We start from the raw sequence: 65005 nt of genomic DNA on the forward strand, positions 1-65005 counted from the left end.
AGCTGCAGTCCCGCACTCGCCTAAGTTTGAAAAAATCCTACCGAGTGGAGAGCAATCCTCCCACTTGGGGGGCTTAGCTGCAGTCCAGTACTCGCCTAAGTTCTCTCACTTAGAGACTTAGCTGCAGTCCGGCACTCGCCTAAGTTTGAAAAAATCCTACCGAGTGGAGAGCAATCCTCCCGCTCGGGGGCTTAGCTGCAGTCCAGAACTCGCCTAAGTACGAAACACATCTCAATCCTCAAGGACAACGAGGGGCAGGTCGACTGCCACCTTCTCCTGGGGAGCTTCGCCACAAATACAATGCGTGATTCATCCCGCTCTACAGTAACGAAGTGCAGGTCGACTGCCACCTTCTCCTGGAGAGCTTCGCCACAAATACAATGTGCGCTCCGTCCCGCTCTGCAGTAACAAGGTGTGGGTCGACCGCCGCCTTCCCCTAGAGAGCTTCGCCACAAATACGATGCGCACTCCGTCGCCGACCCGCAAGGGCGACAAGACATGGGTCGACTGCTTCCCTCTCCTTAGGAGCTGCGCTGCGAATACAAAAGTTGTCTCGAATGAAGAATGGGTTCACTCAGCAGGAGATTCATAAAGATATTCAACGGTAAACCAAGTTCAGGTAAATTCTAAAGGTTCCGGATCACAGATCGAAGTACTTGGGCATGCAGCCTGAAAAAGTTTAACGGATACAAAAACCACTCGGCATTCCGAGGCAAATTTAAGGTGGGACATAAGAGTTTGTTCACTCCACCGGAGGAGGGCTGGCAGGCTCGACGAAATCATCCAGGTCGACACCGTCGGCTATCCGAGTGGCTGCAGCGATGAAAGTCTCCATAAAGTTTCGGAAGTCATGTTTCTGGGTGTTGGCGACCTTGATTGCTGCCATTTTGTCTTGTCGCACCTCCTTGAAGTGGACACGAACCAAAGACAGAGCCACGTCAGCGCCACACCGAGTAGCAGACTTCTTCCACTCCTGCACTCGGTCTGGGATTTCATTTAGTCGAGTCATCAGGGACTCAAGATCATTTTGGGGCACAGCCTCTGGCCAAAGTGCCGGGTCAATCCACGACATTGCGACCTTCAGTCGAGCCAAGTAGTCCATGGCACTGTCGATGCGAGATTCCAGACGGAGCAGATTCATGGCAGTTTCATCTTTCATGGGAGAGTTGGTTGGATCCAAACCTGGTTCGATCCGCCCAGTCTCCTCTTCAAAATTCTGGCAAAACTCTGCATTCACGATCCAAGGATAAGTCAATTTTCGTACACTGAGTCGACACAAAAAAAATCAGTCGGAACAGAATGTGCACCTTCAAGCTTGATGAACAACTTCTTGGCAAGACTTCTCAGATAGCTCTCCAGATCATCCCTCCTGCGAGCAATGCCTTCCATTTTCTCGCCCTAGACGAGATTCGCCTTCTTCCAGCGCGAGCACTCCTTGTTGGAGTCATTCAGAGCAGTCTTCAGCCTGGTATTCTCTTCTTCCAACTGGTCGACCGAAGCCAGCTTCTGTTCGGCCAGAGCGGTCCTGTCATCAGCCTCCTTACGAGCAGCAGCCAAATCCTGATCCTTCTTCGCCAGAGCTTCCCTCAGTTTTTTTGCAAAGAAATGACGATTGATTCAGAAATAGCAGAAGGGTACTCAAGCCTAAAACTGACCAGTCGACAAACTCGTCTTACCAGCGGCGCCGTCTCTGACCTTTTCCAGCTCTGTCCTGGCCAGCTCCAAGTCAAGGTTCAGTTGAATCTGCTGCTTCTCCAAGTCAGCAAAGCAAGCTCCAAGATCACAAGATTTCTGAAATCAAAGGGGAGAAGTTATTTTTACAGCAAAAAACAACAAAGGCAATAAATACTAAGACTACGGTCAACTGCCCGCAGTCCACCATAGTCTCGGGGACTACACCAAGTGGGTGCACTTTGCGTGCCCCCACCGGTTCTGATCCCACTCGACCGGCCCGCCGAAGTCGAGTCCAAAAAAAAGGGCAGAAAGAGAGAAAGTAGAACTCAGACTACAGTCGACTGCCAACGGTCCACCGTAATCTCGGAGACTACACCCAGTGGGTGCACTTTGCGTGCCCCCACCGGTTTTGATCCCACTCGACCGGCCCGCCGAAGTCGAGTCCAAAAATACCAGACCGAGTGGAAGAGACAAACTACCAGTTTGGTTTATACATTCGGCAAAATACAAAGACTACAGTCGACTGCCAGCAGTTCACCGTAGTCTCGGGGACTACACCCAGTGGGTGCACTCAGCGTGCCCCCACTAGTCCAAAAATTCAATAGAGGCACCCAGTAGGTGTACAGATGCAAAGATTTTCAGAAAGAATCTTCAGGTAGCATATCCTAACAGAACAAGCGGCGACCAACTAACCTGAATGTTGCTCTGGAGAGCCGAGCTGGCATCATAGACGGCTTGGCTGGCGTCCCGCACCGTCTTCATCTTCTCCATCATAATGCCCGCCTGGCGTATGGCTTCCCTAGCAGCATTCACCTCGTCCTCTGGGACATGATGGGTCGCAAAAACTGAAGGCGGATCGACAGGGGCCTGAGCAGTCGACGAAGAAGGCAAGGCACTCGACAGTGGCACGGCGAAGGTAACAGAACCCTGATTGACGTTGCCAGTGTCCTGAACGACTGGTTCCGCCCTCGGCGTCGACTGTAGCGCCTCACTTACAAGAGCTCGCCTACTCTTCCTCGTCAAAGACCTCTCGGGCTCTTCATCATCATCAGGGAGGTCAATAATGTTGGGAGCTGTGCAAAGTTCAATTGCCAAAATCACGTCACTCAATGATGCACATTGCAGTTGAATCGACCGAATAAAGATAGTATGGCAGAAATCATACCCGGATTAGAAGTGACCGCATCCTCCATCACCTCATCATCATCCCTGTAAGCTGAGGTCCCAGAAGTGGTAGCACTGATAATTCCAAAGTTCGTCCAGTTAAAACAAGAAAAACAAACAGCGCGGAGCGTCGAGTGAATACAAAGAGAGACACTCACGCGGAGGCGACGGGGATATCAATCTTGATCTTCGGCAACGCCTTCCGAGTCCTCGGCTCTGCAACTTTGGGGTGCTTGGGCGCCTTCTCAGTCGGGGTTGGTGAAGAGATCCGAGGACGCTTCGAAGACTGACCAGCCTAAGCAGTTGCCTTGTCGCGGGCACTCGGCCGTTCTTGGTCAAGCTTGGATCGCCTCTCCTTGCGAGGGGGCGACTCGACTTCTTCTCCATCACTTGAGTCGTCGCTTCCTCCATCCCCTTCACCATCGGAAGTCCACTCGCCACTGTCGCCGCCACTCGCCTCGCCTTCCAGAGCTTGCTCTTGCTCCCCGTTGGGCATTGAATACATTTCAACAATGGCCTGAAAGAAAGCAGGGAGAACAAAGTCAGTCGACGCAATATAGGCAGCTGCGCGAGTGAATTCAGATTACAAGCAAAAACTCAGAATCAGACCTGCTCTGGTGCACGGGACTGGTCGAATGGGGGAACTCTCCTGGCTCCCCTGGGATTGTACTTGTTCCCGGTAATGTCCGACAACCACTTCTCCAGTGTGTCGTCGTCGACCTCCTCCGGGTGGATCCGAGTGGAGTCTTCAAGACCCGAATACATCCACATCGGATGGTCTCGAGCTTGAAGAGGCTGGATGCGCCGCTGAAGGAAGACCTCCAAGAGATCCATACCAGTGACCCCATCACGAATAAGCTGGACCACTCGATTGACCAACACCTTCACGTGCGCCTTCTCCTCCGGGAGCACCTTCAAAGGGGAGGGTTTCTTCACTCGGTCCATGGTAAAGGGAGGGAGGCCAGTCGATTGCCCTGGCGTCGACTGGTCTTTATAGTAAAACCAGGTCGACTGCCATCCGCGAACTGAGTCGGGAAGAATCATGGCCGGAAAGGAGCTTTTCCCTCTCGTCTGAATGCCAAGACCCCCACACATCTGGATCACTTGGGTCCTCTCGTCACTCGGATTAGCCTTTTTCACTGTCTGGGAGCGACAAGTGAAAATATGCTTGAAAAGACCCCAGTGAGGCCGGCAACCCAGAAAATTCTCACACAAAGAAATGAAAGCGGCGAGATAAATGATTGAGTTGGGGGTAAAATGGTGGAGTTGTGCCCCAAAGAAGTTCAGAAACCCTCGAAATAAAGGGTGAGGAGGCAAGGAAAATCCACGGTCGACGTGGGTGGCAAGAAGAACACGCTCACCCTCCCAAGGTTGCGGCTCAGATTCCTTCCCCGGAAGCCGCGCCGAGTCATAGGGGATCAGCCCCCCTTCGGCCAGATCGTCGAGGTCTTCTTGGGCGATCCTCGAGTGGATCCAGTCGCCCTAGATCCAGCCCTTCGGGAGGCCGGTCCGCGAGGAAGATCCGCCCCGGCTGGTCGCCTTCCCCTTCGACCTCGCCGTCGCCTTCTTTGCCCGCTCCAGAGCCGCCGTCTTCTCCTTCCCCATTGTCGCCGGCAAGACGCGTACGGAGCGGTGACGCTGGGGCGAGAGCGAGCGCAGCGGAGGGGCGTAAAGAGGAGAAGAGGTAATGGGAACGCGCTGTTCGGGAGACTCCGGTCCAACGCCTTATATGAGGCCGCTTCCGAGTGGCTGACGGGTAGGCCCAGGTGGCTCTGTCAAATCCCGTAACGATCGCGCGCACGATACGTGGCGAAAAAGGTGGCGCGGGGATCGAGGCGGCTCTGCTCTATCCCATCCGATTACTGCGGCCTCCCCCGTCCCGCGTGCTTCCCAAAATTCGGATCCCACAAAATCTACGGGCAGCAAACAACTTGTCAGACCAAAGATCTCCTCCGCACCGTCACTCGGAGCCTTACAAGTAAAGAAACTCACTCGACGAAGAATTAAGAATGGATCAAGGCGACTGAAAAGGAAGTTGATGTCGTCACTCGGGTCCGTTGATCCGAAACAAGATACGCTCACGGCATGAAAAACGAGTCGGAGAAGTTCTCAACTCCTTCCCCACTCAAACCTCGACCCATTCGGGGGCTAATGATGAAGCTATGTACCTAGGATAGGGTCATGGGCCTGTCCTAACTGCCCTACCCAAGGACATCTCTAGAAGAAATCGCCTTTCAATCGACTTGGAGGTGTTCCACTCGACAGACTCGAAGACATTCGACCGAGAAGCAATCACTCGACCAATATCCAACCACTCGACGGCCAGGAGACCTAAAGTCACTCCGCACGCTAACGGACGGTCATTAAGTAGTTTTTATGGTCATCATAGCATTTTATTACTAGCGTTACCAGTAACGCCCTGCCTTAATATACATTGAACCCTTTGTAACGTGGGCTGGTCGGGGTCCTGGCGCACTCTATATAAACCACCCCCCTCCTCCGAGACAAGGGTTCGCACCCCTGTAATTCATACTCTCATAATCCAGTCGACCGCCTCCGAGCTCCGAGACGTAGGGCTATTACTTCCTCCGAGAAGGGCCTGAACTCGTAAACCTTGCGTTCTTACAACTTCTCCACAGTTAAGATCTTGCCTCTCCATACTTACCCCCCTACACTACTGTCAGACTTGGAACCACGACACTATGATATTCTAGTAATTTTTTGGCGGTGGTTGTTTCTTCCTTCACCACTTCTTAAGAGATCTTGCAAGATATCTCATATTAGAGTTGAATCGAGAGCTGTTAGTACCTTCACATGTCCTTTTGGCGAAAGGATGGAAATCCACTTACCCATTTTCGAATTTAAAACAGAGCTAGGGAGTCGTAGCTTCCCAGGTCCATCAATTTTCGAGTTCTAAACTGAGACTAGAAGCGTTTAGCGCGCTTTGCTGCGCCGAAGAATGCCGCATGTATTTTTCATTAATAAATCTAATTCATAAGCTCAAATATGAGCATTCTAGAGGTGATTTGTTTTCCTCTAGAAATAAGGATAAAAAATCAAAGGCAACGTCAGCTTGCAAGTATGACAACAACAACTCTACGAAATATCACTACCACTGTATGAATTCCCATTAAACACCCAAGCAACATAGGGCAAAAGAACCTCACAAGTCACAAGCACCAAAGAACACAGTCAAAATGGAATGAATCTATGAGAGTAACAACTCAAACAATCTCAACAGCTTGTTCCTGTTGGGTTTCACGCACTTTATGCAAGAATTATAAACAAAGTAACAATACATGGAGCTTGATTCCCTGAAACCATTATAACATCAACTTCTCGTTTCAGAGTTGTATAGGCGTACAACAAGGAGTAATATCTTGAGATAAATGGCTTTGTGCCCTTCCTTCTCCCCTTTATGTAAGTGGTTTAAGTTGAAGCTCAAGAAAAGCTTTGAGACTGTTACATCACACAGTAACTCAACATCAAATAAATTAAGAAAACAATCACATTTGACCTATACTCGCGTACCTTGTTCTTTGTTGCTTTAAAATCCCACCTTGTGTTCTAACTTTGAGACTGTTACATCACACAGTAGCTGGCATGAGAGTTACCCACATACAAAGAAAAGATCAAGTAGAAATGGGAACTGCAACATGGCCAGTAAGCACTAACTAACAATTAAAATCATGAATGTATGTTCTACTCCCTCCATTCCACTGACTAAAGTGTGCACACATTTTAAAATTGAACTTTGACCAACCAAATGTGGGTTATATGTAACAAAAAAATATATCGTTGAATTCATATTCAAAAGAAGTTTTGAATGGTATGATTTTTAAGTCATATATATGGAGTAGCTACCATGGAATTTTCTAAGAAATTTAAGTCAACTATCAGTTCTGCTAATTTAACACAAAACATAACAGTTTTCTGAAGTATTATTTACATGACACCTAATTATTGCAAATTAAGGTTTCATTAAAAAGATGGCCAACTCTGTGACTTAGACTGGTGCTTCAATTATACTCTCTAGCTAGCTAGACCTGGAATTGAGAAGGCTTGCATGTATAATATGGCTGGTCATACACTCATACTACACTATCCATTGCACATGTATAATATTCACACCACGCGCGACCACGACCAAGCTGAAGACCATCCATAAAAAACACACTGGTAAAACACATGACCACATCACCACTCAAGAACGGGCCAATTTCTCCAACAACACAACATGAATGGGCACAGAGAGACAACCCAGCACCACGCAACATCTTGCTCAAAATAAATACAGTTTTTTTCTAAATTATCCGTTCCACATTGAAAACTGAAGATATTTGTTTTTAACTCCTACAAATTTCAGTAGCAATCATTGAAAGTTTGAACTGTTCACACATACAGTTACCGTTATTTCTGTATATATATGTATAACCGTTGGAAGTTTGAACTGATACACTAAGACTTGGTAGTTACAGGTGTGTTCTAGAGTGCACTGTAAATACAGCTGAATTACAACACAATGTATCCAACGTTTGGGAGAATAAAATTATCATGAATCATGTGTGAGATGAACAACCGGATTCCTTCTTGATTTATCAAACTTCACAAGAGAAAACGATCTGTAACTACAAAAAACTGATAACAGATCAACAAACTGGCATACATCAACAAGATTTATAGTGAAAATCCAAAATAATGTGTGCTAAATAGCAGCAAACTGTTACCTTTGGCATGTATACTATCCTTGAATTCTGATGGCATGGCCTTGAGCACGTCTATCACCAGCTCACAACCCGAGGAGCGAGTCTAACTTCACAAGCCCAAGCACCACACCCGAGCACGTGACTCACATCTAGATCTTGGGCTCTTGGCACAGTGATGTAGGAGCACGTAGCCTGGTTGGCAGAGGCACAGGATACCGAAAGTGGGGAAGCAGGATATCCATGGAGCTGACACGGAGACAACAGCATAACCTGCCTAAAGAATAAGAAAGCACATAAAGTGGGCAGAGGAAGTGAAACAACGTTTTGCTGAACAATGATAGTCCCACTGAATAACAAAATACATCATGTTTTAGTTGTTTGGATAATTTACATAATACATTTAAATCCAAGGTAATCTTCTTATGCATGATAACAATGAATGTGATCGGTATTAAGAAACTTTTCCTTGCCAACAATATACAGTGCAAGACTAACTATGCTCCTAGGCTCTCGATGACCAGACAGGGGAGCTTATGTAGAAAATTGATAAACCTACATAGAAGAAGGATGAGCAGGATCATACATCCTGAGGAAATATTAAGATTGCCAAAGAACTGAAGTGGTGAGAACTATATAAGGATAAAGTAAATGCTCAGACAACTCAGCTAAATATCTATTTCTGCATCACCTTTGGTCGTGCCGCTCGCTATCATCGAGTTCATACAAAGTTCAGATAACAATGCACTAAGATTAATCAGTGCAACTGAAGCCAATGCAAGTAGCCAAACTACTCAACACTCGGTCCAATCACTAACCCATGGACGGCTTCAGATCATCGAGAAGAAAGCCTATGCACAAGCACCATACAGTAATATGGGGGCAGAAATGCAGATTAAGAAGTAGCCCCCATGCCTTGTCTTGATATTATTGTCAACTACAGACTTCACACAAGTCAAACGAACCCCCGACTACACACAGGACACAAATATAGGAGGCAAAAGCGTTAGACAACGATGTGCTTCTCCCTTCACATCTCTGCTCCCGCATTCGATCTCACTGGTACAAAAAAAATCTATCCATTCGCACAATTTTTTTCCAATGATGAAGCGAGAACATGCCAAACGCCCAGCGAGCAAACCAAAACCTGCTAGGACTAAATCGCGGACCACACCACAAAGCCTGACACGAGAGAGACCAAAATCCCAACGCCATTGCTGCAGCACTGAGATTAGAGCTCATCAGGCGAAACATACCTAGGAGTGAGGGCAGTGGACTCACAGCGCGTCCTTCTCGGAGTCGGGGACGGGGTAAGTAGAATCAATGCAGGTAAAAGTAGGAGCATGATCACTTGTGATAATGGCATGTCTAAAACATTAATTCAACTTTGTTTTGATTAGATTGTTGCTTAATCCATTACTGTCTCGGGGATTATCCAGTTTTGAGATTCCCCTGAATTATGAAAATGTGGCAAGACTAAGCGGTACTGATAAAAAGCATGTTGTGATCAATATGTGGTTACTTCAGCTGTTCTATGGAATCAGTGGAAAATATTGTCTAGAGATGTGGACGTGCGCATTGGCTGGACATGGATCAAGCCCCTCATAAACAGGACTAGGGCAAATCTTGTTAAACCAGTAAGTGGAAGGCAGACCAGAAAATCCCACATTAAACAGATCACGGAACTTAACATATGAGCAATGAAGAAACATATGCCAATTATAATGTACATTAGCATTTAGCAATACCTTTATCACAAGCAGGGTACATGATATTGCTTAAGATTCCCCATACAGAAGACTGATTTCCTAGCTTATCATACAGAAAAGTGGTAAATCCGAAGCTAGCTACGATAATTAGGTAACATAAGAACTAGCAAAGTAGATAGAGACTTGCACATCATCTCAACTCCACGACTTGGGACTTCCTTCTCACATTTCAAAGAGGTCTTGCCCTGGATCACTACCACCAGTCATCAGCTCCATTCCCAGCATCACCGTCGTAGTAGCCATTGTCAAAGCCCCCCGCAGCATTGTCGTAGTAGTCATCACAAACCCCGGTATCATCATTATTGCCAGCCCCGCCATGGTCGCCATAGTTGTGATCACCACCCCCGCAATCATCGTATTTTGCATACGGCATGCCCCCTTCCACGTCATCACCGTTGATGAGGTCATCACAAACCCTGGTATCATCATTGCCAACCCCGGCATGGTTGCCATAGTCATCCTGCACGCCTTCTTCCTCGTACACGCACAACCCAAGGTTCTCATCCTCATCGTAGTACTCATTCATGGTCTTCACGGCCTACACGAATGCATATCAGTGTTAATCCGTGAGTAACTGTGGCATTACCAAAAGAATGCACACAATGGTAATGTGGTCAGGAAGTTGGCCGGCTTTACCGCCTTGAAGGTGCTATGGTCGGTGGGGCAGAATGGCTCGCCGTCGAAGGATGAACAATTCTCCTCATTGTAGTACTCATTCGTGTACTTCACAGACTAGACGAATGCATAGAGGACGGTGTTAAGCTGTGACAACCTAGAGGCAATGCACAATGGTGATAGGTAAGTTTGCCGGCTTACCATCTCAAAGGTGCTACGGCCGGTGGAAAAGGACGTAGTCGACGCGTGTGCTCCCGTCGCATCTGTCGCGCCGTCCGTTAGGCATCGCGAGCGCTTGCCGTTCCCGCTGGCCTTCCCCGTTGAGCTTCGAAGGCCACGCTTGGCGCCTCCGCCCGTCCGGTCTGCATTTTGCCTGCCGCCGGTGCCCGCAACCGCAACCTCCCTGCCCAAAGCTGCGCCCTTCCGGCCTGTACGTACCACCCTTTCCAGTGCCACACCCGTGGATGCGGCCGGCGGCGGCGCCTTCCCCATGAGCTTCTCCTCGGCGCGCAGGTGCTTGTCGTAGAGCGGGCGCCTCAGCGGGTCACTGAGAACCTACGCACGCAACGCAACAAATTAACACGCGCGCCGATCCGGCATTCCGGCCGAGAACGACCGACCGCCCGCTCGCCACTTTGGCTGCTGGATCGAGATTACCTTGTGGGCTGTGGTGAGGCGCTGGAACCCCCGCTCCGCCTCCTTCCACTTGAGCGCGCTCCGCTTGTGGTACGCCTCGTTGATGTCGCCGGCGGTGGCCGCCTTGGGCACGCCCAGGATCTCGTAGTGGTCCTTCCTCTTCCCCATGGCTTGAGGCGAGGCGAGACCCGCGGTGGTGTGGGGTGCGGTCGATCGGCTGGGGTAGGGCGGGGCGAGCGAGCGCGGCGAGTGGGGTGAGAGCGCCGGCGGCGGCGGCGAGTGAGGAGACGAGAGAGAGGAGTGGCTGGGGGCGGTTCGTTCGGGGTGAGGGCTGCGGCGCTGACGTTCAAGCCCATTTGTAGAACAGATGGCCTAGTGGCAGCCCAAAAAGGTGTTTGGCCCAGGTAGGGGGAGCTTTTCCTATTTGACGCACTCGCTTTCCTCAAAAAAAAATGACGCACTTGTCTCTGCGTCAAGTTTTTTTTTTTTTTTTGAGAAACTGAACCCTTTATTTAAAGTTCAGAAATGTTCATTGGGATACAGATAATGTCGGGCAACACAGAAAGCCACACATGACGTCCAAAAGCAAGGGCAGACGCTGCCTTAGCTAGGTCATGCGCTTCCCCATTAACCTCATGTTTTTATGAATTTACCTTATAAAGGATAAAGGGGTAGCTAGGCACAACCACAGCGTCCACGTCATGTTATGAATAGTGCATAGTTAGCGATCGCACCGCGCGAGCGATTGCCCTCTCTCCAGTAAAAATATCTCCTCTCTCTCCCTCATCCCACCTCCCTTTCGGCCGCCTCGTCTTCTCCACCTCCGCCTCCAGCCCTCCACCACCTCCTCCTCCCCTGCCTCCACACAGCTAGCCTCTTCCTCTCCTCTTCCTTGGTCGCCTCTTCCTCTCCACTTCCTTGTTCTTAGATCGGGCGCAGGTCATCGCCATGGAAGAGCAGGGCGGCGGGGTGGGTCGACGACAGCTACCACGCGCTCGAGTGGGCCCGGGCGGTGGAGCTCGTCATCTTCCACGCCAAGCCATCCCCTTCCCCCGTGGTCACCATGGGCGGCTCCGGTACGTTAGCCTCCTCATCATTTCATCCTCCGGTCTGGGCTCTGGCTGAATTCTGGGGATTTGTTCCAGGCGTGTCTGGTGACGTGGTGAGGTTGGTGGAGGCGGACCTGCGCAAGAAGGCCGAGGGCGCCGTCGACAAGGCACGCCGCCTCTGCGTCGCCAACTCGGTAACATCCTCTACCAACTCCGCTCGTCGCCCGTTGTGATATCTTCTCTATCTGTCCATGGAGACGATCACATATTGCATATTTGTAACCTGTTGCTCCTTATACGAAACCGCAGGTGCAGGGCATGGTGGAGGTGCTCGACGGGGCGTTGGGCCAGAGATGGCTCTGTACAGCCCACACGTCTGCAGGTTCCTTCTTCCTTCCTGCTGCTCTCCTCTTTTCATTAGTTGCAACTGCATGTTTGGGTCAGTGCTATGCCTGCTGTTGCTGGGCAGTACTTTAGGCAAGTCAACCTTCCAATTCAATATGTATTAGCACAAGGAGAAACACGTCTGCACAAGGAGAAGAGCCCCTATTAGCTTTTCTTTTTGCAGAGTAGACCAATAATCTACATCAGTCGATTTGAGGGTACGCTGAATGTGATATTTAATGAATATGGTCATTCGGTTGTTCAGAGTACACAAGTGGTTGCCCCTGAAGTCTACTCCTTGCCTGGCTTATTCATTAAGGTAAGATTTTGATTGTCTCAATTTGTCGCTTCAGTTCCACATTAACCATGAATTGTTGTGTGTAAATGCTCATATCCCGTTAAGTTCATGTGTATAAATCAAGTGGGTTGAAGTGTGCTGTGAATTTCCTGAAGAAGTTTACTTGAGATATTATATGCATGGTGTGGATTGTTGAGTTTGCTTGGTTAATGGAATGCCATTCCTGTGCAGATCAACAGGGGGGAGGTCCAGGGTGAGACCTTCAAGAGGGATTTGATGTTGCTATTATTTCAGTTTGCAGATAGAGGATGCGATTCCAGCAAGACAGTGACGATGGCGATGATAAGTGACATTTATGTTAAGGAGTATTAGCATATGCTCACAGGATCACCGGAAGCATATAAAGGTATCCACAATGATGGTTGCTTTCTTATCGACAAAGAATTGAATTATAATTATAGACCGTAAGAGTAATTGTCTTTTCATTTGTTAGAAAACATAGTGTACCTTTATAATCGTATATGTATGCAATGATCCATCATGTATTTTTGTTTAAAACCACAACCCGTAATTGTTTGATGTCGTGAAATGTCTATATTTTTTTGTTTACATTCTTAAGTTAGCCTTGGTAGGTAACCTTGGTAGGTTATAATACGCAGATCGATAATCCGAGTTCAGTTTGAGCTTTCCATGTGATTTTTTTCCCGAATATTAGAATAACAACTTAACTTAAATTAGAAGTATAGTGTCAATGGGCGTCATCTAAAGCTAATAAGATGTTGTTACTGAAGAACAGCCCCTTGCTACTTGCACAGTACGTGAAAAACACCCTAAATAGATTAAAGAAATCATACTTGACTGTGATTGCATTTGGTTGACGCTTACGTGTATTTCCCATCGGTAGATCAAGGGGGTAATCTTCTACATTTCACGTCCAAGCTTTCAATGCATTTTTCCATCTTTTTTTCATATCCCAGTCATCATCTACAAGGCCGAATTATGCCATTGTTGATGGTGCACAGGTCTGTTGCATGGTAAACCCAATATTGGCCCTCCTTTCAAGCTCCTGTGTTCATCCTAGAGAAAATTCTCAAAATTACATCTGAACTATCTTTTAATCTCCCAACAGTGTACTGCTACGATTATATAGATGGATACATCAAATCGGTGTGTCTAGGGACCTAAAGCCTTAAGAGTTAAGTGCCAACCTGGGGACCGATGTCATAACTGCAGATGGGCTTTATTCAGTTATTTTCTTGCCTAGAATGATGATGTTTGCAGATGGGCGTTGTTCAGTCATAAGAGCTCATCGGTTCAGCCTGCATAGTTTTGTTTCTTCAGTGTACTGTGTCTGAGGAAAACATTTATTTTGTTTCCTATTTAAGTGAATTCATGGCTGAGATGGACGAATTTCTATTGTGTGGGCTGGAGGTTCTTGAGGTAGGGCACCAGCACTAGCTAAGAGTAAAATGTTTGACATGCTTGATGAGCATGCATGTCTATATGGTTTTGTGGCACTGATTTCGTTCCATGCCAGTTTATTTCCAGCAGTTGGTCTGCTTCTTCATAGAGATTTTATCAGTATACTAAATTAAATAAGAAACTGAATGTGTACTACTTTCACCTTCAGTTTGAACATGATTGTCTTATTTGTGACACAGGTGAAAATTAGCAAGCAAGCTACAGTCGGTGCATGGATGACCAGGTTTACTTGTTACTTTATGAAGATGGTGATTCCTAAATAGAATTACGAGCTAGGTCCTGCATGTTGATCGTGCTTCAAGGTACAGTTGTTCATGCCTTATAAAATTGTAATGCTTTTTATTGGTTGTGCATCCTAGGACCAAAAGCTTGATTCATAGATAGCCGAACAACTGAGGAATTTTACTCTCTGTCGTTGCAGGCTAGAAGAGGATGGGAGGAGGGGACGCGCGCTCCATATTTTGTTATGCACACTTTTCTAAACTATACTTTTCTTCTTAACATATGCTCATTGTCCAGCAGAAGCTGTAGATTTCAGCGTACAATAATTTCCAAAATGGTAGAAGGTAAGAACCATGTTACATGATCCTTTTGTGTTCTCTTGATTTAAAGTAACACGTACCTGTTAAACTTGGTGATGATTTTCGAGGTGTATTAATAAATTATCTGCCAAGGTTATTCCGTCAGGCAATTTTTCTCTCCGAAGCCTAGGCATATTGGTTGTTTGGTTGGCTCTCTTTACTAGCAGGAAGATAACTACTATGTGTTGCTTAGTTATTAGCGGATTGAGTGTATGAATGATCTTATGTTCACCCGGAGTTATAGGTTTCTGAATACTAGGCTCCTGGGACTTAATTCTAATGGTTAGTTTTTTTGGAATCATGTACTCTGGTGCTACAGCCTAGGTAAAGCTCCTTCACAATAGTGTTTAAGGCTTATATTGATAACTCCATCAGAGTTCAAGCACTAGGCTCTCTGCTCCGTGTATTGCCAAGTGTTCTATATAATGCTTTGATGTTCCTTTGTCACTGTTTGATGTTCTGCCTTGGGTGGCCTCTGTCTTGGTTTACACCTCCATATGGCTACCTATGTATACCTATATAGGTTTTGTTTGAACTGTACTCAAATCGCGCAGATGTTTCCATATTCTTGCCTTCCTCTTTTTAACTCATGAGATTGTTAGATAGTTGAATATCATTGGTCTCTGTCATCATTCTGTTTTCACGGTTTGGAATGAGTATTGGTCCATTGATATCAAACTTCACAATAGGTAGTGGCACCTTCAGGAAAAAGTAGTGGCAGATATGCTGGAGATTTCTTTTCTGCTGCAGGAATTACACTATTGCCCAAATCCTCAACACATATTTTTTTAGTAACTGAGAGGATTATTCAACTTTGCTGTTGTAGGCGTTCAAGACCTGGCAGGGCTGGGTCAATCTCCCCTTCGTGTTCAAGACCCGACTCTGATGAGCCTTTACAGCCGTGCTACCGGCTGGGCATCTTCATCCTGAGCCGTGTCCGGAACCAGACCAGTAGGGGCACCCTGAGCAAGCACTCGAGGCATGCTGTCAAGTTGGACGAATGCAACCAGGCCAACTGCTGTGTGTGTCCACGGTTCATACAAGTCAAGGTGTTCGCTCATCTTGGGCCAGAACGAGCAGTACAAGATGAACCCCCCATATTTTTCATTCCTTGATAGATGGTTACATTGTTGTATGTTGGTTAAAGACAATGTTTTTCTTCTCGAATTATGTAACCTCAAACAATAGTAAGATATAAATGTTTTGTTAGTTTTGCAACCAAAGCTTCCATCGAATAATATTTAGAATTGTGCTCCGTCTTATTCATAAACTGCGGCTATTTTGTAGATTCATACAAGATACGGCTTTGTGTGCATTGGAATAGCAACAAGTTGGCCTCTTGGTCGCATTTCTATATAAATTTGACTCATATACACGCAACAAGCATGTCCATGTGATCTGGATGAATTTCTCTATCTTGTTTTATGTTGTGATGTCTTTCGTTTTTGTCTCTTCCAGATTTACATATAGATGCCTCAGTGAATACTCAAGAATTTTGTGTTCTTTTCTATTGATGGCCTTTAGGTAATTTTTTTATTTTTATAATGATTCTGAAACAAGGTCACTCCTACTAATCTTGCTCTCCAGGCCTGGTGGCAGGATGCTTGGTCAAGAATGCAGGGTGAGCAAAAAAAAACTATGAACGCTTTTATCTCTGGTCATCTAGAGCATATGGAGGGAGCAAGATAGCAGGCTTTGACAATGTGTTCACACGGCCCCAGAGGGCGTGCCACTGAGGGCTTTCTCATGGAACGCGGTGCAATGTGGTTTTATGCACGCCTATGAGAAGGCTACCCCGCATGCTGGTCTTCTACTGCTTTCCCAGGCCTATTACTTCCCCTGAGATGCTTCCAAGGATTCTATTCGGCTCCATTTTTTTTCTTTTTTGATTGCTTTTCCTTCTCTGTTTCTGTTTTTATATGCAAGGCCATAAATTTTTACCATGCATCCTTGCTCACACAGAAAATTACTTAAAAATACACATGCTTCTAAATGCACATCTTTTTCAAAACTACGTATATCTTATTATCAAAGGTTATAAGGCAGAATGTGTTTGTCCACGACTAAAACAAGTAATACATTTTACTTTTTTCAAAGCACACATGGAATTAGCAGGCTCCTTCAGGTGTTTCAAGGGGAAAACAGAATCTGTTTAAATAATTTTCTATATTGCTTATTTATGCATTCGTGACCATAGCTTTCCAGTTTAGCTCATAAACTGGATGGCAAAATAGAGTTTGCCCATTCATATCTATGTTGTCTTATTAGGAAAATAGAGTTTGTTTTATAGTTGATGCTTAATATGTTTTATCAAGTGGTGAATGCTCAACTTTAGCTCATAAACTGGATTGCAAATGCTAATTCTGATGGGGCTTTTGCCACTTATTGTTTTATGGTTGTCTAGACAGCTGATGGCATGCTTCTTTCTTGCTAATTGTCAATTCTCTTGTACAGGGTCCCTCAGCTACTTATGCTTTGCTAGACAATGAGAGTATGTAGATAGCATGTATGGTTTTTTACATTGTTTTGCGCAGGTTGAGATGCATCACATGATGTTTTCCTTTTACATTTATGAGTACTACAGAGTCCTTTCTTTTTCCACAAGGGGGCAGTAGCTGTGCCATTTGATTCGAAGGACAAAGAGTTGATCACAAAGGGGTAGCATTCAGGATATATACACAAAAGAGTATATAACCAAATTATATGATGTAATTGACCACTATTTCTATTAACTTCTCCTGTACACAATGTTCACGAGTTCATGTATTAAGTAAATTTTATTGTGTCACTTGTGTTTACTCTTTTTTTAATGCAAGTTTACAACTACTCGGAGTTCCTAATTGTAGGCTCAACTATGTTGACCTCCCGATGATCTAATTTGTGGCATTATTATCTTAAGAAAATATTTGCATTTAACTTCCTTTATATATAGGGGTATAAGTTCTTATCAAATGTACTCAGATATGCGGTTATTGAAAAAATGCAAATGTTTTCAACACGAACATGGTTTTAAATGGGTCTTTGCGCCATTTGGTACAACTGGTCATCTAGTAATCTTAAAACCTTGAAATGAAGCACGACTTTGGTTGATCTTCTGAAGAAGTGTGGCGTACCGCGCTGGAGCTTCAGAGTTGATGTGTGCCACCCCTTCGGCGCAGTCAGAGGTGATGCAAATGGAGTGTAGGTGGAGATCCACCATAGGAAGGGCCATCGCTTCGCTACACGCCTACGCCTCCAACACAACAGGATCAACGAGGCCATCAACCACCATTGCTGACGCGCAAGAAAGGTGTCGTGAATACCACAGCCGCCGGGGATAGCCATGCATCTTTTCGATGTGAAGTTGTTGCATGTGTGTCCAAACTAGCATGCATACCCCTTTTGCCTTTACGTGCCTCTCCCTGGGATTGCGGCCTGTACTAGTAGGGATGGATTCCAGCCGGGGAAAGTATCTAGTGCATCGGAGCTTGTGGTGCTATCGATGCGCCAAACTCACATTGTGGTTTCAAAATGTTCAACAAAAAATTGAAAAGCATTTAACACACTCACACAACATCAATGTAGGTTGTCAAAAAATTTCAAGTCAAAATTCAAAACATAACTCGGAAAACAAAAATGACAAATTCAACACTGAATAGTACATAACATAACTTGGGCTTTAGATTTCACCCATTATCACATTGATGTCAAATTTGTCATTTTTTATATATTAAAAATATTTCAAATTTATATACGAATTTTTTTGACATCATACATTGATCTTGCGTTAATGTGCTAGAATTCTTTTTTAAGATTTAAAAAAAATTCGATGGCATTCGGTGCACTGGTAGCACCGCAAGTGTGGGTGCACTGGATACATTATCATTTCAGCTCCTACAGATAATTGTTAATGAAATAGAAGATGCTCAAAGGGCTCTTTTTTTGCGGGGGAAATTAGGAGCTCTTTATTCAACATTAACAGCACCAGCAAAGTCGGTTGCGAGGCTAGTTACAAGAAGACTTGGCGAAGACTCAAGCCAACAATCTGTGACATCTAGAGTGCTAGCTTGCTTCGCACAAAGATGGGCAGAGACATTGGCCGATCTACCAACATGCTGAATTACAAAAGACTTAAAAGAAGGAACATGCTCCCGAATTTCGGACAAGATAGGCGCCACCACTGCACGGTCGCTGTGACACGAGTTCCAGAGATTCACAATCTCCAAATTATCGGTCTCGAAAACCACTTTTTCATAGCCTCTGAGATGAGCAAAGACAACGCCATCACGGAGGGCAAGAGCTTCGGCTATAAGAGGATCAGTGATTCCCGGGTAAGGTTTGCACTAGGCTGCTAGGAAAGATGAGTGGGTTCTCGCGATCCCTCCTGCTCCACCCCTTCTAGCCTCCATAGCAATACTGCCATCTGTGTTGATCTTGATCCAGCCCAAGTCCGGGGGTCGCTAGCCATGACCCGGAAGGATCCGAGCATGCTCACGAGGTAGCTCGAGCACCGCTAGAGCCTCTTGCATCTTCTTCATGGACTGGATAGGATCAAGGTCTCGCTTATCATGTGTAACATTGTTCCTCGAAGTCCATATCGCCCACATGACAGTTACCAGTTTTGCTCTCTCGGAGTCGGAGAACATGGGATCACATATGATATCCCTCGACCAGGTGAGCGGGTGCAGCTCCGGTCGCTTGGTCTCGAGCCACTCCGGTGCAACATGCCAGAAACGCCGGGCATGTGTGCAATCCAGTAGTGCATGCTTCATATCTTCCTCTGCGTGATGACAGAGTTTGCACATGCCAGCGGTAGCAATATGACGGTGCTGAAGGGTTGCTTCGACCGGAAGAATCCCATGCAGAACCCGCCACCAAAACACTCTAACCCTTCGCAAAACCTTGAGCTTCCATAATCGGGACCATAGCTGTTTGTCTGTCGATGAGGTTTCGGTAATCATCCCTTCCTCTAGAGCATGTTGCTCGTTATGAGTCATTAGAGCGTGATACGCTGTTTTTACAGAATAGCAGCCCGATCGTTCGAGAGCCCATGCAATCTCATCCTCCCCCCTCCTCTCCTCAAAGGAATGTTCAGAATGGCATCCGCGTCGGGGGTGATGAAGTTTTGACGAATCACATCTGATTTCCATGTCCAATTTGCATCGTCAATTAAATCTGAAACAAGGTTCAGCTGAGTATTTCCACTTCTTACTGTCGGAGCCATAGAAATGGTGCCCGGGATCCACTTATCATCCCAAATTGAGATTGTTGTACCATCTCCAACACGCTTGATGAGTCCGACTTGCAAAGCATCCCTCCCAGCGATGATAGCTCGCCACATTGCAGATGAGAAACGTGGAACCGTAGCTTGCATGAAATCACATGAGGGGAAATATCTACCTTTGAGTACTCGGGCACATAGGGATTGAGGGTTTGTCAGCAGCCTCCATCCATGTTTGCCAAGAAGAGCTACGTTAAACAGCTCAAGATCCCGGAAGCCCATGCCGCCCTTCTCCTTCGGTGTTGCCAACGTATCCCAGGCCTTCCAATGCATGGAGTTACGATCCAAGGAGCTGCTCCACCAATACTTAGCCATGCAAGAAACTAGTCCCTTGCATACTTTCTTCGTTAACTTGAAATAACTCATGCTGAAAGTGGGAATAGCTTGGGCCACACATTTTATACGGACTTCCCTTCCGGCACAAGAGATCATTCTTTCCGACCCTCCTTGGAGCTTGCTACGAATTCTCTCCCCAATGTGGTCGAAAGTACCGCTTTTGATCCTACCCACAGCTGTAGGTAGACCAAGATAACGCTCACTGAACGCTTCAACGGAGATGTTCAAAGCATGTTTCAGTAGCAGCCTGTCTGGAGCCGAGGTGTTTGGGCTGAAGTAAATTGAGCTCTTATCTTTATTCACTGCCTGCCCGGAACCCCTCTCATAGATTCCCAATATTTCATTGAGCCGTTGAGCACTCGCCACCTTTGCTTGCATAAAAATAAGGCTGTCATCCGCAAAGAGGAGATGATTTATCCAGGTAGATCTATAGCTCACTCAGATTCCTTTGTCTACTCTCACACCACCGAAATAATTCAAGAGCGATGTCAATCCTTCTGCACAGAGCAGAAAGAGGTACGGTGATGCTGGGCAGCCTTGTCGAAGACCCCTTGAGGGGGTAAAAAAAGGAAGAAGTTCACCATTCACACGGATTGCGAATCTGACCGAAGTGACGCACTTCATGACGAGGGGAACAAACTCCACACAGAACCCAAGCTTCATCATGATCGCTTGCAAATAGTACCATTCGACACGATCGTATGCTTTCATCATGTCCAGCTTGATGGCACACGTTGCATTCCCCCCCTTCTTCCTCCTTCTCATGGCATGCACACTCTCATGTGCAATAAGTACATTGTCCGTGATAAGACGACCAGGGAAGAACGTGCTCTGTTCAACACCGACGATATCATCCATGCACTCCCGCATACGGTTAGCAATGGCCTTGGCAGCAATTTTGTACAGAACCGGACACAGAGAGATGGGTCGATATTGAGAAATACGCTGGGGGAAATGTACCTTAGGAATCAATGTAATAGAGGTGTCGTTCATACCAGTAGGTAATTCTCCCCCATTGAGAAAATCAAGCACCGCTGGAACAATGTCATCTTTGAGCAAACTCCAGTGGCGCTGAAATAAGCCCGCCGTGAAGCCATCAACCCCCGGGGCTTTGGACGGAGCCATCTGGAAGAGGGCTCGGCGCACCTCCTCTTCTGTAAATGGCCTGCCTAGTTCGTCATTCATAGGAGGGGTCACCCGGGAAGGAACCACGCCCAGCAACTCCTCTATGGAATGAAAGCCTTGTGATGTATACAACTGTTCATAAAACTGCTGCACTTCCGCTTGATCTTCATCCAAATCACTACAGACCGTACCGTCCGCACGGACCAGATTTTCAATTTTGTTCGTACGCTGGCGTTGGGCAGCCTGAGCGTGGAAATAGCCAGTGTTCCGGTCACCCTCCCGCAACCATGGAACACGAGATCGTTGACGGAGCCAAATTTATTCTTGGTGCAGGGCTAGCTTCAATTTTTTTGCCACTGCTTTCTCTTCATTTGATGGCCCCCTTCGTAAAGATTGGGCATGCAGCCTGGACAACTGTTCCCGCAACTTCCGAATCTTGCGAGTTAAGCTACCAAATTCCTTCGCGCCCCACGCTGCTAGGTTGCCTTGCAGCGCCGTGAGGGCTTGAACCACACCCTGTAAACCCTCTCGGCCCGCACCCCTTTCTCAAGAGTCTAGAACCAGCTTGTCATAATCCACATGCGATGCTTATGTCAAGAAACTTCAACCTGAAAAGCTCGAACCCAAATCGGAAAAATGCGTCTTCATAGGATACCCTAAAGAAACTATTGGGTATACCTTCTACCTCAGATCCGAAGGCAAGATCTTTGTTGCCAAGAATGGGTCCTTTCTAGAGAAAGAGTTTCTCTCGAAAGAAGTAAGTGGGAGGAAAGTAGAACTTGATGAAGTATTACCTCTTGAACCGGAAAATGGCGCAGCTCAAGAAAATGTTCCTGAGGTGCCTGCACCAACTAGAGAGGAAGTTAATGATTATGATCAAGATACTTCTGATCAAGCTCCTACTGAAATTCGAAGGTCCACAAGGACACGTTCCGCACCAGAGTGGTACGGCAACCCTGTCTTGGAAATCATGTTGTTAGACAACGGTGAACCTTCGAACTATGAAGAAGCGATGGCGGGCCTGGATTCCGACAAATGGCTGGAAGCCATGAAATCCGAGATAGGATCCATGTATGAAAACGAAGTATGGACTTTGACTGACTTGCCCGTAGAGCGGCGAGCCATAGAAAATAAATGGATCTTTAAGAAGAAGACAGACGCGGATGGTAATGTGACCATCTATAAAGCTCGGCTTGTCGCTAAGGGTTATCGACAAGTTCAAGGGGTTGACTACAATGAGACTTTCTCACCGGTAGCGAAGCTAAAGTCCGTCCGAATCATGTTAGCAATTGCCGCATTCTATGATTATGAGATATGGCAAATGGACGTCAAAACGGCATTCCTTAATGGTTTCCTTAAGGAAGAATTGTATATGATGCAGCCGGAAAGTTTTGTCGATCCTAAGAATGCTAACAAGGTGTGCAAGCTCCAACGCTCGATTTATGGGCTGGTGCAAGCATCTCGGAGTTGGAACATTCGCTTTGATGAGATGATCAAAGCGTTTGGGTTTACGCAGACTTATGGAGAAGCCTGCATTTACAAGAAAGTGAGTGGGAGCTCTGTAGCATTTCTCATATTATATGTAGATGACATACTTTTGATGGGAAATGATATAGAACTCTTGGACAGCATTAAGGCCTACTTGAATAAGAGTTTTTCAATGAAGGACCTTGGAGAAGCTGCTTATATATTAGGCATCAAGATCTATAGAGACAGATCAAGACGCCTCATAGGTCTTTCACAAAGCACATACCTTGATAAGATATTGAAGAAGTTCAATATGGATCAGTCTAAGAAGGGGTTCTTGCCTGTGTTGCAAGGTGTGAAATTGAGCTCAGCTCAATGTCCAACCACGGCAGAAGATATAGAAGAGATGAGTGTCATCCCCTATGCCTCAGCCATAGGTTCTATTATGTATGCCATGCTGTGTACCAGACCTGATGTAAACCTTGCCGTAAGTTTGGTAGGTAGGTACCAAAGTAATCCCGGCAAGGAACACTGGACAGCGGTCAAGAATATCCTGAAGTACCTGAAAAGGACTAAGGAAATGTTTCTCGTTTATGGAGGTGACGAAGAGCTCGTCGTAAAAGGTTACGTCGACGCTAGCTTCGACACAGATCTGGATGACTCTAAGTCATAAACCGGATACGTGTATATTTTGAATGGTGGGGCAGTAAGCTGGTGCAGTTGCAAGCAGAGCGTCGTGGCAGGATCTACATGTGAAGCGAAGTACATGGCAGCCTCGGAGGCAGCGCATGAAGCAATTTGGGTGAAGGAGTTCATCACCGACCTAGGAGTCATACCCAATGCGTCGGGGCCGATCAAGCTCTTCTGTGACAACACTGGAGCTATTGCTCTTGCCAAGGAGCCCAGGTTTCACAAGAAGACAAGGCACATCAAGCATCGCTTCAACTCCATTCGTGAAAATGTTCAAGATGGAGACATAGATATTTGTAAAGTACATACGGACCTGAATGTAGCAGATCCGTTGACTAAACCTCTCCCTAGAGCAAAACATGATCAACACCAGAATTCTATGGGTGTTCGATTCATCACAACGTAACTAGATTATTGACTCTAGTGCAAGTGGGAGACTGTTGGAAATATGCCCTAGAGGCAATAATAAAAGCATTATTATTATATTTCCTTGTTCATGATAATTGTCTTTATTCATGCTATAATTGTGTTATCCGGAAATCGTAATACATGTGTGAATAAAAGACACCAACATGTCCCTAGTAAGCCTCTAGTTGACTAGCTCGTTGATCAACAGATAGTCATGGTTTCCTGATTATGGACATTGGATGTCATTGATAACGAGATTACATCATTAGGAGAATGATGTGATGGACAAGACCCAACCCTAAACATAGCATAAGATCGTATAGTTCGTTTGCTAGAGTTTTCCAATGTCAAGTATCTTTTCCTTAGACCATGAGATCGTGTAACTCCCGGATACCATAGGAGTGCTTTGGGTTTGCCAAACGTCACAACGTAACTGGGTGACTATAAAGGTATACTACGGGTATCTCCGAAAGTGTCTGTTGGGTTGACATGGATCAAGACTGGGATTTGTCACTCCGTATGACGGAGAGGTATCACTGGGCCCACTCGGTAATGCATCATCATAATGAGCTCAAAGTGACCAAGTGTCTGGTCACGGGATCATGCATTACGGTATGAGTAAAGTGACTTGCCGGTAACGAGATTGAATGAGGTATTGGGATACCGACGATCGGATCTCGGGCAAGTAACATACCGATTGATGAAGGGAATTGTATGCGGGGTTGCTTGAATCCTCGACATCGTGGTTCATCTGATAAGATCATCGAGGAGCATGTGGGAGCCAACATGGGTATCCAGATCCCGCTGTTGGTTATTGGCCGGAGAGTCGTCTCGGTCATGTCTACATGTCTCCCGAACCCGTAGGGTCTACACACTTAAGGTTCGGTGACGCTAGGGTTGTAGGGATATGAATATGCAGTAACCCGAATGTTGTTCGGAGTCCCGGATGAGATCCTGGACGTCATGAGGAGTTCCGGAATGGTCCGGAGGTAAAGAATTATATATAGGAAGTGCTATTTCGGGCATCGGGACAAGTTTCGGGGTCACCGGTATTGTACCGGGACCACCGAAAGGGTCCCGGGGGTCCACCGGGTGGGGCCACCTGCCCCGGGGGGCCACATGGGCTGTAGGGGGTGCGCCTTGGCCTATATGGGCCAAGGGCACCAGCCCCAAGGGGCCCATGCGCCAAGAGATAAAAAAGGGGAAGAGTCCCAAAGGGGGAAGGCACCCCCTAGGTGCCTTGGGGAGGAGGGATTCCTCCCTTGGCCGCCGCCCCCCTAGGAGATTGGATCTCCTAGGGCCGGCGCCCCCTCCCCCCCCCTAGGATCCCTATATATAGTGGGGGAAGGAGGGCCTCTCAATCCACGCCTTTGGTGCCTCCCTCTCCCTCTCCAACACATCCTCCTCCTCCATAGTGCTTAGCGAAGCCCTGCCGGAGTACTGCAGCTCCATCACTACCACGCCGTCGTGCTGTTGCTGGAGCCATCTTCCTCAACCTCTCCTTCCCCCTTGCTGGATCAAGAAGAAGGAGACGTTACGCTGACCGTACGTGTGTTGAACGCGGAGGTGCCGTCCGTTCGGCGCTAGGATCTCCGGTGATTTGGATCATGTCGAGTACGCCTTCCTCATCCCCGTTCTTTGAACGCTTCCGCGCGTAATCTACAAAGGTATGTAGATGCAATCCGATCACTCGTTGCTAGATGAACTCCTAGATGGATCTTGGTGAAACCGTAGGAAAATTTTTGTTTTCTGCAACGTTCCCCGACAGGGAGTTCCATAGAAACCTGTCACTCGCCATTGTTTCGTGACATCACTTTTCTTCCGCACCACTAGATCAATATGGCCGGCACTATAACTCTTGAGATCAGCATCCAAGTTCGCAGACCAAAACATACCAATCCCCCCACTCAAGCCCGCGCTGCTAACTGCAAAACAGCTCGCAAACCCTAGCAAGGTTTTCAAGCTCTCAACACGTTGAGCTGAAATTTTCGTCTCCATAACAAATAGGAGACCGGGCCCTTCCTACTTCACTATGTTGCGAAGCTCGCGAACTGCCGCTGGGTTCCCAAGCCCCCGGCAGTTCCAGCTGAGACAACTCATTGGTCCCGGCGGGGCTACTCCGCAGCTGCCGCCGAACAATCCGAGTTCTGAGAATTTGTGGGCGTAGGTTTCTTCTTCTTAGGCTCCGGCTCTATCCCATTATCTCCTACCTCGCCCACCCTCTTGTCCACTCCAGCTCTAAAAACCACCATGGCATTGGTGGCCTCATTGTTCTGTACCTGCTCTGGGGTGGACACCTCTGTCATTGTGATCTGTCGATACACCTGCTTCTGTCCCTGAGGCCCCTCCTTCCTCTTGTACCTCTGCTTGTTCTTCTTAGGAGGGGAGACCACCTCAGGGTTATCATCCCTTTTTGCAGTCGCCATGCGAGCTTCCTTATTACCGTTTTGACTAGATTGCTGTTCCTTGGACGAGCCCTCGCTGGACACTGCTTTCTTCTTCTCTTCCGGCGCCCTCAGACAAGTCTTGAATGGTAGATCACCGTTTTCATCTCTCGAGCCCGACGTCGGACAGTGAAGATCCGAATGGCCCAAACGCCCGCATGAAAAGCAGAAGTTGGGCACCTGTTCATACTGAATATCATACCAGTCCCTGCTACCTCTAGCCGCGGAATCAATCAAGATCCATCGCCGCAATGGCTTCCGGACATCAATGGTTACCCTGGCTCTCAGGAAACCACCAAAGGGGTCGAATTGAACAGTAGATGCGTTCTCATCAATTTGCCTTGCCACTGCTTTGCCCCTTACATCACTTCTCAGATTAAACGGGAGGTTTAGAACCCTAGCCCAAATCTGAAGTTTATCGAACCGTAACTCTGACGGCTGCATACTCTCCTTAAACTCCGTGAGAATCACAACATGTTTGCTCACATGCCATGGTGATCCGTCCCACACGCGATCGCGATCACGTTGGGTCTCAAATTCAGCCACGAAGATGTTCTCACCAGCCGAGTGGAATACCAGGCCTCTAGGGTTTCCCCAAGCCGGGCGCAAAGCGTTGGCGATCGTCTGGATATGCAATGAATTCCGGTGCAGGACCTTCCCCGCGATCGCCCATACCTGCCTAGCGCCGTCGTCCACATCGTCCAAGACCAGCGGTGTTGCCTCCTCTTCCGTGAGATCAAGCTTCCCCATGGCTTCCTCCATGCGCGCCCTCGCCGTCCTAGGCGAGAGAGCCCCCTTGCCACTCGATGATCTCGGTGCCGCGGCCATCCGGGTTCCTCTGCGCAGCCCGCCGGTGAAATCGGTCGGCGGCCGCCGTTTTATCCACTCGAAACCCTAATCGCCTCCTGAGGGCTCCTAGTTTTCCGGGGAAAAAGGGGCTTCTAATTTTCCTTTGAGTACTGTGTGTGGACTATCATCAGATGCTCAAAGGGCTCTGAAAATGGTCATCATGAATGGCTCGCCTTCGGGCCCACCAAATCGCCCATATAATAACGAGTACGCGCGTAGTATCCGTCGGTGGGAGGGTGTCCAGTAACCAGAGCATCCACAACTTGGGATCTGCGTCAAGTAGTGGATCTTCGCACAGACCCAATCAAGCTAGCGATCGAACTGGGCTGGCCCATCTTAGAAGTTAATGAGTACACACATCCAGTTTTAGGAACATTCTGGAAAGTTTCATCCTAGTTTCTCCGGTTTTGGGAACATTCTAGAAGGTTTGTAAACCATTTTTATTGGTTTTTCGCCTTCTCATGGTTTTTTTACTAATTGTTTTTTTTCTTTCTTTCTGTTTCTTCTTCTTTTCTTTTTTCTTTTTCTTTTTGTTTCAGTTTCTTTTCTTTATGTTTTTGTCCAAAAATTTCATGATGTCTTCAGAAAAAATGGGGATTTCAATAAATAATTCCGTTTAGAAACTTGTTGGCTAATTTCAAAGAATATTCATATTTCCAAATTTTGTTTCGAAGGTTGAAAACATCTTCTTGTTTTAAAAATTGTTCACAAATTTCAATAATTGTTCATGTTTTAAAATTTTGTTTGGGAGTTTAAAGATAAATTCCGTTTCAATAATTGTGCGCAGTTTACAAAAAATGTTCATGTTTTCAAAAAAATTGTCCGATGTTTTTAAAAAACATCTAGTTTTCATAAAATGTCTGCGTTCTGAATTTTGCTTTGGAATTTCAAAAAATGTTCCCATTTTAAAATGTTGTGTTTTCAAATTTTGTTCCAGAGTTTCATAAAATGCTCGTGTTTTCCAAAAAAATAGAAATTTCAAAAAGTTCCCGTTTTGAAAAAATGTTCACGTGTTCATTTTTTCCCCGAGTTTGAAAAAATTGTTCATTATTTTCAAAAATAAAATCCCGTTTTTGGATTTTTTTTAAATCACAAATTAAAAAAGTGTTCACGTTTCATAAAACATTCTTCTTTTTTGGAAACAATTTTTTTGCGTTCGAAATTTAGAAAATACTCGGATCTGCGATGGTTTTGGTTCTTAATTGATTCGCGCAGCAAAATATTCAGATACGGTCGTTAATTCAACTGGCAGCTTGGTCGCCTCCTCCCAGCTCCATTCGCCCACCATTAAAAAAAAAAAGCTCCACTCGCCTGCGCCGGCATCGCAGCCCCCTCTCCGCCGGCGACTTCGCCCAGCGATTGCGCCGGCTACCCTTGACTCCCGTGAAACCCAGATCCGCTCAAAGGCACTTACTTTCCTCCACCGCATCGACCCGCCGGAAGAAAGGAGTGCGGCCGGCGACCTGAGCCTCCTCGCCCCGGCAGCGGCGAGCCTTCTTCCCCCCTCCCCCGATTCGAATGAGGTGAGCCTTTATCCTTCCTCTTCTCTCCTAATTTCTTCTTCACCTCTTTTCATCTCGCGGGAATAGACCCTAGGCAGCTAGGATTTCCCCCCTAATTCAACTCTACCTACATGTACTTACCCAGCTGAGGGGACTCCAATAGTCCGATAGATGATGGATGCTTCCGAGGAGATTTCCCCACTGTAAGAGCATCCAGTCTCCCCATCCCTTCAGATTGCTCCCCAATTTGTTTCATTTCCAGCAGTACTGTATTTCTTCAGTGTCCTGCAGTTTGTTTGATGCTGATGTTTTTATGCCATATTGGTGGAAGCAATCGGCCCATTGCATTGATGCTTTTGCTTTGTTCGCCGCTCCGATTTTCCAGGCTCCGTCCAGAGAAGAAACCGTGTGCCGATGGCGAATCGCAGCAGCATTCACCGGCATCCATGGTGCCGGTATCCAAGGTGCTCGACGACGACAACCTCCTCATTGAGATCCTCCTGCGCGTCAGCTTCCCCACCACACTTGTATGCGCCGCCCTCGTCTGCAAGCGCTGGCTCTGCCATGCCTCTGACCCCAAGTTCCTCAGCCTTTTCCGCAAGCGCCACCCGCCTCGCCTCCTTGGCTTCTACATATATATAGGGTCGTCCTGGTTATGGTTGGGCGCCCCCCTGCTCTTCGTCCCGATGCAGCCCCAGCCCCCAGAGCTCGCCCCCTTCATCTGCCGGGTCGCGAGCCATAGCTTCGGCGCCGACAATGACAGATTATGCATCATGGATTGCCGGAATGGCAGCGTCTTAATCAGATGCCGCAGAGGAACTATATTGACACATGGAGTGCACCGCCCACTATGCCCCCAGAGAGACATTGATGTCATCCCACCACTCCCAAGAGCCCAGTACCACGGTCAAAAATTTTTCAATACAATCCTCTCCAAAGAAGAAGGCGGTGTCTTGTCCTACCTGTATATGTTGGCCGAATTTTTCAGCAAGCCAAAAATTTTCAGGGTGCACGTGTATATGTTGCAAGGGGGCATCTGGTGCATGCATGCCTCGGCCACGACACAGCTCCCTCGTCTGCTGACGTCACTGGAAGTCGTGCTCGTTGACGAGAAAATCTATATGGCTGACACCTTCAGTGATGAAATTATTGTCTTGGATATGACAACCTCGGGTTTCTACACAATTCCGCTCCCACAAGGAGTGAATTTTCACTGTGTTCGCACCATCATGTCACGCGCCGGTGATGCTTCTGGTGTATATCTCACCCATATCCATGTCAAGGAGCTACAACTTTGCATCTGGCTCCACAAAGGGGACAACTGGTTGTTGGTTCATACAATTTGTTTGCATCAGATGTGGGATAATTTGAGGATGCTAGATCAGACCCTTGAGGATGAGCATATTAGTTTTACTTGTATAAGCAATGTGGGGGATAATGCTGAATTTGTGTTCTTGGAAATGTGTGGCTGCATTTTCTATCTGGATGTCACAAGCAAGACACTGCGTAAAGTGCATGGGGTGACAGTAAAGGATCGACCGTTCAATGATGTCTATCCTTTTATGATGATTTGGCCGCCCAAATTCCCCGCGCCCAAGGATGATCCTGCAAGGTTTGCTATTTTGGCCTTTAGATGGTCTGTATATTCCTTTTGTTGAGGTTACATAGTTTTGCAATATGCACTAGTTTGGTATAGCTGTGGTATGGTATTAGTATATGCTTGATTCTTTGGGCCATTTTAACAATACTAACTACGCGATATTAGATAATGCTTCCCTTAAGATGTCTTAAAATCACTTGTGCAATGGGCTAATATTACGTGGTGTTTACGACCATACAAGGTATAGAACATGTATAGGAGCTTGACCTCTGTACTTCATTATCGTGAAATATTATCACAAACCAATCAAGCCTGGAATTTTAACTTCTCATTTCTTAAGTCATTATTTTTGCTGAACCTATGTATGTGATTGTCTTCACTGAAACTTATGCATGAGATTGTAATACTTGTTTTTTTTCGCTGAATGTTGCTTAGTATTTTTTTGCCTTGGACACAAATGGATGTACATTTTACACAACCAGGTATTGTTGAGGTTATACTACAAATGGCTAGTCCAAGCTAACGCTTGATAATTTGGGCTTGTGTGTCAGGCATTTTTCCTTGTATGATTAGATTTTTTGTTTTACTGAAATACAAACTATGAAATGGAAACATGTTGCTCTGCAAATATATATACCATTTAAGCTCTATTGGCTGTAGCTTTTGATAAACTAAAAAAAAACCCTATGTTGCTGGACAAAGTTAATTTTTTGATTTCTGAGTGTACATAACATTTGACTAACAAATGGTAATAAAATGTTCTGATGCTGAATTACCTCTACTACATCCTGATCCTTCCTCTGTTTCCTTGAACCAGAAATGCCATGTGAAGGAGGATGATATCAGGAAGTTTTTGGATGGTGAGCGACAAGGGTGAGCAGAGAACTGCATTTCCTTGGCTGCAGTTTCACTGTAACTCATAGTGTATTAGTTGAGATGATGTATAACTGGAGCAGGTAGTCCTATCCCTATGGTACCATGCCTACTTGTGACCAACATATTTGGTTTTGTGACGAAAACTCCCTGTATGCATGTTAATTAATAGTTATGTTTTCTGATCCACTTGGGTCATTCAGTCCGATCCACTTGGGTCATTCAGTCCGCTGCTTGCTCTTTTAGTTAGTTGTGGTGTTTGTAACTCTAATTTACCAGGCAAAATAAAACAAAAAACATCTCTTTGAGGTCAGTCTGTCTACTTTACATGGATGGCCATGGCGCTGGCTTCATCATTTTCACTGCAATATCAGTGGCTAGATGGATCATAGGTGTCCTGCTGAAGCTGAAACAAATGTACAGATCTAGTGCACATCATGTTCCAGTAATCCGTTGTGTGTCATTTTAGTGAGTGTTTTGCTATGTCAATTATTTTGTCTAGCATCAAGATCATTGATGCTGATACTGCTGCAGTAGAAAATTTGTCATGATTCCATATTATTTTATCATTCCATGCGGATACAGTGGTAACATAACTGGGGTCACTAACAGTTCTACATTGGCGCCGGCAATTGGCTGATATTATTAATTGAGCAAATTTGAGTGGGACTACACTCTGGATAAGGTCAATTAAGGATGATCTACTCTTTGTAAATGACTGAGCTTGCCTCTGGCTCTGCCTCTCCGATTAAGCAGGTGAGAGTTCTCTGTTCTTCTTCCTTGTACGCCATGAATCATTGAACTATGATACCTTCAGTAGTTCTGTATGAGAGTGGTGCTAAGGCAATATTTTTGCAATGTTGCTGATGTTGCTCAGTAACCCCCATCCTGAATCCTTTTGTTTCAGCTTGGAACAGAAATGCCATGTAAAGAACAAGGACGTGAGGAAGTTCATGGTGAGCACATATTTCCTCTGTAGCTCGTAGCAGAAACTGTATTGTATTAGAGTTGAGAACCAACATTATCTGCGGATAATGTGCTTCCTAGGATTGTATCCTACCAGCTTTTGTATATCATTTCATCCGTCTAATTGTTCAAAGAAAATAGTCTTTAGATCCAACTAGTTAATGTAAATGATAATTGGTGATTTGGTCAACTTCATCTAGTGCGGCATTTTGACTGCCGGTACTTACTTTTGGATTTTCATTGTATTTTCTGAACATAATGTAATATATATCTAGTATTCAAGTGAGCTCATGCGTAATTGTATTAAAACATGGTGGTCTCCTTCATAAACTCCGCCACACCTGAAAATCATTTCTGCCTCCGTGGTTGCTCTACAGAGATGGCAATTAATTAATGCTAAGTCCATCCCAACTATTTGATTAATTAATTAATTAATTGCAATGAATATGCTTAATCTACTCACGCATATATGTTATTTTATGGTTTTCACAATCAAATATACTCCTCCTTTTGGTAGTAGTAGCTTTGGCCTGTTGGTGAAAGATGGAAATCCTCTTCTCTGAGCCACCAACTATCAAATTTCAAACTGAGATTGGTAGTAGTAGCTTCCCATGTCCATCAATTTTTGAACTTAAAACTGAGATTGGGATCGCAGTAAGTTGAAGCAACTAATGGAAGCTAAAATATGATCATGATCATTAGTAATTAGGCAAGTGATTGCACAATTGCGCATGGGCTAGACACAGATCAAGGACTCGAGGTGATCCTGGATGGACGCGGCTTGTCTGCCGTGAAGAAGGCACGGCAGAACTGCCGTGGAGCATAATCTCAGCCGTTCTTATCTCGTCAAGCTGATCCAACGAACAGCAAACAACCCGTCTCTCTTCCCTTCTACTCTGTGAGTATTTCCATTTCCGAGCAACAGAGCTAACGCAGAAAGGAAAAACAGAGCATAGTCGAACGTCCAGCAACGCCGTGGCTGTCCGATGTTGCCGTGGCTGTCCGATGACGCACTGCCGCCGCCGTCGGACTTGTCACCGTCTCGTCGCTCTCGACGGCAAGGGAGCAAAACTGACGACCTCAAGCAGAACGCCGGCCTAAAGTTCAGACTATGAGCAAGCCTGAAACACACACAAAGAGAACCAGGAAGTACAAAACAAAGCCACCTTGGCTGCTACTAAACGCTTATCTCATTCCTTAATCAACACATAGTCAGAGATACAATTTTCAATCAACAAACGTCAAAGTGTTGATGCACATTTTGCACTGGAGCATCACAGAGTCACAGACGGATTACTACGCCATGTCCCAAAAGGCCAAATTGCAAATGCTTGTTTTAGAGGATTTCTAAATTTCTAAACACACAAATCCTGGAGCCACACCAAACACTTCTTAAAACTTCGTCTTAAAATCTTTGCATGATCAAAAGATATATTCGGCATCAATGTCTTCAATACTAGAAGCCTGCATTTTAAAGAACATTTGATATCTTAACACCAATGCATTATTGACTTTAGCAAAACCTGATATCTCAACACACTTGCACATGGAACATGCCGTCAATAGATCGGTGAAGCTTCGGAACCCAGAACCTCGGGAATTATTATTCTGATTTTGTGTATTTGTGCTCCCACTTTCTTGTTGCTGGGAACCCAACATTTAAGTAAGTCTCTTGTTTCAGAAAACTTCAACATTCAAGTAAGTCTCTTGTTGCATATAATAAAGAACATACCTTAGGTAACTCTTGTGCTTTCACAACTTCAGCTTGTTCTTTCTTCTTCTTCCCCTTGTGGAATTTGTCAAGCCACCTTAGTTTCTCCTTTTTGTTTTCTTCCGAGGATATTTTTTCTTCAGGCGCGCAGAAGCTAAATGATCATTAGATTTTTCTGCTATTACTTGTGTATCACATCCCTTATCAGGGTTACTTTCATTTCCATGTTGCAGCTTGGCAGCAATAACCTTACGAACACTATCGAGCGCATCATCTAGTAAAACACAACATTCTTCAGATCTAGACGCTGGAGTGGCCAAATTTACGAACTTGTGCGAGAGATATTTGTAGCGAAGAACAGCAGCCAACATTGGATTCTCAACAACATTTCGTCCACTTCTATCTTGAACAGTTCCAGACCGTGCTTCTCAAGTCCATCGCTTCAAAATATAATGCGCTGGTAGTAACTTAATGTTCATCAAATCAAGAATTCGAAGAGCATGCACACATAATATCCCTATTCTCTCAAATTGTCCACAACTACAAAAAGCTGTTTGCTCCAATGGATTAGCAATGACTTTGCATTCCTCTTCAAAGGTTGGCGCTTCAAAAGGAGTACTAATAGTTACTGCAAATTCATACTCCACATTCAATTGTTTAGTGCAAGCTGCAATGGATCTCTCATATTCTTTTTGGAAACATTCAAATATGACCGGAGTGTAAACTTGGCTTGCTTGGACCAGCATGGGTGTTCTCATTTTGACCCTAGGTACTAGCTCCCTTGACTCATACTCCGAACTCAACTCAATGTCTCGTTTCCCTTGCACAACCCTTTCAAAATGCTTGAAAAAACGGATCACGTCAAGATCTGATTTCAAATGGTGCTTGAGGTCATTGTTCAAACTTTCACTTAGTTGTGTACTTCGCATCCCCAAGGTGAATGCATCCTTCATATAACATGCAGCCCACTTCTCTTTTACCTTATAAATGCTATTTGACCAAGTTTGTTTCTCTACTTTAGTTCTCATGGTGTGAAAAGCTTCCTCAAAATTTTCCAGCTCTTCGTACTCGAACACACAAGCACTAAAGTCTGCAAGAATATTTGATCCTTCCTTTTCCTTGTCCTCTTCATTTTCTTTGTCCTTATCCTTGTCCTTGTCCTTGCGACAAGATAAATGTTTAACGGCATTTTGCATTATGTGAAAAGTGCATAGCCCATGTCGTGCTGCTGAAAACACACTCTCCACTGCATTTCCCATTGCAGTGTCTTGATCGGTATATATGGTCTTGGGCTGCTTCTGATTGTGTATTGACAGAAAAGTTTCAAAAAGCCATCTAAAAGATTCAAATGTTTCATCATACAGAAGACAAGCACCAAAAATAACAGTTTCTCTGAAATGATTGAACCCAACAAATACGCCAAACGGCTGATGCTCCTTGTTTGTTCCAAATGTGGTGTCAAAAGTTACAACGTCACCGAAATGAGCATAGTCAATTATCATTCTTGCATCAGCCCAGAATATATTTGTGATCTGTTCTTCACAATCATGTTGTATGTCATATTGAAATGATGGATTTTCTCGGATTTTATCCTGGAAATATTTCAAGATACTTCCTGCTTCACCATATTTTAGTTCCCTTTGGCGCTTAGTACGCAAGTATTTTTTGTGATCCCGTTGAATGTAGCCAAGGATGGATGATCCGCCAACTCGCCGGCAAGCTGATTCATGTGCAGCTTTTGGTCCAATACCTGAATCATCGGCAATTTCAATCTCAAACGCTTGAATTTCAGTTATCTTTCACTGTGAGGGCATGAGGCGGCATGTTTCTTGCAACTGCAACATGTGATTGTGTTCAAGAACAAGATCAAAAACTTTGTAATTACCATTTTCCCGATCTATTGTGAGACCCATACGAGCTTGGCAACCAGTCCTAATTTCTGCTCGAGGTTGCTTAATATGCTTATCTCTTTTGTCTTTTCCTCGACGACCCTCTTTACGACACACAAATCTGCATGAAGTGATTGTTCCATCAAATTTGCTCGGATTTGAGCACCTTTTCCTAACACCAAACCCAACTCTGCCACCATAATGCCCCCAAAAAATCCAAGCCTCATCCAAACTGCTAAACTTCATGCCAATGTGTGGTATCCAGCTTGGTACATCATTTCTGTAAAATAGCCAACACCAGACAATGGTTAGGAGATTGGACACAATTGTTTCGTCTAAAACATAAAGAGGATTATGTTGCTGTTGTTGTAATGCTTCTCACTTACCCAATTGAAGCAGAGGTCTGGTTTTCCTCGTCGATTTGTTGGTTCTCCATGCTACAGAAGCTCACTTGGGTGGATTGCACAAAATCAGCAGTGATTAAACAGAATTCAGAGTGATGTAGAAAAGATAAGAAGATGAGGGTGAAGGTGGACTGTGGCCGACGGCAAACAAGATCGTGGATTGTGTTTTACCTTCAAGAATATGGAGAGCGTGAGGGTTAATGGAGGGAGGCAGCGGCGTTCGGATGCTGTCGGCCACGGCAGCCCGCCGTCTTCCGAGTTGATCGCTGTTTGTAGCGACGACCCGCCGTCTTCAGCGATGATCGCCGGCGGCCACGGCGGCGCGCCAGTGGATGATCGTCTTCGTCTCTCCGCGCCCAGCCGAGAACCTGACTTTTGGCGCCAGAATACGAGCTGGCGGCTGCTTTTTGGCGCCAGCGAAAGAAAGAAAGGAGAGATTTGGCGTGCGCCCTGCGTGCGTACGTGGACGGGGCTGTTTTGCTGTTCGTTGGATCAGCTTGATGAGACAAGAACAGCTGAGATTATGCTCCACGGCAGTTCTGCCGTGCCTTCTTCACGGCAGACGAGACTAGAGCAGAAAACTTATTATTATTATTTTTTGCGGGGAGCAGAAAACTTATTATTATTATTATTTGCGGGGAGCAGAAAACTTATTTAGACCAAGTGTAGTTCTCTGGACCAGAAAATCCCATATCAAACAGAGCACAAAGCTGAACTTAAGCGGCATGTACGAATATAATTCACGTTAAGGCCTCCTTTGGTTTGTAGGAATTTCATAGAAATGCTATAGGATAGGATTTGCAAAAGAAAATTTTCTTTGAAGCCCTTTGGTTTGTAGGAATGGATTCCTATTCCTGTGTAGGATAGGTGTAGGATAGGAATCAATTCTTCACATTTTGGAGGAAAAAGACATTAGCTGGGACTCAATGAAAAAATTCCTATCCTATGCATCAAATAACATCTCTTTATTGATAGGAATTGAGATGCATGTCATCTCACTTTCTATGGTTTTTCTATTCCTATAACATTTATATCCTATGAACGAACCAAAGGAGGCCTAACATAATTCCCCACACAGAAGACTGATTTACCTAGATTATCGTACATAAAACTAGTATAATATGGCTCCGAATCTCCTGCTGGCAATCACACCCGCACACACTAGGCGAAAACTAACCCTTGGCGCTACTTGAACACCCCCGAAGCTAGCTAGGATAACATAAGAACTACTGTAGCAAACTAGGTAGAGACCTGCACTTCCTTCGACGTTGTTTTCTCACATCTCAAACAGGTCTTGTCCTTAAACACTACCACCATAGCACTTTCATAATGGTGGTCGATGAAGTTCGCCGGCTTACCGTCCGGAAGGTGCTGTTGCCGGCGGCAGCAGAGAACGCACGGACGCGCCATCACATCCCCCACCGCGCGCGCCCTTCGTTCCTCCTCTCGAGCCGGTACGGCCCCCGCCTGTTGCGCCTCCCAAGAGCTTGCCATTACCGCCAACGCCCTTGCCCTTGCCCCTTGCCGCCACCGGCGGTGGCCGCCATGTTCACGCTCAGCTTCTTGTTGTAGTCCTTCCCCATGAGCGGAGTACCACGCCACGCGCTCGATCTCGATCCGTGACTCTGCGTCCTTGTTGTTTCGATCGCTTGGTTTGGGGTGCGACATCCGCGGAGGCATGGATGCGGTTACCTATTAGGCCCCGCTTGGAATAGGGGTAAATCTATACACCCGTATTACTTTTACAAGTTTATATCACTAGGCATGTGTGATTTCCATCCGGAAATGAAAACGACACGTACATGGATCTAAGAAGACACGCACAGCCCCTCCGTTTTTGGTCTATATATAGTCAAGGTTTTGGTTACCGCATATTTCCGTACCCCTCAGTAAATCGTTATACCGAGTAAAAAATACCAGTTTTTTGAAATTTTTGAATTTAAACACTCGATTTACAGTAAAGTACGTAGGATCTAATTAATGCCATGAGAGTTGGTTCTCGCATGTTGGTAGCAACCTAGTTCCTGTTTTGAGAGGTCTCTGGTTCGAATATTCGTTCATTCACTTATTTGAATTCAAAATTCAACTATAAAATTCGTTCGAAATATTCTCGATATTTCTCGGTAACCGTGGTAACCACATTTACCCGGCCCCCTCGGTAAAATTGCCTCATTCGGTAATCAAAACCTTGTATATAGTACAGTTTTTTGTTTTGCGAGAAAAACTTCTGATCTATTCATTAACTGGCAAGGTAGAAGAAAGAACACCAAAAGTAAAAGTTACATTCAGATCCATAGACCATCTAGCGACGACTATAAGCACTGGAGCGAGTCGAAGGTGTGACATTCATCGTCCCTCCATCACCAGAGTCAGTCAAACCTTATTATAGTAGACAGTCGGAAAATCGTCGTGCTAAGGCCCTAGGGGACCATCGCACCAGAACAACAACAACAGCCGATAATGTGAAGCATGGATTGGAAGGATCCAACCTGTATAGTCACGAACATAGAGGAACGAAGAGTCAATTCAAGCAGATCCACCAAAGACAAACGCCGATTGAATCCCACGAGATCCGTCGAGAGAAACCTCCACACACCCTCCGATGACCCTAGGAGCACCAAAGGGAGAGGGCGCTAGAAAGAACCTCATTCCATCTTCAGTAAACCGCTGCCGCGTCGCCTTTCTAAGCATGATACAAACTCGAGCAGAACAATACAAAAATAAAAAGGAAGCCCTCCCGCCGGCAAAGACCAGGATTCACGGCGCCTCCATGGCCCTAAGGCCACACGAGATGAGGTAGGCCAGTGGCAGTGCTGCGGGAGGCAGTGGAAACCCTAGCGTGGGCGCCCTTGTGTGGGTAGGAGCGAAGCGGATCCACTAAAATTAATTGTAAAACTGAGATTAAACTTATTATTTTTGCACTCCCTATGTTACAGAAAGGAGAATCAAGATCTTTTGTCTATATGATACAAGTGTTAGTACCAAATTCACTCCTTAGGATTCACCATGTTTGTCGTGAATAGGTGGACAACTTGCCCCCCATTGACGATGGTGATGACGAAGAAAAGTGGCAACGCGGATGGAGTGCAAAGGCCATGTGAGGATTTGTTTGTCTCATTGTGACGCACAGGCTCTTCTGCTTATATCAAACAAGGGAATATTTCGTCCCATGAATAATCCCAAGACAGACTCCCTCATGCAAACTAAGCTATTTCTCCTCCCAATTCCTATTTTCTATCCTCCTCCTAGTTACAGTTGAATAGACCAAGTTTGATCATTTGGCAAGCAATCAAGCTATGAGTACCAAAATTTAAAAAACCCGGCAGCTAGGCGCTGGTCGGCCAACAAAAATTTCGGTCGATCGGGCACCAGGCGTACAATCAAAGCCATTAGGTCCGCGCGATCCCCCTCTTCCACCCCCGCGCCTTCTTCTCTAAAGAAACAAACCCCCATCGCGTCGTCATGGACGAGTGACACACCCGCCCTCAAAGCAACGCTAGGCGCGTCTCGCCAGTCACTACTATCGCTGTCGATTGCCGCCCCTCACCCCGTCGTCTCTTGTGTTTCTTGTCGGCTCCGCACATGCAGCGGCATGCCTCCATGGTTGCAGCTCCCCCTAGTGACGGTCCCAACTCCGGGGCCAGTAGCCGCAGCTTCCGGTGGAGACGGTCACCGGTCGGAGCACCTCCGGCGACGCCCTCGCAAAAAAATGTACTCTCCATTAGGTGCCAACAACAACAAAAAAAGTCAGACAATTGTTGCAAAAAAGTGTATTGGTTCCAGCAAAAACTAGCTCACCGATGCCGCATGTTGTCGCCATTGTAGCAAAATTGTTAACTGGTTGTAGCTTCCGCAATGTAGATAAACAACATCGACGTTGGCCGGCTTCTACGTATGGTGACAACAAACCCTGTCGCTGCTGGTAGCAAAAAACCGCATGGTTTGCAGCAAAAAAAAACGTTGTCGCGCATCGTCGGGGTCGTATCATCTTCACAAATGATGTAGCAAAAAAAAAATATGTGTTGCCGGTAGTAGCAAATGAAGCCGCCGGTTGTAGCATAACACTAGTTCCAGCAAACAAAAACAACGACAAAATCTAGTAGTTGATTCCAGCAAAAAGGTTTATTGGTTGAAGCATCCCTCACCGCCGGATGTAGCATATCCCGTGGCCGGCTGCAACACTCTATAAATAAAAAACGAAGCTGTGTATGGGCACATCCATAAAGACTATTGCATCATCGTGAGCGTCGACCTCACAGCGGTGTGTGTGAGGGGATGGAGGACAACAACTATTGGGAAAAAGAACGGCACCGCCACCCCATGCAGAAACCATGGGGAGGCTCGGTCGTGAGGTGGCTGACATGCAGCACTGCCATCCCCACGCAGAAACCAGCAGCCTGCGGTAGTTCGTTGCGGGAGAGAAAAGGACGTGAAAAGGAGCAGCAATGGACCGTATCTCTTTTTAGGCAAATGGACCGTAGATGGAAATGGAAGAAGAAGAAGAAGATATTAAAAAATAAGATCCATGGGCTAGCATCTCAAGACATATCTCTACTCCTAATGGAGCAGTTGGTAGTCTCGCTTCCAGGTTTTTTTTCGTCCCACCTATCATGGTTTTTTTTCGTCCCACCTACCATGGTTTTTTTTCAACCGGTTTTTTTCATCACACCATCCCCACCCCTACCCCACCCCATTCACCGCACGCAGTCAGGTTCCGTTTCCCCCCTTACGTCCCCGATTCATGCATGACAATCAATTCTTTCCAAACGCAATCATGCATGACAATCAATTCTTTCCAAACGCAATCAATTAACTTAAGGTAACCAGACACAATCAATTCAATAAAACGGAGCGATATCTCGGGCGATTTTCTTGCTCCCGATATATAATGGTGCTAGCCAATCTGTTAACAAATGAGAAGGAAACAATCACGTGTATGTAGGGAAGATAATCGTGGAGATTGCAGGGCAGTTAAGGCCATGCGTCACATGCAGGAAGGATTTCCCGAGTTCAGCGAAAGAGAAGGAAATCTGAGTTGGTGAATAGTCTCCACGATTTATTTTCGTCTGGCTTTTTTTCGTCTGGTTTTTCTTCGTCCCACCTCCCACCACCACCCTCTCACCGGTTTTCCTCTTTTCTCGTCTAACCGGCAACACCCAATGTATTTATGGTAATCAATCATAATTAATCCACGTATAGTAAGGCTATAAACTCAGAAATCTCAAATATGATTATTATAGTAATAAATCCATCCAGGTATGGTAAGGTCATAACTCAGGAAATTTCGAATATGGTAATTATATGGCAATAAATCAATCCAGGTATGGTAAGGCTATAAATATAAAGGAAAACTATTCCTGTGAGACGTCTAATACATGGCTTTCGTCAGACCAGCATCTCACCAATCGTTTTGGAGCCATGCATCCAACAACACCTGGCTGTACTATATAACCCCTCCGAATCATCCTCACATCCACCATCAAACCCTAATCAACTACCTCCCCACCCTCTCTGCCACACCTGCCATCTGGATCCTCCTCGCTTCAACCTCGCTCTTATCGCACCACCGCATCTACGTTCGACCAGCAAGTCCTCCGGCAAGAACGCACACACCATGTCGCCTTGATGGCTAAGCATGTGCATGTGTGCTTCATGCCCCCACAACGCTCCTTGTGATCCGTTCATCGCGCTGCATCCCCAATCTGGCCGGTGTGGCACTGTAATTTCGCCGGTGTGCAGACCTTCGTTTCCTCTGCTACTCCTCGTCAGACATTTTGTATTGCTGCTTGAAGTGGTATGGTCGTGCTCTGCTCGTTGAAGCCTGTAATTGGGGTTGCATGCTATAGACTCATGAGGTCCCTTTTCAATGTGGCTGCGTGGTAGCGATGCTCTCATGCGTGCTACGTCGGCTGTGCTCCAGCGGTCTTGCATTTGGCCGGGTTGAAGGATACCATATGTGTAGTAGCCACACGTGATTCAGATTTTGTTCACATTGGAAGTACAAGTGATTGTTGTTGGAAACAAATTTCCACTCTTTTGGAAGCATAATTTTCTTCGGTCAAAATGTATATGTAAAATTATTGGTATACTTTCTACCTGCAATTCAATTACCTATCAATGGTGTATCCAACATTGCTCTATTTTTCTTCCTACACATAAGAAAAATCTCTATTCCTAAGGGAGCAGTTGGTAGTCTCGCTTCCAGGTTTTTTTAGTCCCACCTTCCACGGTTTTTTTTCGTCCTAAAAAAATCTACGAAATTTCGTAGGTTAACCAGGGACAACTCCCACCTCCCAGGTTTTTTTCGTCCCACCTCCCATGTTTTTTTGGTACCTCGTCCCACCTCACACTAAGCCGCCACGAACCGCAAAAACCGCCTACCTTAGCCAAAACAACAAATCTCTCTCATTAATGCAATTTTCTTTAGGAAACAAATAATGGATTCTTTCCTACCTTAGCCAAATCAACGGATCTTTTCTATTAATGCAATTTGCTTTAGCAAACAAATAATAGATTCTTTCCTACCTTAGCCAAATCAACGGATCCCTCCCATTAATGCAATTTGCTTTAGCAAACAAATAATAGATTCTTTCCTACCTTAACCAAATCTACGAAATCTCTCTCATTAATGCAATTTGCTTTAGGAAACAAATAATAGATTTTCAGGAAACAAATAATCTCTAATCTCTAATAATTTCTACTCCTAATGAAACAGTTGGTAGTCTCCTCCCACCTTCCATGGTTTTTTTTGGTACCTCCTCCCACCTTCGCTGGTTTTTTTTCGTAGATTTTTTTCGTTCCCTCCCCTCACTTCATCGGTTTATTTTCGCGTCACCCTCTCACACAACGAAAGAAATCTAAACAGATCAGAACTTTTCATACTGGCGCAAGTTATTTAGTAATGTAGAATCAATCACGAACAATCTCTAAAGATCAAATCTAAATTAATTAACCTTACCTTAAATCACTCAGTTACATTAATTAGAAAACAAATAATTGATTTTCAAAAAATCGCTCAATCACGTAAACCTTACCTTAACTCACGGATGGTAATCAATCTCCAAACAAAGGAAACAATACATCGAGGGAGCAGTAAATAAACTCCCTTTCTTATGACATGTATATGATCTTTCCTTCCCTCTACGTTGTCGAGCGTTCTTGATTCTCGAGCCGATGCTTGGGCTGCGTCACTGGGTCGCGACGGTGCTGGAGGACGAGGACGGCGAGGCCGGGTGCCGCGGCACCGCGTTGGCCGCGGCCGGTGAAGGGGGCAAAGAAGGGCGGCTTCCCTGGCCCTGGCCATGGCCGTGACCCTGTGAGTTGGTGCGGTGGAAGTGGCACTTGAAGGACACGGCGTGGGTGGCCGACGCGCAGACGCGCTTGGAAGCGGGCCCGTGGCCCGTGACGGACGGCGCCGACGCCGACCCGGGCCACCTTCTCCGCGTATTCTTGAAGCTGTGGCTGGCCGATTTACATGAAATTAATTCCCTCAATTGTGGTGGCAAATATAATACACATAATACATATTGTTATGTACTAGCTTGTGTGTGTGAAATAGATGGATTATGGTCCCGTAGCCAATAAGATGGATATGTGTGTGTTAGAGAGAGAGAGGGAGAGGGGGAGAGAGTGAGGAAGAGGGAGGCAGAGAGTGTATGTGAGGAATTGATGATAAAAAAGGTCGCCAATGTCACTTATATATATGAGAATATTAATATTGAACTTTTAAAGTTAATGTGGCCCCGTTACAACGCACGGGTGTTCTTCTAGTTTTTATAGAAACCCACCCGAATGAGGAACCAGAAATTCATTCAATCCCGACGGGATTCGAACCCTGGCAGCCACCTGGTCCAGTCCCAGTCCAGCGGCACCCGAGAAATAAAACGGTTCGTTGGATTTGCCTTGATCCAACACCGCTCGCGCGGCCGGCCGAAGCTATCGTTGGATCTGCCTCGGTCGGCCGAAGTTTCGACGGCCTGGCAAACGTTTCCCTTTCAAAAGACCATCTCCAGAATTTATGAACAAGCTCCCTGCTCCGATAACACTACCAATGCTTGGCTCATCTGCTAGCTCATTTTAATTACTGTAATAAGATTTTATTTAGTTGGTTGGGCGAGCCCCTTGACTTTATTGTCAGTAAACTTTTAGATGATATAAACATTATTTAACTTTTAATAAAACTAGTCATGATGGCCTTTTCTCAAAAAAAATAATACTTAACCACAAATCTATTTTGTAAATTTAAAATAGTAGCTTCCCATGTTCTTTTGAAGAAATGGCGGTAATATTTACTGATATAAAACTGAGACTAGACTAGTAGTAGCTCCCTGTGTCCGGAAATTCACAGGAGCACATAAGTGCGGAGGGGCATTCATCTGCCAAGCTCTGCCGCCTGCTCGACTTTTCTCGCAATTTGTGAAGTAGATGAATCGACTTTTCTCGCAATTTGTGAAGTAGATCAATCGACTTTTCTCGCAATTTGTGAAGTAGATGAATCCGCACGACAGCACAATAAAAAACAAAAATCCTTAAAAAGCTTTAAGTTTCAACAATGAACCTTACGGTTTTTTTTCAACAAGTTTCAGAGATATAATTTTAAGCAATATTTTCTGTTGGTCGTAAACAAAAAATAATTGATTTTTATCATCACTCATACTAAGTTTAAAACAATAAAACATAACATATTTTTTCAAAAATCATCAAAATATGTTTACAATGAATCTTAGTGGTAAGTTTCCAGATTTTCACTGGATATTCCACCTTTTTGAAAAATCATCAAAATATATTTAAAATGGATCTTATCTGAAAGTGCGAGTTGCAAGAAACATGAATATGAAAACATAGCTTAATCTAAATTTATTGTAAAGAAATAAAACTTTAAAAATCGGAAGCCAAAATAAAAACTGGCACCAGGACCCTGAGTGCCCCTGCACTTGTGTGTCGTAAATCCTCGTCTCCCTGCGCCCATCAATTTTCATCAATTTTTGATTTTTAAAACTGAGTTCGGGATGACTGACTGTAAGTCAAATAAGTACGGAGTCTAAATAGGAGCACGATCACTTGAGACAACGAAGTTTTTTTTTTTGAGAAAGCAAAGCTTCATTACTCAACTGTGATGAGGCAAATCGCCCACAACACAAATGCCCACTTGGGCAGGTACATCGGTCTCCCACTCCATAAAGTGGTTTGGTTCACAAAAGCGGCCCGACTTGGCGAGCTCATGAGCTACCGAATTAGCATTACTCCTACAAACTGAAATAATAAAGTTGGAGAACCATAATTTCACTTGGAGCTTCATGTCCTTAATAACCGACGCATAAGTGGAGGATGTTGGGGAACATAGTAATTTCAAAAAAATTCCTACGCACACGCAAGATCATGGTGATGCACAACAACGAGAGGGGAGAGTGTTGTCTACGTACCCTCATAGACCGGAAGCGGAAGCGTTATAACAACGTGTTTGATGTAGTCGTACGTCTTTACGGCCCGACCGATCAAGCACCGAAACTACGGCACCTCCGAGTTTTTGCACACGTTCAGCTCGATGACGATCCCCGACCTCCGATCCAGCAAAGTGTCGGGGATGAGTTCTGTCAGCACGACGGCGTGGTGACGATCTTGATGTTCTACCATCGCAGGGCTTCGCCTAAGCACCGCTACAATATTATCGAGGATTATGGTGGAGGGGGGCACCGCACACGGCTAAGAGATCAATGATCAATTGCTGTCCCTCTGGGGTGCCCCCCTGCCCCTGTATATAAAGGAGTGGAGGAGGGGGCCGGCCAAGGAGGGTGGCGCGCCCAAGGGGGGGAGTCCAACTCCCACCAGGAGTAGGACTCCCCTTTTTCCTATTAGGAGTAGGAGAGGGAAGGAAGAGGAAGGAGGGAGGAAGGAAAGGGGGGGCGCGCCCCCTCCCTTGCTTCTTTCCCCTCCTTTCCACTAAGGCCCAATAAGGCCCATATACCTCTCGGGGGGTTCCGATAACCTCCCGGTGATCCGGTATTGTCCCAATCTTACCCGGAACCTTTCCGGTGTCCAAATATAGTCGTCCAATATATCGATATTTATGTATCGACCATTTCGAGACTCCTCGTCAAGTCTGTGATCACATCCGGGACTCCGAACAACCTTCGGTACATCAAAATATATAAATTCATAGTGAAACTGTCATCATAACGTTAAGCGTGCGGACCCTACGAGTTCGAGAACAATGTAGACATGACCGAGACACGTCTCCGGTCAATAACCAATAGCGGAACCTTGATTCTCATATTGGCTCCTACATATTCTACGAAGATCTCTATCGGTCAGACCGCATAACAACATACGTTGTTCTCTTTGTCATTGGTATGTTACTTGCCCGAGATTCGATCATCGGTATCTCAATACCTAGTTCAATCTCGTTACCGGCAAGTCTCTTTACTTGTTCCGTAATACATCATCTTGCAACTAACTTATTAGTTGCATTGCTTGCAAGGCTTAAGCGATGTGTATTACCGAGAGGGCCCAGAGATACCTCTCCGACAATCAGAGCGACAAATCCTAATCTCGAAATACGCCAACCCAACATGCACCTTTGGAGACACCTGTAGAGCACCTTTATAATCACCCAGTTACGTTGTGACGTTTGGTAGCACACAAAGTGTTCCTCCGGTAAACGAGAGTTGCATAATCTCATAGTCATAGGAACATGTATAAGTCATGAAGAAAGCAATAACAACATACTAAACGTGTTGGGGAACGTAGCAGAAATTCAAAAAATTTCCTACGTAACACCAAGATCTATCTATGGAGAGACCAGCAACGAGTAGAAAGGAGAGGAGAGTTTGCATCTACATACCCTTGTAGATTGCTAAGCGGAAGCGTTCAAGTGAACGGGGTTGATGGAGTCGTACTCGTCGTGATTCAGATCACCGATGATCAAGTGCCGAACGCACGGCACCTCCGCGTTCAACACACGTACAGCCCGGTGACGTCTCCCACGCCTTGATCCAGCAAGGAGGGAGGGAGAGGTTGAGGAAGACTCCATCCAACAGCAGCACAACGGCGTGGTGGTGGTGGAGGAGCGTGGCAATCCTGCAGGGCTTCGCCGAGCACCTACGGGAGAGGAGATGTGTCACGGGAGGGAGAGGGAGGCAACCAAAGGCCTTAGGTATGATTGCTCCTCCTTTTCCCCACTATATATAGGGCCAAGGGAGAGGGGAAGGGCGCAGCCATGCCCCCTCCTCCAAGGAAGGGGTGCGGCTAAGGATGGGGAGGAGTCCATCCTCCCCAAGGCACCTCGGAGGTGCCTTCCCCCTTTAGGACTCTTCCCTCTCCAAGTTTCCTTGCGCATGGGCCTCTTGGGGCTGGTGCCCTTGGCCCATGTAGGCCAAGGCGCACCCCCTACAGCCCATGTGGCCCCCCGGGGCAGGTGGCCCCACCCGGTGGGCCCCCGGGACCCTTCCGGTGGTCCCGGTACAATACCGATGACCCCGAAACTTGTCCCGATGGCCGAAACAGGACTTCCTATATATAAATCTTTACCTCCGGACCATTCCGGAACTCCTCGTGACGTCCGGGATCTCATCCGGGACTCCGAACAACATTCGGTAACCACATACAAGCTTCCTTTATAACCCTAGCGTCATCGAACCTTAAGTGTGTAGACCCTACGGGTTCGGGAGACATGCAGACATGACCGAGACATTCTCCGGTCAATAACCAACAGCGGGATCTGGATACCCATGTTGGCTCCCACATGTTCCACGATGATCTCATCGGATGAACCACGATGTCAAGGACTCAATCGATCCCGTATTCAATTCCCTTTGTCTGTCGGTATGTTACTTGCCCGAGATTCGATCGTCGGTATCCAATACCTTGTTCAATCTCGTTATCGGCAAGTCACTTTACTCGTTCCGTAACACATCATCCCGTGATCAAATCCTTGGTCACATTGCGCATATGATGATGTCCTACCGAGTGGGCCCAGAGATACCTCTCCGTTTACACGGAGTGACAAATTCCAGTCTCGATCCGCATAAAACAATAGATACTTTCGGAGATACCTGTAGTGCACCTTTATAGTCACCCAGTTACGTTGTGACGTTTGATACACCCAAAGCACTCCTACGGTATCCAGGAGTTACACGATCTCATGGTCAAAGGAAGAGATACTTGACATTGGCAAAGCTCTAGCAAACGAACTACACGATCTTTGAGCTAGTCTTAGGATTGGGTCTTGTCCATCACATCATTCTCCTAATGATGTGATCCCGTTATCAACGACATCCAATGTCCATAGCCAGGAAACCATGACTATCTGTTGATCACAACGAGCTAGTCAACTAGAGGCTCACTAGGGACATATTGTGGTCTATATATTCACACGTGTATTACGATTTCCGGATAATACAGTTATAGCATGAATAAAAGACAATTATCATGAACAAGGAAATATAATAATAATACTTTTATTATTGCCTCTAGGGCATATTTCCAACAGTCTCCCACTTGCACTAGAGTCAATAATCTAGTTCACATCGCCATGTGATTAACACTCACAGGTCACATCGTCATGTGACTAATACCCAAGAGTTTACTAGAGTCAGTAGTCTAGTTCACATCACTATGTGATTAACACTCAATGAGTTTTATGTTTGATCATGTTTCTTGTGAGAGAGGTTTTAGTCAACGGGTCTGAACCTTTCAGATCCGTGTGTGCTTTACAAATCTCTATGTCATCTCCTAGATGCAGCTACCACGTTCTATTTGGATCTATTCCAAATAACTGTTCTACTTGGAGCTATTCTAAATTGTTGCTCCATTATACGTATCCGGTATCTCTACTCAGAGCAATCCGGATAGGTGTCAAGCTTGCATCGACGTAACCCTTTACGACGAACTCTTTTACCACCTCCATAATCGAGAAAATTCCTTAGTCCACTAGTTACTAAGGATAACTTTGACCGCTGTCCTGTGAGCCATTCTTGGATCACTCTTGTACACCTTGACTGACTCATGGCAAGGCACACCTCAGGTGCGGTACACAGCATAGCATACTGAAAAGCCTACGTCTTAAGCATAGGGGACGACCTTCGTCCTTTCTCTCTATTCTGCCGTGGTCGAGCTTTAAGTCTTAACTTCGTACCTTACAACTCAGGCAAGAACTCCTTCTTTGACTGGTTCATCTTGAACACCTTCAAGATCATGTCAAGGTATGTGCTCATTTGAAAGTACCATTAAGCGTTTTGATCTATCCTTATAGATCTTGATGCTTAATGCTCAAGTAGCTTAATCCAGGTTTTCTATTGAAAAACACCTTTCAAATAACCCTATATGCTTTCTAGAAATTCTACATCATTTCTGATCATCAATATGTCAACAACATATACTCATCAGAAATTCTATAGTGCTCCCACTCACTTATTTGGAAATACAAGTTTCTCATAAACTTTGTACAAACCCAAAATCTTTGATCATCATCAAAGCATACATTCCAACTCCGAGATGCTCACTCCAGTCCTTAGAAGGATCGCTGGAGCTAGCATACCTTTTAGCATCCTTAGGATCGACAAAAACTTTCTGATTGTATTATATACAACCTTTCCTCACGAAAACTGGTAAGGAAACTCGTTTTGATATCCATCTGCCAGATTTCATAAATACAGCTAATGTTAACATGAATCCGACGGACTTTAAGCATCGCTACGGATGAGAAAATCTCATCGTAGTCAACTCCTTGAACTTGTGAAAAACTTTTCGCCACAAGTCGAGCTTCATGCACGGTGACATTACCATCCACGTCCGTCTTCTTCTTAAAGATCCATTTATCTCAATGGATTGCCAATCATCGGGCAAGTCCATCAAAGTCCATGCTTTGTTCTGATATATGGATACTATCTCGGATTTCATGGCTTCTAACCATTTGTCGGAATTTGGGCCCACCATCGCTTCTCCATAGCTCGTAGGTTCATTGTTGTCTAGCAACATGACTTTTAAGACAGGATCACCTAACCACTCCGAAGTAGTACGTGTCCTTGTCGTCCTACGAGGTTTGGTAGTGACTCGATCCGAAGTTTCATGATCACTATCATAAGCTTCCACTTCAGTTGGTGTACGTGCCACAGGAATAACTTCCTGTGCCCTGCTACATACTTGTTGAAGTGACGGTTCAATAACCTCATCAAGTCTCCACCATCCTCCCACTCATTTCTTTCGAGAGTAACTTTTCCTCGCGAAAGGACCCGATTCTAGAAACAATCCATATTGCTTTCGGATCTGAATTAGGAGGTATACCCAACTGTTTTGGGTTTCCTATGAAGATGCATTTTATCCGCTTTGGGTTCGAGCTTATCAACCTGAAACTTTTTCATATAAGCGTCGCAGCCCCAAACTTTTAAGAAACGACAACTTAGGTTTCTCTAAACCATAATTCATACGGTGTCATCTCAACGGAATTACGCGGTGCCCTATTTAAAGTGAATGTGGTTGTCTCTAATGCCTAACCCATGAACGATAGTGGTAATTCGATAAGAGACATCATGGTACGCACCATATCCAATAGGGTGCAACTATGATGTTAGGACACACCATCACACTATGGTGTTCCAGGCGGTATTAATTATGAAACAATTTCCACAATATCTTAATTGTGTGCCAAAACTCGTAACTCAGATATTCATCTCTATGATCATATCATAGACATTTTATACTCTTGTCACAATGATCTTCTACTTCACTCTGAAATTATTTGAACCATTCAATAATTCAGACTTGTATTTCATCAAGTAAATATTCTCAACATCTACTCGAATCATCTGTGAAGTAAGAACATAACGATATTCTCTGCATGCCTCAGCACTCATTGGACTGCACACATCAAAATGTGTTACTTCCAACAAGTTGCTATCTTGTTCCATCTTATTGAAACCGAGGCTTTTCAGTCATCTTGCCTATGTGGTATGATTTGCATATCTCAAGTGATTCAAAATCAAGTGAGTCCGAACGGTCCATTTGCATGGAGCTTCTTCATGCATATATACCAATAGACATGGTTCGCATGTCTCAAACTTTTCAAAAATGAGTGAGTCCAAAGATCCATCAATATGGAGCTTCTTCATGCGTTTTATACCATTATGACTTACATGGCAGTGCCACAAGTAAGTGGTACTATCATTACTATCTTATATCTTTTGGCATGAAAATGTGTATCACTACGATCGAGATTCAATAAACCATTCAGGTTTAATACTAATCTTGATGGTAGAGGGAGCGTGCGATGTTTGATCACATCAAACTTGGAAACACTTCCAACACATATCGTCAGCTCACCTTTAGCTAGTCTCCGTTTATTCGGTAGCTTTTATTTCGAGTTACTAACTCTTTAGCAACCGAACCGGTATCCAATACCCTGGTGCTACTAGGAGTACTAGTAAAGTACACATTAACATAATGTATATCCAATATAGTTCTATCGACCTTGCCAGCCTTCTCATCTACCAAGTATCTAGGGTAATTCCGCTCTAGTGACTGTTCCCCTTATTACAGAAGCACTTAGTCTCGGGTTTGGGTTCAACCTTGGGTTTCTTCACTAGAGCAGCAGCTGATTTGCCGTTTCATGAAGTATCCCTTCGTTCCCTTGCCCTTCTTGAAACTAGTGGTTTCACCAACCATCAACAATTGATGCTCCTTCTTGATTTCTACTTTCGTGGTGTCAAACATCGCGAATACCTCAAGGATCATCATATCTATCCCTGATATGTTATAGTTCATCACGAAGCTCTTGCAGCTTGGTGGCAATGACTTCGGAGGAACTATCACTATTTCATCTGGAAGATCAACTCCCACTTGATTCAAGTGATTGTTGCACTCAGACAATCTGAGCACAAGCTCAACAATTGAGCTTCTCTCCTTAGTTTGCAGGCTAAGAAAATTGTCGGAGGTCTCATACCTCTTGACGTGGGCACGAGCCTGAAATCCCAATTTCAGCCCTCGAAACATCTCATATGTTCCGCGACGTTTCGAAAACGTCTTTGGTGCCTCAATTCTAAACCGTTTAACTGAACTATCACGTAGTTATCAAAACGTGTATGTCCGATGTTCACAACATCCACAAACGACGTTTGGGGTTCAGCACACTGAGCGGTGCATTAAGGACATAAGCTTTCTACTGATCGCATAATCGCTACTATCAACTTTCAACTATATTTTCTCTAGGAACATATCTAAAACAGTAGAACTAAAGCGCGAGCTACGACATAATTTGCAAAAAGGTCTTTTGACTATGTTCAAGATAATTAAGTTCATCTTATGAACTCCCACTTAGATAGACATCCCTCTGGTCATCTAAGTGATCACATGATCCGAGTCAACTAGGCCGTGTCCGATCATCACGTGAGACGGACTAGTTAACGTCGGTGAACATCTTCATGTTGATCGTATCTACTATACGACTCATGCTCGACCTTTCGGTCTCCGTGTTCCGAGGCCATGTCTGCACATGCTAGGCTCGTCAAGTTAACCCTAAGTGTTTTCGCTGTGTAAAACTGTCTTACACCCGTTGTATGTGAACGTAAGAATCCATCACACCCGATCATCACGTGGTGCTTAGAAGCGACGAACTGTAGCAACGGTGCACAGTTAGGGGAGAACACTTCTTGAAATTTTGTAAGGGATCATCTTATTTACTACCGTCGTTCTAAGCAAACAAGATGCATAAACATGATAAACATCACATGCAATCAAATAGTGACATGATATGGCCAATATCATTTTGCTCCTTTTGATCTTCATCTTCGGGGCTCCATGATCATCATCGTCACCAGCATGACACCATGATCTCCATCATCATGATCTCCATCATCGTGTCTTCATGAAGTTGTCACGCCAACGACTACTTCTACTTCTATGGCTAACGCGTTTAGCAATAAAGTAAAGTAAGTTACATGGCGTTCTTCAATGACACGCAGGTCATACAAAAAATAAAGACAACTCCTATGGCTCCTGCCGGTTGTCATACTCATCGACATGCAAGTCGTGAATCCTATTACAAGAACATGATCAATCTCATACATCACATATCATTCATCACATTCTTCTTGGCCATATCACATCACATAGCATACCCTGCAAAAACAAGCTAGACGTCCTCTAATTGTTGTTTGCATGTTTTACGTGGCTGCTATGGGTTTCTAGCAAGAACGTTTCTTACCTACGCAAAACCACAACGTGATATGCCAATTGCTATTTACCCTTCATAAGGACCCTTTTCATCGAATCCGTTCCGACTAAAGTGGGAGAGACTGGCACCCGCTAGCCACCTTATGCACCAAGTGCATGTCAATCGGTGGAACCTGTCTCACGTAAGAGTACGTGTAAGGTCGGTCCGGGCCGCTTCATCCCACAATACCGTCGAAACAAGATTGGACTAGTAACGGTAAGCATATTGAACAACATCAACGCCCACAACTACTTTGTGTTCTACTCGTGCAAAGAATCTACGCAATAGACCTAGCTCATGATGCCACTGTTGGGGAACGTAGCAGAAATTCAAAAATTTTCCTACGTAACACCAAGATCTATCTATGGAGAGACCAGCAACGAGTAGAAAGGAGAGGAGAGTTTGCATCTACATACCCTTGTAGATTGCTAAGCGGAAGCGTTCAAGTGAACGGGGTTGATGGAGTCGTACTCGTCGTGATTCAGATCACCGATGATCAAGTGCCGAACGCACGGCACCTCCGCGTTCAACACACGTACAGCCCGGTGACGTCTCCCACGCCTTGATCCAGCAAGGAGGGAGGGAGAGGTTGAGGAAGACTCCATCCAACAGCAGCACAACGGCGTGGTGGTGGTGGAGGAGCGTGGCAATCCTGCAGGGCTTCGCCGAGCACCTACGGGAGAGGAGATGTGTCACGGGAGGGAGAGGGAGGCAACCAAAGGCCTTAGGTATGATTGCTCCTCCTTTTCCCCACTATATATAGGGCCAAGGGAGAGGGGAAGGGCGCAGCCATGCCCCCTCCTCCAAGGAAGGGGTGCGGCTAAGGATGGGGAGGAGTCCATCCTCCCCAAGGCACCTCGGAGGTGCCTTCCCCCTTTAGGACTCTTCCCTCTCCAAGTTTCCTTGCGCATGGGCCTCTTGGGGCTGGTGCCCTTGGCCCATGTAGGCCAAGGCGCACCCCCTACAGCCCATGTGGCCCCCCGGGGCAGGTGGCCCCACCCGGTGGGCCCCCGGGACCCTTCCGGTGGTCCCGGTACAATACCGATGACCCCGAAACTTGTCCCGATGGCCGAAACAGGACTTCCTATATATAAATCTTTACCTCCGGACCATTCCGGAACTCCTCGTGACGTCCGGGATCTCATCCGGGACTCCGAACAACATTCGGTAACCACATACAAGCTTCCTTTATAACCCTAGCGTCATCGAACCTTAAGTGTGTAGACCCTACGGGTTCGGGAGACATGCAGACATGACCGAGACGTTCTCCGGTCAATAACCAACAGCGGGATCTGGATACCCATGATGGCTCCCACATGTTCCACGATGTTCTCATCGGATGAACCACGATGTCAAGGACTTAATCAATCCCGTATTCAATTCCCTTTGTCTAGCGGTATTTTACTTGCCCGAGATTCGATCGTCGGTATCCAATACCTTGTTCAATCTCGTTATCGGCAAGTCACTTTACTCGTTCCGTAACACATCATCCCGTGATCAAATCCTTGGTCACATTGCGCATATGATGATGTCCTACCGAGTGGGCCCAGAGATACCTCTCCGTTTACACGGAGTGACAAATCCCAGTCTCGATCCGCATAAAACAATAGATACTTTCAGAGATACCTGTAGTGCACCTTTATAGTCACCCAGTTACGTTGTGACGTTTGATACACCCAAAGCACTCCTACGGTATCCAGGAGTTATACGATCTCATGGTCAAAGGAAGAGATACTTGACATTCGCAAAGCTCTAGCAAATGAACTACTCGATCTTTTGTGCTAGTCTTAGGATTGGGTCTTGTCCATCACATCATTCTCCTAATGATGTGATCCCGTTATCAACGACATCCAATGTCCATAGCCAGGAAACCATGACTATCTGTTGATCACAACGAGCTAGTCAACTAGAGGCTCACTAGGGACATATTGTGGTCTATGTATTCACACGTGTATTACGATTTCCGGATAATACAGTTATAGCATGAATAAAAGACAATTATCATGAACAAGGAAATATAATAATAATACTTTTATTATTGCCTCTAGGGCATATTTCCAACAAAACGATCGGGTGCTAAGCTAATGGAATGGGTCATGTCAATCACATCATTCTCCTAATGATGTGATCCCGTTAATCAAATGACAACTCATGTCTATGGTTAGGAAACATAACCATCTTCGATTAACGAGCTAGTCAAGTAGAGGCATACTAGTGACACTTTGTTTGTCTATGTATTCACACAAGTATTACATTTCCGGTTAATACAATTCTAACATGAATAATAAACATTTATCATGATATAAGGAAATAAATAATAACTTTATTATTGCCTCTAGGGCATATTTCCTTCAGAGGAGTCGACCTTTCTCATGTCCAACGCATCTGCCAGCAGTTGCGAATCAGTCTCAAACTCCACCTTGACCATTCCCAGATCTGCCGCCGTGTTTATGGCCTGTGACATGGCAAATACTTCAATGGCAAAAGCATGGGATATGTGTTCCTGACTTCCCGCCCTTGCATGCACCAGGCTGCCATCTGCTGTCCTGACTGCGACTCCCCATCCTGCAAGATGCTGCCCAGGAATGAAGGAGCCATCGGTGTTAATTTTGTAGTAATCTACAGCCGGAGGGCGCCATTTCTCTGGATTGGGCTTGTTAGTGGCCTTGCAAAATATCTGATGGTACTCGAGGACACTGCTCCTCGTTCTTTGTGCCACTTCTCTGGGTGACAAAGGAATTTCCCATGCCCATAGCTTGTTCCTATTGGACCACCACATCCACCAAAAAGTAAGAACATGCAGCCATTTAATCTCATCTAGCCCCCAGATAAAGTCTAGAATTGCATGCACAGACGTAATATCCTCAAGTTGCATTCTTTCCCGCTCCAGCGCTAGTTCCCTCCACACTTCCTTTGATACTTTGCACTTGATAAAAAGGTGCGCTCCATCCTCATCCCCTCTGCTACAGAATAAGCATTTAGTATCTGCAATAGGATTTCCCTTCCGCGCCACATTGGTACGCAGCGCTAAGGATTCGTGTTTGAGCCTCCACGTGAACATCTGAATGTTTCGAGGACACGGCAGTTTCCAAATTCTTTTCCAAGATTCATCCTTGATGCTGTTCAAGTTACCTGCTTCAGCCGAGCTTGCTCCTACTCCTCCGTCCCTCTTCATTTTATCAAGTTGGACACATAACTTGTAGGCGCTCTTGACGGAGTGGATACCCTTGGTGTCATATTGCCATGTGATGAAATCTTGAGCGCCCTCCCGAAGGGGAATCTGAAGTATGTGTTTCACATCATCTGGCCAAAAGGTATCTCTCACAAGTTGCTCATCCCACGTATTCGTGTACGGATCTATCAGCTCCACGACGTGTTCCAGTAGGTTGTGCCCTCGGGGTGTAATGACTGTCCTAGACCAAGGACGTGAAATCCATGGATCCGTCCAGATGTTCACCCTCCTTCCGTCTCCGATCCTCCAAACGTGCCCCTCCCGGAATAGGTCCATCCCATGCAATAGGCTACGCCAGGAGTATGATATGCCATCAGAGGGTTTAGCGTTAAGAATCTGCCCATCAGGGTAATACCGGGCTCATAGGATCCTGGCACCCAGCGACTCAGGGGATTGTATTAGTCTCCATACTTGTCGAGACAACATAGCAATACTAAAGGCGTGCATGTCACGGAACCCTGAACCCCCTTGAGCCTTGGGCATCGACAACTTGTTCCACCCTATCCAGTGAGTTGCATGTTCTTTGTCCTGTTGGCTGCACCAGTAATTACCAATAAGCGAGCTTAGTTCCTCACAGAAAGTTTTGGTTAGATAAAAACATGACATGGTGAAAGTAGGGATAGCCTGCGCTACGGTTGTGACAGGCGCTTCTTTCCCTGACTTTGTAGTGAGTTTTTCCTTCCATCCGTAAACTCGACCTGCCATAGCACCCTTCACAAACGCAAACGCTTTCTTCTTTGATTTTCCAACATGAACTGGCAGCCCCAGGCACTTCTCATTCCAAGTTTCACTCTGAATTTGCAAGGCATTCTTCACCGCACATCTGGATGCATCAGTTGTATTTGTGCTGAACATAACCGCCGATTTCTCCAGATTTATACATTGTCCTGAGCAATCCTCATAGAGATCCAGTATTTCCCTCAATGCCTCAGCCTCCTCAGGTTTGGCTTTGAGCAACAGCACCGAGTCGTCCGCGAATAAGAGGTGTGACACCACAGGTGCATTCTGACATATTTTGATGCCGCTGATCAAACCACTTGCTTTAGCATCATTCAACAATGCTGACAGGCCCTCCGCGCAGATGACGAAGAGATAGGGTGAGAGTGGATCACCCTGTCGGAGCCCTCGGGAGGGGGCGAACTGTTCTGTTAGTCCTCCGTTGATCTTGATTTGGTAGCGCACCGAGGTGACGCAATTCATAACCAGATCAACCCAGCTGTCACCAAACTCCAGTCTTGTAAGCATTGCCCGCAAAAAGTTCCATTCGACACGGTCATATGCCTTGCTCATATCCGCCTTCACTGCTGCTGACCCTTCCTTCCTTTTCCTCCTGTTGAGTAATACATGCGACAATTCATGGGCTATTAGCACATTGTCCGTGATCAGTCGATCGGGAACAAACGCGCTTTGGTTTTCTGAGATGATATCTGGGAGCACGATCTTGAGCCTGTTAGCAATCACCTTTGAACATAACTTGTAAACCACATTGCACAAACCGATTGGTCTTAAGTCTTTTATTCTGCTTGGGTTTTTTTACTTTTGGGATGAGAACAACTATTGTATCGTTCTAGCCCTCCGGCATAGGGCCTCCCTTGAGAACTGAGATCACTTCATCCACAATCTTCTCACCCATAAAATGCCAGTGTCGCTTATAAACAATGGAGGGCATTCCATCAGGCCGCGGAGCTTTTAGATCACCAATATGATCCAGCGCTGCCCGGGCCTCTTCTCTGGACACATCCGCTTCCAAAATGGCTCGCATAGTACTGGTCACACGCGGCTGGACCTTACTGATCATTTCGGCCATGTGGTTGCCACGGGATGAGATCCTGAAAGAAAGAAAACACATAGTAGTTATTAAGCCCATCTCCTTCCTTCACCTCCGTCCCATCTTCCTTCATCAACATCTTAATCCTATTAATCTTCCTTCTAGCCGACGCCACGGCCAAGAAATAGCGAGTACTTGTATTCCCATCCCTAACCCTAAGCCAGGAGACGTGAGACTTCTGTTTGGCCTTAATGTTCTTCTTCTCTGCTAACTCCTCTACTACACATCTCAGTCTAGCCTCCTCCCGAATCTTCTCCTCCGAGACCGGAGCTCGCATGCATGTTTCTAGCTTCTTTTGCGCCTTCTTCAAGCGGCTATCCAGCTCCCCGGCCACCTCCTTTCCCCATCTTGTCATCAGTTTGTAGGCGTAATGCTAATTCGGTAGCTCATGAGCCCCGTATTAGTAGTATTAGTATACTAGGTCGCGGAATTGATGGATCGATGGATCGGCAAGGAAAATTAAAGATGAGATTCTTAGGAATTGATGGATCGAGCCGCCGCCTGTCGTTGAGAAAGCAGGGAAAGAGTCATGTCGTCGGAGAGTGGACGATCTCGTCGTGGCGGCGGCGCTGACCGGAGAAGAGCTTGGATTGAAGCCCTCCCAAGCTAGCTAGGCTGGCGTCCCCGGCCGGTGAAGGCCGCATGCAGCAGTGTTAGACTGTATTTACATGTGTATATTGTAACGTTGTATACCACCTCATTATATATATGTGATAGGCCACCCCTAGAGGGTTGTGCCGGTTCCCCCCAAAGCCTATTGTCTTACATGGTATCACGCTAGGTTACGTCCGCTTCCGCCTAAAAACCCTAAGCCGCCGCCGCCGCCTCCACCGCCGCCGCCGCCGCGCCCGCCGTCGCCGTCGCCCGACTGCTATGACGTCCGCCGCTGCGTCCGACTCCACCGCCACCGGTTTTCTGCCGGCCTCCCTCGCGGCACTTCTCTCGAGGCCGCTGGATGCCGCCTCCCTTCAGGCGCCGATCGGGACACGGAGCGTCGGCTCCCTCTTCGCGCTCCCGCCGGCTGCTACTTCGCCCGGGCAGGCGCTTGTGGCCCACACCGCCGCCGCCCCGTCAACCGCGGCTGTCGCGCCCTCGGCCACTGTGCCGCTGGTGGCGGAGGACGTCGCGCTGGCAGGCTTCGCGGCGTCAACCGCGGCCATCGCGCCCTCTGTCACCGCGCCGGCTGCCCCTCTGACTGTCTCCACGGTGGTCTCACATCAGCCAGTCTCCTCGATGGGATCGCAGCCGCCGCCGCCGTTTCACTTCGGCCATCTCATCACCATCAAGTTGTCGTCGGACAATTACATCTTCTGGCACGCGCAGGTTCTTCCGCTTCTTGGGAGTCACTATCTGCTTGGCTATGTCGACGGCTCTCTCCCTTGCCCTCCTGCGCTGGTTGACAGCGTGCACGGTCCGGTCTATAATCCGGCTCACCGTGTCTGGACAGGGCAGGATCAGGTGAACCTCTCCTCCATCCAGGGGTCGCTCTCTCCGGCCGTTGCTGGGCTTGTTGTCTTCGCCAAGACGTCCCACGAGGCATGGACTATTCTTGAGCGCTCGTTTGCGGCACAGTCGCAGGCTCGTGTATCTGGGCTCCGTCACCAACTTGGGGAGTGTCAGAAGCTTGACTCCACCGTCACTGAGTTCTACAACAAAGTCAAGAGTCTCGCCGACACGCTGGCCTCCATTGGACAGCCCCTCACCGACTCCGAGTTCAACTCGTTTATTGTCAATGGTCTTGATGAGGAGTATGACGCCCTAGTCGAGATCATCAATGAGAGGGGCAACTCCACGCCCATGCCAGCACACGAGGTCTTTTCACGCCTCCTGCTTACTGAGCAACGAGTCGAGACGCGCCGATCCAGGGGCAACAGCGCCCTCTCGGCAAACGCCGCCACCAAGGGTGGTCGCTCCTCTACTTCATCCAGGGCTCCTTCGGGGCAGTCACCACCACCCGCCTCGGCCCCTCCTCCTACTGCGACGCTACCAGGGGCTGGCGGTCCACGTGTGTGCCAGCTTTGTGGTCGCGATGGGCACTGGGCCTCGAAGTGTCACAAGCGCTTCCAGCGGGGTTTTCTTGGTCTCGGCAATGACGGGAAGGATACACGCAACTTTGCTCGTCAGGTCGCCATGGCTGATCGTCCGCCGCCGCAGAAGCCACAGGGACACACTCAGTCCTACTCCATTGATCCCCACTGGTACATGGACTCTGGGGCGACAGAGCACCTGACCAGTGAGATGGGGAAGCTTCACACTCGTGAACCCTACCATGGCTCCGACAAGATCCACACCGCCAATGGAGCAGGTATGCACATCTCTCATATTGGTCAAGCATCACTTCTCACTAGACATGCCAATAGGAGTCTTCAACTTTGCAATGTTCTTCGAGTTCCATCTGTGACACGTAATCTTCTTTCAGTTCCTAAACTCACTCGTGATAATAATGTGCTTTGTGAATTTCATCCTTTTGATCTTTTTATTAAGGATCGGGGCACGAGGGACATTCTTCTTAGTGGTCGGCTATGCCAAGGTCTCTATCGTCTGGAGCATCCTAGCGTCGCTCGCGTCTTCAGTGGAGTTCGGGTATCTCCGTCACAGTGGCATGCTCGTCTTGGTCACCCGGCCACACCTATTGTCCGGCATGTTTTGCGTCGTCATGAGCTTCCTAGTGTGTCTAGTAATAAAGATGTAGCAGTGTGTGATGCTTGTCAGCAGGGGAAGAGTCATCAACTTCCTTTTTCGGAGTCCAGTCGTGAGGTGAAACATCCTTTAGAACTTGTGTTTTCAGATGTATGGGGTCCTGCTCAGACTTCTGTTAGTGGTCATAATTACTATATCAGTTTTGTTGATGCTTACAGCCGCTTTACCTGGCTTTATCTTATCAAACATAAATCTGATGTGTTTGCCATTTTTGTTCAGTTCCAAAAACATGTTGAACGCCTTCTCAAGCACAAAATTGTTCATGTTCAGTCGGACTGGGGTGGCGAGTATCGCAACCTCAACTCCTTCTTTCAGTCACTTGGGATCACTCACCGTTTAGCATGTCCACATACACATCAGCAGAATGGTTCAGTAGAACGTAAGCATCGTCACATTGTTGAAGCTGGTCTGACTCTTTTGTCCCATGCATCTGTTCCGTTTCGTTTTTGGAGTGATGCTTTCACCACTGCATGTTTTCTCATCAATCGTACTCCCACTCGTGTTTTGAATATGAAGACTCCCATTGAAGTTCTCCTTAATGAACAACCGGACTACACCTTTCTCAAGGTGTTTGGGTGTGCTTGCTGGCCCCATCTCCGTCCATATAACAAGGGTAAGCTCGAGTTTCGTTCCAAGAAGTGTGTTTTTCTTGGTTATAGCTCTCTTCATAAAGGATACAAATGTCTTCATGTGCCCACTAATCGTGTCTACATCTCTCGGGATGTTGTGTTTGATGAGCATGTTTTTCCCTTTGCCAAACTCCCTGTGTCCACTACCGAGCCACCTGTCATGCATTCATCCTCTGTTGCTTCTGACCAATTTGATGATGTTGCATATTCTCCTCTATTGTTGCCTAACCATGGTGCAGGCACTGGTCGTGGGGCTCGTTTGGAGATTCTGGAAGTGCCCTCTTCCTCTTCGTCGCCATCGCCTTCATCCTCGGCACCTTCTGTTGTGCATGAGGAGCACATGGCGCCCCTGCATGGCCTCGGTTTCCGTGCTCATGCACGGCCGATCGACGTCCTGGCCTGGTCGCCTCTGGCTTCTGGGCTGCCTTCGCCATCGTCGCGCCCTGCAACCCCGCCGACTGGGCCGGCCTCCTCGGTCCCCGTCTCGCCCAGGGTGTCGGGGCAGTCATCACCAGGCCTGGCCTCGCCCGCCCCTGCCTCGCCCAGGGTGTCTGGGCCCTTCTCACCAGGGGCGGCCTCGCCTGCTCTCGCCTCGCCAAGGCCGTCTGGGCCGGTGTCACTGGAGCTGGCCTCGCCCACTCTCGGTTCGCCCATGGCCTCTGAGCCCCTGTCGTCGGGCCAGTCTTCGCCATGCAGCCCGGAGTCGTCTGTCCCGAGCTCGCCTGAGGTGATTCCTGCATCTCCGGCGACCGTCACGTCTCCGTCACCTTCGCCTCCGCCGGCTCCTGCTGCTGCTCTACGTCCATATACGCGTAGTCGGAGTGGCATTTTTCAGCCTAAGCAACGTCACGATGGCACAGTTGCTTGGTTAGCGGTGTGCATGTCTGCTGCTCTCGCAGATCCATCCTCTGAGCCACGCACGTATCAAGCTGCTATGCGCATTCCTCATTGGAGAGAGGCCATGGAGCAGGAGTATCAAGCGCTTCTTCGCAATCAGACATGGACTCTTGTTTCTCCACAATCACGGGTAAATGTCATTGATTCCAAATGGGTTTTCAAAGTGAAGAGGCATTCTGATGGGTCCATTGAGCGCTATAAGGCTCGTCTGGTTGCTCGTGGTTTTCGACAGCGTTTTGGACTTGACTATGAAGACACCTTCAGTCCAGTGGTCAAGCCTACTACCATCAGACTTCTTCTCTCTCTGGCTGTTACTCGAGGTTGGTTTCTTCGTCAGCTTGATGTTCAAAATGCTTTTCTTCATGGTGTCTTGGCGGAGGAGGTTTACATGCGCCAGCCTCCGGGTTTCTCTGATCCGGATCGCCCTGATCATCTCTGTCGTCTGTCCAAGGAAATTTATGGTCTGAAGCAGGCTCCTCGTGCTTGGCATGCTCGTCTTGCAATGGCTCTTCGTGCTCATGGTTTTGCATCATCAACTGCTGACTCCTCATTGTTTCTTCTTCAAAGGCCTGAGGTTACTATGTACTGGTTGGTCTATGTAGATGATATCATTTTGGTCAGCTCCTCTCTGTCGGCTGCTACTGCGCTTGTTCGCTCACTTGGTGCTGATTTTGCGGTCAAGGACCTTGGGAAGCTTCATTACTTTCTTGGTGTGGAGGTTACTTCTCGTGCTGCTGGCCTTGTTATGACGCAGAAGAAGTACTCTCTGGATTTGTTGCAGCGAGCTGGGATGCTTAAGTGCAAACCGACGACTACACCCATGTCTACCACTGATAAGCTCAATGCTGTTGATGGTGTGCTTCTTTCTTCTTCTGATGCGACAGAGTACAGGAGTATTGTTGGTGGGCTCCAGTACTTGACGATCACGCGACCAGACATTTCCTATGCTGTTAACCGAGTCTGCCAGTATCTGCAGTCACCCCGTGACACTCATTGGTCTGCTGTTAAGCGGATTTTGCGCTATATTCGTTTCACGGTGGCTCATGGTTTGCATATTCGGCCGTCTGACTCTGGTTGTCTTTCAGCATATTCTGATGCAGACTGGGCTGGCAATCCGGATGACAGGCGATCCACGGGGGGTTATGCTGTCTTCTTTGGCTCTAACCTGATTGCCTGGAGTGCTCGGAAACAGGCTACTATCTCGCGTAGCAGTACTGAGGCTGAGTATAAGGCTGTGGCCAATGCCACATCAGAGATCATCTGGGTACAGTCCTTGCTTCAGGAGTTAAGTATACCCCAATCACAGCCTCCTGTTCTTTGGTGTGATAACATCGGTGCTACATACCTTTCTGCAAATCCGGTATTCCATGCCCGAACGAAACACATTGAAGTTGACTATCACTTTGTGCGTGAACGTGTCTCTCAGAAGCAACTACAGATCAAGTTTATTTCTTCCAAGGATCAACTTGCTGACATCTTCACCAAGCCATTGCCTTTGCCACAGTTTGAGACTTGCAGGCGCAATCTTACCCTTCTAGATTCATTAGAAAGTGGCTAAGATTGAGGGAGGGTGTTAGACTGTATTTACATGTGTATATTGTAACGTTGTATACCACCACATTATATATATGTGATAGGCCACCCCTAGAGGGTTGTGCCGGTTCCCCCCAAAGCCTATTGTCTTACAAGCAGTGTTAGTGTAGTGTGAGAGGCGAGGTACTCCCATCGATCCCAACCGGGACGGCATGCAGCGGAGCCGAGCCTGCGATCGATGTGTCGCCAGAAAGATAGCTTGGAGCATTGGTTGGGAGCAAGGAGAAGGGAGTAGGTAGCTGCGCGATTGCAGGAAGCAGTTGACTTTGGACTTGGAGAAAGAAAACAGATCGAGTCCAAGAGGGCACGAAGACGGCAGGCCTTGAACGCACGAGACTCCGCCGTCGTTGTCCACCTTTCACGCACACATCGGACGGATATTATCGGTGAAACATACTCTCACTTTATTACATAATTTCAAGTTTGTTTTATTTCGTACAATATTAGTCATATACCAAATACTCATGCTATAAAAAATAAAGGGGTAGTAAAGCAAAAACTAACCTCCCCCGCAAAAAAAAAAGAGCAAAAGCCAACCTCATGTTTTACCAAAAAGGAGCATCCGTTTTAGATTGAGCCTCAACTTCCGGCCTTTGTTTCTTCTCACCAGAATCATTTTTGCTAACTCTCATAGACATGATGAAGATTCAGGCACAAAACCAAAAAATTATAAATGGTCAAACAGAATATAATTTGCTTCAAATATGGCTAGATGACTAGACCATTCAAATACAAGTGAAAAAGACTTTGCTCTTCAAAATTAAAACACGTTCGGTAATAGAAGCACTGGAGGCAATAGAAGCACTTGTACACTGCGGTTCGGGCTCAAGCAGAGCAACTTCACCTTCCACTTCGAGAAATGATTTTGAAGCCCGTCTTCTTGCAATCGAGCAGGTCATCAGGGGCCGGTTCCAGCCCGCAGTTCCACCATGACGGCGTCGCCGATGTCGGCCGCCGCCTTTTGCAAAATGTCGTAGATGCTAGAGGGTGTTGCCGTCGAGATGCAGGGTTGCATATCACTACTAATTTTGTATAGTTATAGAA

At 46.3% G+C, this 65005-nt stretch overlaps 2 protein-coding genes across 3 annotated transcripts; one reads left to right on the forward strand and one right to left on the reverse strand.

Moving 5' to 3' along the window:
• Positions 1-9235: 9235 nt before the first annotated feature.
• LOC119338485 (chaperone protein DnaJ-like) lies at positions 9236-10864 on the reverse strand. Its single transcript, XM_037610828.1, has 4 exons — positions 10583-10864; positions 10127-10480; positions 9947-10042; positions 9236-9848 (listed from the first exon to the last, which is right to left on the reverse strand). Exons 1-4 carry the CDS (start codon positions 10727-10729, stop codon positions 9504-9506), a joined length of 942 nt encoding a protein of 313 aa, XP_037466725.1. The 5' UTR covers positions 10730-10864; the 3' UTR covers positions 9236-9503.
• A 17333-nt stretch (positions 10865-28197) lies between these two features.
• LOC119291692 lies at positions 28198-32173 on the forward strand. Of its 2 annotated transcripts, XR_005142598.1 has the most exons (6): positions 28198-28457; positions 28582-28639; positions 28822-30048; positions 30854-30992; positions 31522-31665; positions 31817-32173. XR_005142598.1 is itself a non-coding variant. In XM_037570508.1 (4 exons), the coding sequence occupies exons 2-4, from the start codon at positions 28608-28610 to the stop codon at positions 30864-30866; spliced, it is 1272 nt and encodes a 423-aa protein (XP_037426405.1). In that variant the 5' UTR covers positions 28198-28457; positions 28582-28607; the 3' UTR covers positions 30867-31133. The 2 variants fall into 2 exon arrangements, 1 of the variants encoding a protein (XP_037426405.1); XM_037570508.1 differs by lacking the exons at positions 31522-31665; positions 31817-32173 and having other exon boundaries at positions 30854-31133.
• The last annotated feature ends 32832 nt before the right edge of the window (positions 32174-65005 follow it).

The sequence above is a fragment of the Triticum dicoccoides genome, chromosome 1A, assembly GCF_002162155.2.
Source record: "Triticum dicoccoides isolate Atlit2015 ecotype Zavitan chromosome 1A, WEW_v2.0, whole genome shotgun sequence".
Classification (NCBI taxonomy): domain Eukaryota; kingdom Viridiplantae; phylum Streptophyta; class Magnoliopsida; order Poales; family Poaceae; genus Triticum; species Triticum dicoccoides.

Bases quoted from the DNA above. Each gene is read 5' to 3' on its own strand.
- LOC119338485 (XM_037610828.1), bottom strand. From the start codon at position 10,729: ATGGGGAAGAGGAAGGACCACTACGAGATCCTGGGCGTGCCCAAGGCG. The intron at 10,481-10,582 runs GTAATCTCGATC...TTGCGTGCGTAG, and splicing joins GCCTCACCACAGCCCACAAG to GTTCTCAGTGACCCGCTGAG. The intron at 10,043-10,126 runs GTAAGCCGGCAA...GCATTCGTCTAG, and splicing joins GCCGTAGCACCTTTGAGATG to TCTGTGAAGTACACGAATGA.
- LOC119291692 (XM_037570508.1), top strand. From the start codon at position 28,608: ATGATGGATGCTTCCGAGGAGATTTCCCCACT. The intron at 28,640-28,821 runs GTAAGAGCATCC...CCGATTTTCCAG, and splicing joins TCCGAGGAGATTTCCCCACT to GCTCCGTCCAGAGAAGAAAC.